The 72089-nt window shown below is 46.0% G+C and overlaps 1 protein-coding gene across 5 annotated transcripts; it reads left to right on the forward strand.

Annotated features, from left to right (window-relative positions):
• Positions 1-511: 511 nt before the first annotated feature.
• On the forward strand, positions 512-19404 carry atg10 (ATG10 autophagy related 10 homolog (S. cerevisiae)). 5 transcript variants are annotated; one of them, XM_075484223.1, is made up of 7 exons: positions 512-587; positions 6852-6979; positions 7636-7749; positions 7844-8003; positions 16856-16953; positions 17054-17151; positions 18911-19404. In XM_075484223.1, exons 2-7 carry the CDS (start codon positions 6875-6877, stop codon positions 19032-19034), a joined length of 699 nt encoding a protein of 232 aa, XP_075340338.1. In that variant the 5' UTR covers positions 512-587; positions 6852-6874; the 3' UTR covers positions 19035-19404. The 5 variants fall into 5 exon arrangements, with proteins under 5 accessions (XP_075340338.1, XP_075340334.1, XP_075340335.1 ...); XM_075484219.1 differs by lacking the exon at positions 18911-19404 and adding an exon at positions 17820-18904; XM_075484220.1 differs by lacking the exon at positions 18911-19404 and adding an exon at positions 17820-18904 and having other exon boundaries at positions 526-587; positions 6873-6979.
• The last annotated feature ends 52685 nt before the right edge of the window (positions 19405-72089 follow it).

The following is a 72089-nucleotide window of genomic DNA, read 5'->3' on the forward strand; positions in this document are numbered from 1 at the left end:
AGGAAAACATCAGTCAGGGAAATGTGAGTGTGGGGAAGATGAGACAATTGAACATGTTATTTTATATTTAAGGAATTATCAGGCTCAGAGAAATAATTTAGTTAGAAATCTTAGTAGAATGAAAATGAAATTGGATTATTGCAAAAATAATCAGGAAGCAGAGGATATCAGATTATTTTTTATTATTTAAAACAGTGTAAGTTGTATAATAGAATTTAGTTTATGTAAATATGTAAGAGTATAAATATGTAAGAGTATATAAATGAGTGTATCTGTGGATGTGGATGTGTGTGTGTGTGTGTGTATATGTATATATATATATATATATATATATATATGTATATATATATATATATATATATATATATATATATATATATATATAAATAAATATAGACTTAGGTAGTTGTCATGTGATCCACACTCCTTACCAGTTGGTGGCGGTAATGCTTCCATAAGTTGTTTGCCAACTGCCATAAAAAAAAACGAAAAAGAGAGAGAGCGAGTCACATGTCCTGGTCACATGACTTGGTTGTCCCGGAAAAGACGTGTTGGTGGTGTCCCAGCTTCGGCAACATCGTCTATCAGTAAGTAGGAGAAGTATCGTAAGGGTTTTGACTCGTGGAATGTGAAGAATTTGCAGTCTCCCCGTGTATCACCGCTATTATATTATTATTATTATATGGCGAAACGTCCAAATACGAGTTGTGTTTGATTCAGTCACGTGTTCTATTAGCTCTGTTAGCTCTGTTAGCTGAGCTGTGCAGCCACACAGCAGCTAACAAGCGGGGTTCAGTCTGTCCTCCTCCTCCTCTGTCCTCCTCCTCCTCTGTTCTCCTCCTCCTCTGTCCTCCTCCTCTTCTGTTCTCCTCCTCCTCTGTCCTCCTCCTCTGTTCTCCTCCTCCTCTGTCCTCCTCCTCTGTTCTCCTCCTCCTCTGTCCTCCTCCTCTTCTGTTCTCCTCCTCCTCTGTTCTCCTCCTCCTCTGTTCTCCTCCCCTGTCCTCCTCTGTCCTCCTCCTCTGTTCTCCTCCTCTGTTCTCCTCCTCTGTTCTCCTCCTCTGTTCTCCTCCTCTGTTCTCCTCCTCCTTTCTCCTCCTCTGTCCTCCTCCTCTGTTCTCCTCCTCTGTCCTCCTCCTCTGTTCTCCTCCTCTGTCCTCCTCCTCTGTTCTCCTCCCCTGTTCTCCTCCTCTGTCCTCCTCCTCTGTTCTCCTCCTCTGTCCTCCTCCTCCTTTCTCCTCCTCTGTCCTCCTCCTCTGTCCTCCTCCTCTGTCCTCCTCCCCTGTCCTCCTCCTCTGTTCTCCTCCTCTGTCCTCCTCCTCTGTTCTCCTCCCCTGTCCTCCTCCTCTGTCCTCCTCCTTTCTCCTCCTCTGTCCTCCTCCTCTGTCCTCCTCCTCTGTTCTCCTCCTCTGTCCTCCTCCCCTGTCCTCCTCTTCTCCTCCTCTGTCCTCCTCCTCCTCTGTTCTCGTCCCCTGTCCTCCTCCTCTGTTCTCCTCCTCTGTTCTCCTCCTCTGTTCTCCTCCCCTGTCCTCCTCTTCTCCTCCTCTGTCCTCCTCCTCCTCTGTTCTCGTCCCCTGTCCTCCTCCTCTGTTCTCCTCCTCTGTTCTCCTCCTCTGTCCTCCTCCTCTGTCCTCCTTTGTCCTCCTCCTCTGTCCTCCTCCTCTGTTCTCCTCCTCCTCTGTTCTTCTCCTCCGTTCTGTAAGAGGAATCCAGCCGTTAGCTGAACTGTCTCCATCATCCTGGTGTAGCTCGTCTCCATCGCCCTTGCGTCCTCGTCTCCATCATCCTGGTGTAGCTCGTCTCCATCGTCCTCGTCTCCATCATCCTGGTGTCTGTTCTCCTCCTCTGTCCTCCTCTTCTGCTCTCCTCCTCTGTTCTCCTCCTCTGTTCTCCTCCTCCTCTGTCCTCCTCCTCTGTTCTCCTCCTCCTGTCCTCCTCCTCTGTCCTCCTCCTCTGTCCTCCTCCTCTGTCCTCCTCCTCTGTTCTCCTCCTCTTCTGTTCTTCTCCTCCGTTCTGTCAGAGGAATCCAGCCGTTAGCTGAACTGTCTCCATCATCCTGGTGTAGCTCGTCTCCAACGCCCTCGCGTCCTCGTCTCCATCGCCCTCGCGTCCTCGTCTCCATCATCCTGGTGTAGCTCGTCTCCATCATCCCGGTGTAGCTAGTCTCCAACGCCCTCGCGTCCTCGTCTCCATCGCCCTCGCATCCTCGTCTCCATCATCCTGGTGTAGCTAGTCTCCGTCATCCTGGTGTAGCTCGTCTCCATCGCCCTCGTCTCCATCGTCCTGGTGTAGCTAGTCTCCATTGCCCTCGCGTCCTCGTCTCCATCATCCTGGTGTAGCTCGTCTCCATCATCCTGGTGTAGCTCGACTCCATCATCCTGGTGTAGCTCGTCTCCATCGTCCTCGTCTCCATCATCCTGGTGTAGCTCGTCTCCATCATCCTGGTGTAGATCGTCTCCATCATCCTGGTGTAGCTCGTCTCCATCGTCCTCGTCTCCATCATCCTGGTGTAGCTCGTCTCCATCATCCTGGTGTAGATCGTCTCCATCATCCTGGTGTAGATCGTCTCCATCATCCTGGTGTAGCTTTTCTCCATTGTCCTGGTGTAGCTAATCTCCATCGCCCTCGCGTCCTCGTCTCCATCATCCTGGTGTAGCTCGTCTCCATCATCCTGGTGTAGCTCGACTCCATCATCCTGGTGTAGCTCGTCTCCATCATCCCGGTGTAGCTAGTCTCCAACGCCCTCGCGTCCTCGTCTCCATCGCCCTCGCATCCTCGTCTCCATCATCCTGGTGTAGCTCGACTCCATCATCCTGGTGTAGCTCGTCTCCATCGTCCTCGTCTCCATCATCCTGGTGTAGCTCGTCTCCATCATCCTGGTGTAGCTCGTCTCCATCGCCCTCGTGTCCTCGTCTCCATCGTCCTCGTGTAGCTCGTCTCCATCGCCCTCGCGTCCTCGTCTCCATCGTCCTCGCGTCCTCGTCTCCATCGTCCTCGCATCCTCGTCTCCATCGTCCTCGTGTAGCTTGTCTCCATCGTCCTGGTGTAGCTCGTCTCCAACGCCCTCGCGTCCTCGTCTCAATCATCCTGGTGTAGCTTGTCTCCAACGCCCTCGCGTCCTCGTCTCCATCGCCCTCGCGTCCTTTTCTCCATCATCCTGGTGTAGCTCGTCTCCATCATCCTGGTTTAGCTAGTCTCCATCATCCTGGTGTAGCTATTCTCCATCGCCCTCGCGTCCTCGTCTCCATCATCCTGGTGTAGCTCGTCTCCATCGCCCTCGCGTCCTCGTCTCCATCATCCTGGTGTATCTCGTCTCCATCGCCCTCGCGTCCTCGTCTCCATCAACCTGGTGTAACTCGTCTCCATCGCCCTCGCGTCCTCGTCTCCATCATCCTGGTGTAGCTCGTCTCCATCATCCTGGTGTAGCTATTCTCCGTCATCCTGGTGTAGCTCGTCTCCATCACCCTCGTCTCCATCATCCTGGTGTAGCTCGTCTCCATCGTCCTCGTCTCCATCGCCCTCGTGTCCTCGTCTCCATCGCCCACGCGTCCTCGTCTCCATCGCCCTCGCGTCCTCGTCTCCATTGTCCTCGCGTCCTCGTCTCCATCGTCCTCGTCTCCATCGCCCTCGCGTCCTCGTCTCCATCGCCCTCGCGTCCTCGTCTCCATCGCCCTCGCGTCCTCGTCTCCATCGCCCTCGCGTTCTCGTCTCCATCGTCCTCGCGTCTTCGTCTCCGTCGTCCTCGCGTCTTCGTCTCTATCGTCCTCGCGTCCTCGTCTCCATCGTCCTCGTCTCCATCGTCCTCGTCTCCATCGTCCTCGCGTCCTCGTCTCCATCGCCCTTGCGTCCTCGTCTCCATCATCCTGGTGTAGCTTGTTTCCAACGCCCTCGCGTCCTCGTCTCCATCGCCCTCGCGTCCTTTTCTCCATCATCCTGGTGTAGCTCGTCTCCATCATCCTGGTTTAGCTAGTCTCCATCATCCTGGTGTAGCTCGTCTCCATCGCCCTCGCGTCCTCGTCTCCATCATCCTGGTGTATCTCGTCTCCATCGCCCTCACGTCCTCGTCTCCATCATCCTGGTGTAGCTCGTCTCCATCATCCTGGTGTAGCTCGTTTCCATCATCCCGGTGTAGCTAGTCTCCGTCATCCTGGTCTAGCTCGTCTCCATCGTCCTCGTCTCCATCATCCTGGTGTAGCTCGTCTCCATCATCCTGGTGTAGCTCGTCTCCGTCATCCTGGTCTAGCTAGTCTCCGTCATCCTGGTGTAGCTTTTCTCCATTGTCCTGGTGTAGCTCGTCTCCATCATCCTGGTGCAGCTCGTCTCCATCATCTTGGTGTAGCTTGTCTCCATCATCCTGGTGTAGCTAGTCTCCAACGCCCTCGCGTCCTCGTCTCCATCGCCCTCGCGTCCTTTTCTCCATCATCCTGGTGTAGCTCGTCTCCATCATCCTGGTGTAGCTCGTCTCCATCGCCCTCGCGTCCTCGTCTCCATCATCCTGGTGTAGCTCGTCTCAATCATCCTGGTGTAGCTATTCTCCGTCATCCTGGTGTAGCTCGTCTCCATCGCACTCGCGTCCTCGTCTCCATCATCCTGGTGTAGCTCGTCTCCATCATCCTGGTGTAGCTCGTCTCCGTCATCCTGGTGTAGCTCGTCTCCATCATCCTGGTGTAGCTCGTCTCCATCATCCTGGTGTAGCTCGTCTCCATCGTCCTGGTGTAGCTAATCTCCATCGCCCTCGCGTCCTCGTCTCCATCATCCTGGTGTAGCTCATACAGGGTCACCAGGATGATGGAGTCGAGCTACACCAGGATGATGGAGACGAGCTACACCAGGACGATGGAGACGAGCTACACCAGGATGATGGAGACGAGTATGAGGAGTATGAGGAGTCGGGCTGCTTGTGTTCGCCTGCAACTCACTATTCCTTTGAGTCATAGAATTTAGATTTTCTTGACTTGCCCGAAAACAAAAAATGGATGAAAAACAGTTTAACTACTTCAAGAAGTTGAGATGCTGTATAAAATGTAAAAACACAATGATTTGCAAATCTCATAAACCAATATTTTATTCCCGATAGAACATAGAAAACATCAGATGTTGAAAGTGATTAGTTCATCTTGAATTTGATGATGACATCTCACAAAAGTTGGGACAAGTCCATGTTTCCCACTGTTTTGCATCCCCTCTTCTTTGAACAAAGTCTGTACATCTGGATTCTAGCTGCTTGACAGGCTTCAGTCTTCTTTGTTGTGTTTGGTGTTTCAGCTGAAAGGCGTCCACTGCAGGCATGCTTCATAATTCTACATTGAGCAACAGTTTTCTAATATTGCTTCAATCTTTTATTACAGGGCCAGTTTATTACAGGGCCACACCGAGACAAAGGAGACAAACAGCTGTTCACAAAGCAGGAACCCTAACGGTGCGTTCACACCAGACGCGGTCGGGCGACGTGATTACATACAAAGTCAATGCAAAGACGCGATTAGACGTGGATTCGAGCCGGCGGCGCGGTGAGGCGCGGTGGGGTGGCGCAGTGAGGAGCGGTGAGGCGGTGCGGTGATGCGATGCGGTGGCCGCCGCGCGAGTGAAAATATGCAATTCGCGCGAGTTCAAAAAATCCAACTTTGGCGAAATATTCGCGTCAGACAGCCTATCAGCGTTGAGATTCTGGACGACAGTGACGTGGAGACAGATGGACAGGCGCTCCGCAGCTGAAATGGAGTCGTGTCTGTGACATGCAGATGGGACTGCAGATGGAAATTAGCTTCTAAGCTACAATCTGGTGCAGGTCATCTCTTTACTTTGTAATTAATGTACTTTGCACATGGTCCCTGACTAAATAAAATAAAAAAATTAAATCACCGCCTTCTCCAGGAGTTCCGTCTGGATGACGGCCGCCTCCAGCGGCACCCCAGGCCCACCAGGACCCAGCCCGACGACCCGCTCGGGAGGACCGGCGCCGCGATCTCTCGGCAGGACACCAACCACAGGCGCCCCGCAGCTGAAACGGAGCCGCGGCCCAGCTGCGGCGCGCCTGCAGCCGGCGTCCCGCCGAGAGATCACGGCACCGATCCTCCCGAGCAGGCCACCAAACTGGGTCCCGGCGAGCCCGAAACACCGCTGGAAGCGGCCGCCACGGGAGGATCGGTGCCGTGATCTCTCGGCGGGACGCCGGCTGCAGGCACTCCGCAGCTGGGCCGCGGCTCCGTTTCAGCTGCGGGGCGCCTGTGGGTGGTGTCCTGCCGAGAGATCGCGGCGCCGGTCCTCCTGTGGCGGCCGCTTCCAGCGGTGTTTCGGGCTCGCCGGGACCCAGTTTGGTGGCCTGCTCGGGAGGATCGGTGCCGTGATCTCTCGGCGGGACGCCGGCTGCAGGCGCCGGTCCTCCCGAGCGGGTCGTCGGGCTGGGTCCTGGTGGGCCTGGGGTGCCGCTGGAGGCGGCCGTCATCCACACGCAACTCCTGGAGAAGGCGGTGAAATTATCCGAGCTGAATGCACCACCGGATGATGTCACTGATCCAGACACGACGGCGTGTGCGTTTCAGACGAATCTTGGACTGCCACAGCAGGTACAAGGACGCGATCAGCCATGGATAGCCCCTTGAGCTATTCACTCGTTTTTTACTCGCGCGAAAGAGGCGTTTGAGGCGATGGAATTTAATTTACACCTGCGGCAACGATCGCGCGATGAAGGCGGTGCGAATATTCGCATCGCGTTTGGTGTGAACGCACCGTAATGCTGTGAGGAGACCGTGATAACCACCACACCACTGTGTAGACCCTTAATGAAAATAGCATGTACCTATTAATGATGGTATAAAGGGATGTATGTGTAATCAGTTGCTTTCCTTTGAAAGTTTAAAGTTCCCCCCTTGCAGAGATGAGCTGGTGTGTGCTGGATGAGGAGCAGTTCCATCAGTGCTGTTGGCTCTTTCTTCAACAGTCGGAGCAGCTCAGAGATGGCTGGAGCTGGGAAGCAGTCCAGGTGAGGAGGTGTGTACCATCACACTTAAGGGCGGTTTATGGTCGGAAACCAGGTCGTCTGCGTGTGTGTCGCAGTTAACGCAGACATGCCCCCCCCCCCCCCCCCTTACGCAGACACTCTGGTGCACCTCCCCAAAATTGTAACTCACCGCAGACAGTGCCGCAGACATCGCCGCAGGGAGGAGAGAAAGGAGGCCTCTGATTGGTCAACTCTACATCCGCTCTACACTATGCGTATTTCCGGTTTGCTAACCAGCTAATGGTGACGCTAACCGTGACCATTCTTTCGCCTCTCTGCCAGCTCCAGTAGTACCAATATTTCTTCTATTTCTAGATCGATCAGCTGCATCTCAATCAAAGTGCGCATTCGTCCAGTCGCCATTGTTGTTGAATGACCTCCGTAACCGGAAGAGAAACACGCCACCCACCACACCCACAATCCTAGCTTGTTTGTGATTGTCCCTCTTGCGTTGTGGCGTGGAATTAACATAGCGCAGACCGCGCTTCAAAATTGGGCATAAATCAAAAATAACTGCGTCATGTCTGCGACAAGCTCACTGCGACACTGCTGCGAGAGTATACACGGCCCTTTTAGACTGCAGACTGTGCCTGGAAGCCTGCTGAGAGTTTCACCATAGTTTCCTATCCTGGCTTCAGGGTTCAACGGAGGGCTACCTGAGGAAGACCGCTCTCAGGTCAGTCCCTGCTGACTGGATCACCACACAGAAACACCAATCTCACTCCAGCCTTAAATCACAGGGAGAGGAAAAGGTAACTTTTAACTTTTAAGCGGCCACAAATGGTAACTGAATAGCCGACAGAGCTGCTGTACATAATGAATTCCACTGTCTCTATACTCCCACAGTTGGTTGCCTCGGTTGATCCTGACTTCCTCATAGAAGATGAAGATGATGGCATCTGTACAGTGTGTGAAGGCAGCAGCCTGGTGCTTCAGTATGAGTATCACATCCTGTACTCTTGCAGCTACAGCACTCCTGTGCTGTATTTTCGAGCCTCCACGCTGGGTTAGTTCCATATCGGAGGGTCATTGCACATTCATTGCCTACGTTTGTGTTATGTTGCCTTGTAAAATGCACAGGTAGAGTTTATTGATGAGTGATGGTTAACATTGGGTAATCATTTAAGTTGTATAGTTTCAAAGGTATTATGTGATGGTTTGAAACAAGTCAGCTTAACACTGGTATGCACTGCATCCATGTAAGTCGAATTAGCTTTCAAAAGCCCAAGTAACTCCTGAAATGAGACCTCAGATCCAGATGAGTTGAAGTGGACATCTCAAGAATGCACAGCAGGTACAAAACTGAGAAAAAGGAGATGGAGGTTTAAACTATTTTTTTCCCTTGATCATCATGCCAAGTGTGAGATCAGTGGCCGATAAATGGATGAGCTTGATGAGGATAAATGAAAGTACCATTGACTTGATTTGAGATGTTCTGGCCTCATCAGGTGACTTGTAACTCAACTGATTAGTTGGCGTTTTGTGTACAGAGGCTGTAGGTCCTTGGCAAGTCCTGCCCTGTGGCCCTTTGCTTGATGTCATCTCACCTCTGTCTGACCACCTTAAAGGATATTGAAGCATACTGTTTTACCAGCATCAGATATTTGACCTGTACTGCTGCCTAAAATGTGTCAAACCCCCACTATTGAAAGTACTCTGCTTTCAAAGTCTTAAACATCCCTTCACTTGTCTGGATGAGGTGAAAGTGCACATGATGATAAGAACAACAAGATCAAAGACCGTAACAATGATAACATAGTCTTATTCAAACAGATTCTATGAACATTGTATATTTAGTTGGCTTCTTGGGCTGAAAGAGTAAAATAACCACAGATGAATAATCCCAAACAGACAAGAGAGATAAAGTCTTTTGAATTTCCTTACTGTCTTGATTTTATTCTGATGAGCCAAAACATTATGACCATCTAGCAAATATACCGTTACTCTTTTAAATGCCTCCACCTTTTTCGAGTTGAGAACCATCGCCTCAGATATAGAAGAGCTGACTTTCAACTCAGCCGCTTCACACTCAGCTGCAAACTGCTCCAGTGCGCGCTGAAGGTCCTGGCTGGAAGAAGCCGACAGAACCACATCATCCGCAAAAAGCAGAGATGTGATCCTGAGGTTCCACACCTTGAGATCCTGTTCATGAAAATCCTTAACAGGATCGGTGACCTCCCCATGAGCTGTCACCTTACCGTGGTGGGGGGGGGGGGGGTTTGCGTGCCCCAGTGAGTCTGGGAGCTATGTTGTCTGGGGCTTTAAGCCCCTGGTAGGGTCACCCATGGCAAACAGATCCTAGATGAGGGACCAGACAAAGAACAGCTCATAAAACCCCTATGATGATGGACAATGTTGGACACCGTGTGCCCTTGCCCGGACGCGGGTCACCGGGGCCTCCCCCTGGAGCCAGGCCCAGGGGTGGGGCCCGCCAGCGAGCGCCTGGTGGCCGGGTCTGTGCCCGTGGGGCTCGGTCGGGCACAGCCCGAAGAAATTACACGGGTCCCCCTTCTGACGGGCTTACCACCCGTGGGGTCGGGTGCAGTGTGAGCTGGGCGGCAGCCGAAGGCGGAGACCTTGGCGGTCTGATCCTCGGCTACTGAAGCTGGCTCTTGGGACGTGGAACGTCACCTCTCTGCTGGGGAAGGAACCTGAGCTGGTGCGCGAGGCTGAGCGGTTCCGGCTAGATATAGTCGGACTCACCTCGACGCATGGCTTGGGCTCCAGAACCAGCCTCCTCGAGAGGGGTTGGACTCTCTTCCACTCTGGAGTTGCCCGCGGTGAGAGGCGTAGAGCAGGTGTGGGCATACTTATTGCCCCCCGGCTGTGCGCCTGTACATTGGGGTTTACCCCCGTAGACGAGAGGGTAGCCTCCCTGCGCCTTAGGGTGGGGGGACGGGTCCTGACTGTTGTTTGTGCTTATGCATAGAGATGCGCGGTTGGCGGTTGAATCCGCGGAGCCTGCGGATTAACCGCGGATCGGGCGGATGACACGCCGAAAAATCGTATTTTAATTAAATTCGGGCGGGTTGCGGTTGAAGCACTGAAAAAAACAAACAAAAAAAACACATAATTTTCCAAAGGTAACGAACGAAAACATACATTATGACAAAGATCAAAGATGGCAGCGGCAGCAAAGTTAGTGCGAGAGAGGCTTAAGACGGGTGATCTTAAAACGAAACCTAAAGAAGAAAAGTGCCGTTTGGGAAAAATTCCACGAGGTGATCAATTCGGATGACACCAGTATGTGATTTGCAAAACTTGTGAATGCGTATATGTTATCCACTACATAGTAGTAGGCGGACTTATTGGCAAGATATAATGAACTACGCTGTTTGAAAAAGCCGATACAAATAGCCAAGGCACCTTCAATAGATACCTATCGGCGGATGGCGGGCGGGTTCGGTTTTGAAAATCGGTGAAAAAATGTTTGTGCAAATGGATAGCGGGCGGATATATATTTTTTGCAGCGGTTGCGGATGGGAAAATACGTCATCCGCGCATCTCTACTTATGCACCGAACAGCAGTTCAGAGTACCCACCCTTTTTGGAGTCCCTGGAGGAGGCACTGGAGAGTGCTCCTCCGGGAGACTCCTTCGTCCTGCTGGGGGACTTCAATGCTCACGTGGGCAATGACAGTGAGACCTGGAGGGGCGTGATTGGGAGGAACGGCCCCCCCGATCTGAATCAGAGTGGTGTTTTGTTGTTGGACTTCTGTGCTCGTCACGGACTGTCCATAACAAACACCATGTTCAGGCATAAGGGTGTCCATATGTGCACTTAGCACCAGGACACCCTAGGCCGCAGCTCGATGATCGACTTTGTGGTCGTATCGTCGGACTTGCGGCCGTATGTCCTGGACACTCGGGTGAAGAGAGAGGCGGAGCTGAGGTTGCCGAGGTGGTTAAAAAACTCCTCGGTGGCAAGGCCCCGGGGGTGGATGAGGTCCGTCCTGAGTTCCTCAAAGCTCTGGATGTTGTAGGGCTGTCTTGGTTGACACGCCTCTGCAGCATCGCGTGGACATCGGGGGCGGTGCCTCTGGACTGGCAGATCGGGGTGGTGGTCCCCCTCTTTAAAAAGGGGGACCGGAGGGTGTGTTCCAACTAAAGGGGGTCTATTCGGGGGTACTGGAGAGGAGGATCCGCCGGATTGTCGAATCTCGGATTCAGGAGGTGCAGTGTGGTTTTCGTCCTGGCTGTGGAACAGTGGACCAGCTCTATACCCTCGGCAGGATCCTGGAGGGTGCATGGGAGTTCGCCCAACCGGTCTACATGTGTTTTGTGGACTTGGAGAAGGCGTTCAACCGTGTCCCTCGGGGACTCTTGTGGGGGGTGCTCCGGGAGTATGGAGTGCCGGACTCCTTGATATGACCGGTGTCAGAGTTTGGTCCGCATTGCCGGCAGTAAGTCGGACATGTTTCCTGTGAGGGTTGGACTCCGTCAGGGCTGCTCTTTTTCACCGATTCTGTTCATAATTTTTATGGACAGAATTTCTAGGCGCAGCCAGGGCGTTGAGGGGGTCCGTTTTGGCGACCTCAGAATCGGGTCTTTGCTTTTTGTGGTTCTGTTGGCGTCGTCGGGCTGTGACCTTCAGCTCTCACTGGAGCGGTTCGCAGCCGAGTGTGAAGCGGCTGGGATGAGAATCAGCACCTCCAAATCTGAGACCATGGTCCTCAGCCGGAAAAGGGTGGAATGCCCTCTCCGGGTCGGGAATGAGATCCTTCCCCAAGTGGAGGAGTTCAAGTATCTCGGGGTCTTGTTCACGAGTGAGGGACGAATGGAACAGGAGATTGACAGGCGGATCAGTGCGGCGTCAGCAGTGATGCGGGCTCTGCACCGGCCCGTCGTGGTGAAGAAGGAGCTGAGCCAGAAGGCGAAGCTCTCGATTTACCGGTCAATCTATGTTCCTACCCTCACCTATGGTCACGAGCTGTGGGTAGTGACCGAAAGAACGAGATCGCGAATACAAGCGGCCAAAATGAGTTTCCTCCGCAGGGTGTCTGGGCTCTCCCTTAGAGATAGGGTGAGAAGCTCGGTCATCCGGGAGGGGCTCAGAGTAGAACCGCTCAAGGGCGTCAGTTTGGTTTTAGAAGTGGTGGGGACAAAAAACGTAATGCATTCTATGCCCCCCACGGACCACCCACCATCCAGCACATTAAAAAGTAACGCATTCTAGATCGATTCCAGCGTCATGTTTAATAAGCGGCCCTTTTTTTGATGAACGCATACAGAGTTTATAAAATATATCCTTTAATTTCATGTTTCCATATCATTATGATATGATTCGAAAGCATGTATTTATTCATGAATTAATTACTGTTAATTAATTACGCTACTGTACTGTTTGTAAGAAAGAACAGTGAAAATGATCTGAACAACAGAAAAAGGGGAAAAGTGCAACTGCAACTGCAGTTGTTAGTCCGGACAGACTATCAAAACAAACACAGACTTCGGCCAACGGGCCCTATAACTGAGCAGAAACCTGTCGTCTGTGGGGCTCCTCATTCCTCCTCATCGAGCCTCTCACTACCACGTTTCCATCAACTACATTTGACACTGAGCATATACAGAATGTTATTTTCAGGAGTTGCTAAAAAAAAAACAAGCAAATAACTAGCTTAACGTTTCCTTGGCTAACCTAATACTAAAATGCTAACGCTGCACGCGGAGACTTCATAGCCACCATGGCAAATTATATTCATAATATTATAGTCTACACATGACAAATATTTAACACACATTTCACACACAGACAATATTTCAGATGATTTCTATGGATCGTATATTTGCTTATCATTACAAAACATGAATGTGGAAGGCTATTGAGTAGCCTACTGATAAAAATAAAACGTTAGACAATTTACCTTGATAACTGTGTATATACTCCACAAAGAACTTGTACCCTTTCCTCAGCCTGGACTGTGGTGTTGGTGAGTGTGACTCCACGATCCTGTGTATATCCTCTAAAGTTATCCTTGGAAGAACCACCAGCGAAGTTGCGAAGAAACGCTGCATTTTTGTTTGTGTAGAAGTAGCTCTAAATGAGTTTCGCCGGGAAAGAGGTTTACCCGGGGTCCGTTTCACAAAGCAGGTTCCACCAACTCTGAGTCTATTCCTGATCTCTGAGTTGCTCTACTCTGAGATAGAAAATTCTGAGTTTTCGGTTCCAGAAACGCTGATTTGAGTGAGTTTAATCAACTCTGAGTAGGACCTTGAGTTTAGCGTGTGCGCCACAACTTTAAAAAGCCAGCATCAATGGAGCCCCGATTCGACGAGTCACCATGGCAACGGGGAAGAGGAGGGGCTACGTTTTTCACCAACCTCGAATTGGAAATCTTAATGCGCTCATACGGCGAGTTTCAATACGTTTTTAGAAATAAGTGCAACACCGCTGCAGCAGCAAAAGCGTAAGTTTAAATGTAGTCCTTTGCAATCCCAATAATATTACAGGGAAACTGCTTGAATGGTAGCCCATTCATTTATTTCATTTAGGTGCAATCCCGCAGGGGAGAAGCGCACAATGGCAGCAGTTTAAGATGAAATATAAAAACATTGTTCAAACAGGTGAGACCTCGGCATGGAGGTACCTCATTCTGATCATGTTTTACACTGTAAAATAAATATTAAGTGGCTATTTGACTGTGCAGTTATTTTATCCCCAACATAATGCTGTTTTCACACACATAAACTATGTCTTCTCATCTATATCATGTTCTGTTAAATAATTAAGCCAATTTAAACTAACACAGACTTTTACTGAGCCAACAGAAAGAAGGCAGATGCCCGTAAAACGGGTGCTGCCCAGCACCACCACCTCTAACGGGAGGGCAGTGGCTGAGGGAATCCACCCCCAAGACACGAGTGCCTTTATAAAATATAATAGGCCTATATAATTTTTTTTAAGCCTATTCATACAAATATTTATTTGTATTTTATGTCTTTTTTTTCTTTTGTCCCAACAAAATTCCGATGTTGCCACTCAAAAAGATAATTGTCTGGAAATGCAAAAATCTATGCGCAGTCTGATAACCATCTCCTGAGGAATATTTATTTCTCTGCGCAGTAATGCTGCACCTTCATCCACGGGATCGTTGTCAAAGGACATGTTGGTGGAAACAGTCGTCTCCTGCTGTGCCTGATGGACTTCTAGAAGTAGAAGAACTCGCTCTGCTGACTGACTGAATGAATGAGGAAATCAAATGGCTGAAAGAGGGCGGAGACAGAGAGAAACTCAAGGTTTATTGAGTAAAAGTTTCTCTCATTTCAGGGTTAATCAACTCAGAGTTTTCACTAAACCTGCTTCGTGAAACGGACCTCTGGTGTGACGTCATTGGAATGCACCGACTCCGCTGTCATTTTACAACTTCATGTTTCTACAGTGGCTCACAGTCGGCAAATCAGACGACTAAATACCAAATTGGGGTTTTCACATGTTCGTGCGCGCCTATCGCATGATTTAGACTCGACGATTTCGGTTGAGAATGTGGGGATTTTTTTTCGGTCGCATCAGAGCACATCGTGGGGACAAAATTCAAATCATAAATAGTGGGGGGGGACATGTCCCCACCGTCCCCCCCGTAATCGACGCCTGGAACCGCTGCTCCTCCGCATCCAGAGGAGTCAGATGAGGTGGCTCGGGCATCTGGTTAGGATGCCTCCTGGACGCCTCCCTGGTGAGGTGTTCCGGGCCCGTCCCACTGGGAGGAGGCCCCGGGGAAGACCCAGGACACGTTGGAGAGACTATGTTTCTTGGCTGGCCTGGGAACGCCTCGGGGTCCCCCCAGAACAGCTGAAGGAAGTGGCCGGGGACAGGGACGTCTGGCCTTCTCTGCTCAAGCTGCTGCCCCCGCGACCCGACCCCCGGACAAGCGGCAGATAATGGATGGATGGATGGAGGATCGGTGACATGGGGCATCCCTGGTGGGGTCCAACATGCACTGTAAACAAGTTTGACTTGGAGCTAAGAATGCAAAAACAGCTCTTGCTTTGGTTATACAGGCAAGGCAAGGCAAGGCAAGGCAATTTTATTTATAGAGCACAATTCATACACAGGGCAATTCAAAGTGCTTCACAGGGACTGGATAACTCGTAAAAGAGGCTCCAGTACCCCAAAATCAATCAGCACCCCACACACAATGCTTCGGGGAACACAGTCGTAAGCCTTTTCTATATCTACTAAAAACATGTAGACTGGATGGGCAAACTCCCATGATCCCCTCATTAACTCTGCAAGAGTAAAGATCTGGTCCACTGTTCGACGATCTTCTCCTGAATCTGAGGTTCCACAATCGGTCGGCGACTCCTCTCCAACTTTCTTGGGGAGGCTGAATAGTGCGATTCTCCCTGTAGTTGGAACACACTCTCATTTCATACATGCAGAGCCAATTCAGAAACAGTTTCCTAGCTAAGGAAAGCAACAGATTGCACTGAAAACTTTTTGTTTTTCGGTCCAATCTCCCGGCCTGAGCGTGCCTGAGGCGACTGTGGAGAGAAACGACTCCCTTTGAACAGGAAGAAACCTCTGGCAGAACCAGAACCAGGAAGGGTGGCCATCCGCCTCGACCAGCTGGGGTTTGAGAAGACAGAAAGGGGGGGGGGGGGGGGGGAGGGGGGAGGGGGGGTGGCACTGTAACACCATTCAAAGGATATCTGTTGGAACAGGGAAACACAAGTTAATGACCACAATAATGTCACATGTACATAATATCATTTGAGCTTTCCTCACTTTACTCTCTTTTTCCCCCATTTAATTTCTCAAATTATATTATGTACATGTGACATTATTGTGGTCATTAACTCGTGCTTCCCTGTTCCAACAGATATCCTTTGAAGGGTTGAGTGTCCCATTTTACTTTTATTCTTCTTCCCCCTTTTTTTTTTTTTTTTTTTTTTTTTTCATATAGTGCCTGCTGTCCCTGTCTTTAGTCTTCTTGTGCGATGTTTGTTTTTTCACAAATACTTAAAAATCAATAAAAAGATGTGAATAAATCACATCATTAAATTATACTCTGATGCTATGATTAGTTTCATCAACACGCACGTTGACAACATCGTTCCCATGGCAACGGTTGGACTCTTTCACAACCAGAAACCATTGATTGACTTGACAGTTCACGCTGCTCTCAAAGCACGGACCACCGCATACAACACTGCTTCTGACCGCCTCAGGATAAAGGCGCTACAGGGATAAAGTGGAGTCACATTTCCAGTATGGCACCTCCTGGTGTATATGGGATGGAGTGAGATTGTTGTTCATAGAGTACAGTTCAGCATTTAATATCACAATCCCCCACCACCTCTGGGAAAAGCTTAGAGATTTGGGCTTCAGCATATTCTTGTGCAGCTGGATGAACAGTTTCCTGACTGGAAGACCACAGGTGGTGAGAGTGGATGATGTATTGATGATGTAACTCTCGCACTCAACAAAGGGGCCCCCCAGGGATGCGTGTTGAGATCCCTTCTGTACTCCATCTACTCTTCAGGAAAAAAAAAAGTTTCTTCTTACTTTTAAATTATATTTCTAATTTGAATACTGTCTTGTCTATTCTGTGTTGCACAGCCGGGAAGTATTTCACTGTATGTTGTACTAAGTAGAACTGCAAGTGACAAATACAACTCTTGATTATTGACTCTTAAATAGAAATTGGTCCTACTCATACAAAGCCAAAACAAAAAAGTTGTCAATGTAAGAAGACAGATAGCATGGAAACAATGGTGTCTGTTGACCACGTGTAAAGGATGCCGGTCTCTGAATGTGCTTTACGCTGAATGCAAAGATGGGTCAAGTTTTCAGCCTTTCAGTATTTTAGAAGGATGCTCTTGCAGATGTTTTTAATTCTTGTTCTTTCTCATGTCTCAGGGGGAAAGAGCCTGACGTTAGAAGAGGTGTGGGGCTCCGTCCACCCACAGTTTAGGCTTCACCTTCACAACTGTCCTCTGAATGCAATTACTCAGCAGGTAGAGAAAGGTGCATCTCCTTTATTATCATGAGCTTCCTTTGAGGAACTCCACTGACACTGTGTGTGTGTCTCTCTCTCTCTCTATCTCTCTCTCTCAGGAACATCCCCTGCTGGGCCAGCCTTTCTTCTTCCTCCACCCCTGCAGAACAGAGGAGTTTATGAGGCCCCTGCTGCAGATGGCTCAGGAACAGTGCAGGTACCATCACAGCTTGGTTCACTGACACAAAGACACAGGTCATTGCTGATGTTACACATGAAACTGCTGGAAACTCTTCAGTTGTGTCTTCCAGCATTTCTTTAGTGTGCCATGTGTTAGGGCCGTGGTGGGGAAAAAGCCTTGTGAAAGCAACCACCCATTATTGAGTCCAGAAGGGCCGAGACGATTGAAAGTTGTGCTATTAGGCTTTCTCTAGTTCCTGTAGTTTGATTCATTTGTGGTTTATTGAAAATGATCAATGTGTTGATGGGAAGAAGTAAAGTAACCACAACAGATTCTCTGTTTAGAACAAATGGAAACTGACTTCCACACGCAACAATGACTCCTGGGCATTTTTTATGAGTCTCAGCTTTTACAGAACAAATAATAATGTATTATTTCCCGCCTGATGACCCCAATGACATGTTGGTCAGCACTGCTCACTAGTCTATGTCGGGATTATTGGGATCAGGAGGTGCTTCATCAGGCACTGAGCCAGTATTAGAAGGTTATTTTGTGGAATTTAGGGAATTATTCACGGAGTCTGGTCCATTTCATTTGTAGCACAAGTTTCTTGTGTTTCCTTTGAATTCATGTGACTTAATGAATCATTTTAGTCCCCGACTGCTGCTTTGTTTCTGGTTATGCTGGGTGAATGAATGAAACAGAGTTGCAGTTTCAGAGTTCAGATTCAGTGAGGGAGCCAACACACATTTTGGCTCATGGCTGTCCCCTGCTGGAGGATCTGGATTTGTATATGTGCCACAGAATAGAATAACCTTTATCATCCCACAAGTGAGAAAATGTCCCATTACACAGCTCTGTGATGAAGGAATATACACAAAATAAATAAACAAATGCAAGAAAGTAAGTACAAGATGTAACATAAAATAACATCAAATATATGAACATAGTAAGGGCAGGTGAAATAATAAGTAGCAGTGATGATGAGGGATGAGTGAGTTTGCTCAGCTGGTGTTCTGGAGTCTGACAGCTGCCGGTAAGAATGACCTGCGGTAGCATTCCGGCCTGCGGTAGCATCAGGACCTGCGGTAGCATTCCGACCTGCGGTAGCATTCCGGCCTGCGGTAGCATTCCGACCTGCGGTAGCATTCCGAGCTGCCCCCGCGCCACACCGTCACATGCAGAGGGTGGAAGGTGATGTTCCTGATGGATGTTAGCTTAGATAGCATCTTCTCACCCACCTGCTCCATGGGGTCCAGGGGGCATTCCAGGATAGAGCTGGCCCTCTTAATCAGCTTGTTGAATTTCCTCCGGTCCTATTCTGCCATCCCAATGCTCCTGCAGACTCTAGCACAGTGTCATAAAAAGTCCTTGAGAGAGTCCTGTTCAGGTCCTGTAAGGACCCTCTTAGCAGGTGAAGACGGCTGAGGCCCTTCTTGTAAAGTGCATCAGTCCAGTAGCCGACAGTAGCTAACAGTAGCCGACAGTAGCCGACAGTAGCCGACAGTAGCCGACAGTAGCTGACAGTAGCCGACAGTAGCCGACAGTAGCCGACAGTAGCTGACAGTAGCTTATAGTAGCCGACAGTAGCCGACAGTAGCTAACAGTAGCCGACAGTAGCTAACAGTAGCCGACAGTAGCTAACAGTAGCGGTGTCATTGGACAGTTCCTGGATATGGCAGCACGCTGTTGGAGCTAAAGATGCATTTAGTTGTTGGTTTTGCTGCAGCAGTTGGTGTGTGTGTGTGTGTGTGTGTGTGTGTGTGTGTGTGTGTGTGTGTGTGTGTGTGCGCAGGCCAGTGAACTACGTGCTGTCATGGCTCAGCGTGGTGGGCCCTGCGCTGGGTCTTGATGTTCCTCTGAAGTACTCCACCCAGCTCCACCCTGAGGCCTCACCCAGCACAATGGTGCCAGACTGAAGCTCCGCCTGCTGTGTTGGCCTCTCATCCTGGAGCCATATGGAGCACGTTATGTTTAAGAGAATTCTCATTTTTACATGATCTTGGGAACATTTTTTGTAGCCCATGTCAACAGGGACTTTTAATAGCTTACATGTCTGTGTTGATATTGTACATACTCCATGTTCTGAAACCAGGTAACTGCAGCTGGAAAGTTTTGTAGTGCACGTGCAGGCTGTAATTAATCCCTTTTTAAATGTCTCTGTGGAGTCTGAAACAAGGTGAAAATCAATGACAGCCAGAGGTTGGGGTGCTAATTGTGTACCTCCTGATTATGTTATATTTCCATGATGTACTCTGAAGATATGTGAGAATAAATCATTTTTCAACACCTGCAGTGTCTGTGTGGAAGACCGTGATGATGGATGATCATGCTGTGGTAAAGAAAACACAGAACTCTCCAGGAGAAACAGTCTTCATTATCCAAATCTGCCATAAAGACTTTAAAGATCAAATGCAGTGCCACAAGGTTCTCTCCATCCACAAGTCTAACAGCCCGCTCAGACATCCTCAGCTCAGCAGCTGTAACCGTGCAGAAAGGCAGCTTTTAATAGCTGATTTAAAAAAAAAAAAAATCATTTCCTTTTGGGATAAATAAAGCATATTTTCAGTTCGGTTCTGGAATAACTTTCTTTGGAGAGATGAAACTTGGATCAACCTGCAGCAAAAAAAAAATAAAGAAGAAAGTGTGGACACATTAGGAAGAGCTCATCAAATGAATCGTACAGCAAGTGAAAAGGAAACGGGGCAGTGATGGAGCAGACGTGCATGAGTTCCAGTGGTCACCACTTTATTAATGATGTGACCAAAGCAGGTGGATCCATTCACAAGTGTAGGAATTTTTCAAGATAAAGAAGTAAAGATAATTCCAGAATATCCAAGTCCAACATGCATTTTATTTGCTGAAGACTAAACTAACAAACAACTGGAGACAGCTGTGGTAAAAGCCTCTTTGATATGCATGGGTTCCAGACTTCAGTCAGTTCCTTCAAATGATGATCAACAAAAGTGTGAAAATGTTGTGTTATTATCATTATTATCTCCCATGGATTGGACCTCTGTGTGATGGAAACTTGTCTCGGTGTTGGTGAGCCACACATTTGAAAATGTGTCCTTCAGAGTATCAGAAGACATGATTGGACAGCTAAAACCGCCAGGTTCCCCCTCGTCCTGTCTGTGATTGGCCATTATGTCCTCAGTGTTATCAATGGCAGTCTGCTCTCTGAAGTGCCTAAAAATTCTAAACATGTAATTATAAAAACCACTCAACAAAAGACCTAGGATGGACCAGGTTTGTCTAATTTCAGACCAATGTTGAGGCTTCCTTTCCTTTCCAAAATTTTAGAAAAAATAGTTTTTACCCAGCTGAAGGTCTTTTTAGATAGAAGCAATATCATTGAGATGTGGTTTTAAAGCCCGCCACAGCACGGAATCAGCCCTCTCTCAAAAAAAAAAAGAATGACATCTGACTTGCCACAAATTCTGGGGATACTGTTTTTCTTATGCTGTTAGATTTGACTCCAGCCTTTGACACAGTGGACCATAAAATCCTTTTATGTTGCCTGGAACACTGTTGGCATACAATGTTCTGCCTGAGCTGTTACAAGTCTTACTTGGCTGAGAGAAGCTTTATGGGGATTTCATTTCTTCATCTGCCCGCCCTTACCTGTGCCACAAGGCTCAATTCTCTTCTTTTTGCTCTGTATTTACTTCCCTTAGGCTCCATATTGTGTAAATAATAGCATCTCTTTTCGAATTTATGCAGATGATTGCATAATCAGAGTTTTTATCCCAGTTAGTGCTGAGTACAGATAAAGTCATTGTAGTGGGTGAGTTTAAAGGGATAGTTCGCCTCTTTTGACATGAAGCTGTATGACATCCCATATCAGCAACATCATTTATGAACATTTTCTTACCCCCTGCTGCGTCCTGTGAGCAGAGTTCCAGCTGAGTTTTGGGGTCCACGAAGGTAGTCCGGCTAGTTGGCTGGGGTTTAAAAAATAAAGCGTTTTGCTTCTCAAAACAATATGCGTTCAACAGAGTAATACATTTGCATCACGAAATGGTTCTCGATGGAAAAAGTCAGACCTTACAATCGCTTGGCGCTGTTTTTGTCTCCTTGATATCAATGCGTCCAATGTAAACTGTGCAGACCGAAGAGCAGACCGAGCACTCCCCTGCTTCCGAGCAGCAAACACCGTAACAGGTGCAGCTATCGCTAGGTGGCTAGGGAGTGCTCGGTCTGCTCTTCGGTCTGCACAGTTTACATTGGACGCATTGATATCAAGGGAGGCAAAAATAGCGCCAAGCGAAGTGAGGTCTGACTTTTTCATCGAGAACGATTTTGTGATGCAAATGTATTACTCTTTTGAACGCATATTGTTTTGAGAAGCAAAACGCTTTATTTTTTAAGCTCCAGCCAACTAGCCGGACTACCTTCGTGGACGCCAAAACTCAGCTGGAACTCTGCTCACAGGACGCAGCAGGGGGTAAGAAAATGTTCATAAATGATATTGCTAATATGGGATGTCATACAGCTTCATGTCAAAAGAGGCGAACTATCCCTTTAATATTCATGTAGATGTTGAAAATGACAGCCTGAATATGAACTTTAATTCTATATTGGACTCTATTGGATTTTCTCAGAGTGTTCAGGGACCGACTCACTGCCTTAATCACACCCTTGATCTTGTGCTGACTTATGGCATTGAGAGTGAACAGTTAACAGTGTTCCCTCATAACTCTGTCTTATCTGACCATTTTCTGATAACCTTTGAGTTTACATTACTTGACTATACAGTTTCTGAGAAGAAATGTACATATAGAAGGTGTCTATCAGAGGATGCTGTAACCAGATTTAAAGAGTTAATTCCATCATCCTTTTCTTCACTGCCATGTGCAGATATGACAGAGGACGACTACCTAAACTTTACTCCAGCAGCACTTGACTCTCTTGTTGACAGCACTATAGTTTCAATGCGTACAGCACTGGACAATGTTGCCCCTCTGAAAAGGAAGGTAATCAGTCAGAAGAGGTTGGCTCCTTGGTATAATTCACAGCTGCGTGCTTTAAAGCAGACAGCAAGAAAGCTGGAGAGACAGTGGCGTTCCTCTAATTTAGAAGAGTCTCAGTTAGTCTGGAAAGATAGTTTAATAACGTATAAGAAAAGAACAGGAAGAGAAGCTTCTCTTCATTGGCTCCATTAGCCACTCTGTACCTGTCAGCTGCTTCAGGTGAACCCTGGGACAACTAAGCCCTAAGGGCCTTTTTCAGGCCACAACGTTTGGAAGCTGCATATGCAATGGAGGTCTTCAACATGGTCCATTCAGATTCCCCAACCTCCCCCGGCATGTGAAAAAACTTCTCCTGGAGGTGTGAGTTAAAGACCTGATAGACAGGGGCCTCCACCAGACGTTCCCACTTCAGCCTCACTACTCATTTGGGCTAACCAGGTCTGTCTGGCAGTAACCCCCCCCCCCCCCCCCCCCCTCCAAACAAAACCTAACTTAAACTGAACAAAAACATCAAACTATTTAATGTGGTTTGCTGAATATCAGATCTCTCCTTTCCAAGTCTCTGTTCGTGAATGAGTTGATGTGTGATTGTCATATTGATATATTATGTCTGGAAAGATAATAACGTATAAGAAAGCACTTCGTAAAGCTAGAACTGCTTATTAGTCATCATTGATAGAAGAGAATAAGAACAATCCCAGGTTTCTCTTCAGCGCTGTAGCCATTAAAGTGATGATTTCATGAGATTCTGTATCAATAAAATTGTTTCTATCAGAGAGAAGATTAATGGAGTCCTTCCCACTATTTGTGATGTATCATCAGGTACAGCAGCTTTAGAAGTATCTTTAGAACCTGATTTGTATTTAGTCAAAGTCAAGTTTATTTATATAGCACATTTCATGTACAGAACAATTCAAAGTGCTTTACATAAAATAAAAGCATTGCAGCAGGGAGTGGAAGAAGCATTAAAAATACATAAAAGAATATAAAGAGAAACAAATAAAATAATTTAAATGAATTTAAAAACAAGCAACAGTCCAGATAAGTTCAAAGATATCGTGCAGATTTCATGCATAGACACATGAGAACAGAAATGTCTTTAACCTGGATTTAAAAATGTCTCCATTTGGTGAAAGTTTAATCTCCACTGGCAGTTTGTTCCACTTGTTGCAGCGTAACAGCTAAATGCTGCTTCTCCATGTTTAGTCTGGACTCTGGACTGGACCAGCTGACCTGAGTCCTTGGATCTAAGAGCTCTGCTGGCTTTATATTCTCTGAACGGGAGATTGGACCGAAAAAACAAAAAGTTTCAGTGCAATCTGTTGGTTTTCTAAGCTAGGAAATTATTTTTGAATTGGCTCTATATGAACGAATTGGATTATTTTATGAATAATTATGATTACAATTAATTGAATTCCAATTGGCTTGAATTGGACTTTATTATCTAAGTGCCTTGTGATGACATTTGTTTTATTTGGCGCTATATAAATAAAAATGAATTGAATTGAACATATCACAGATGTATTTTGGCCCTAAACCGTTCTGGGATTTGTAAACCATCAGCAGGCTTTTAAAATCTATTCTGTGACTGACTGGAAGCCAGAGTAAAGATTTTGTGGTCTTGGAGTAGAATGAGAGTCTTTTTCATAGAGCTGACTGTTCCTTGGGAGGAATTAGTAGCAGAATCATATGAAAGGAAAAAGCTTAGGTATATGGAGTTGGGGGCAGAAGCAGAGCAGCGAGGATGGAAAGTTAGGATCTGTCCAGTGTAAGTAGGATGTAGAGGATTTGTTGCAAAGTATGTTGTCTCATTGTTGAGGGAGCTGGGTGTAAGTGGACAGAGTGTGAGGAAAATTGTCAGGTTCAAATACCTACAAATTTATAAAGAAGAGAGAGAGAGACGTTTAGGATTTTTAACTCATGAGGAGAGCTGATGAGGAGACAGCTTTTCACAGCTTCTTCCTGATCACTCTGACCATCTCCTCACGCCTCCTCTATTTTATTCAGCAAGTGGGTGTGTACAACAGCTCTCAACAGAGAGGAAAGGGGGATCCAGTTTCAGGCCGCATTCCTAACAGTGGAATTTACGACCTTAACACAAATGAGCAAAGCACAACTTTGCTTACAACTCTTAATCAATACAAAAGACAGAGTATATATGGGATAACTAACATAACATGCATTTACAACTCAACATTTCCCTCCTTTCTATCACATAATACACTCAAATTGTCATTTCAACAACGCAACCTCTTCTTGCGAGATTTTCAGCTACAGGAGCATGTATATGAGCGCATACCTGCTTACACACAGAGAGAAAAGTGATTACTCATAGTCATGTGGATCAGAATACAAATCAAGGAGAAGGAATGCCTTCACTTCTCGTTCTTCATCATCATCAGTCTGGTAATCAAGGAGAAGGCACATTTGAGTCAGCTGCTGCTCAGAGGGTGAGATAACAGTGGTTATTAAGACAGGGAATACAACAACATCCACACAAGGTCAGAATTGCTGCAAAAACAGCAATAGATACCAACACAGATGAAATTGATGTTCTATACTTCCCAAATGCATCTATCCATGAGTCCCACATTGTAGTGTCGACTCCAGAGTGCTTTTTCAGTTCAAAATCCGTACGCCCCAATGTGATGCTGCCATCCTTTGTCGTATTATTGGGAATAAATGTGCAACATTTCTCGTCAAATATCACACACAAACATCCCTGTTCAGCCAGCAACATGTCCAGAGCCATATGATCTTCTGAAAGCCATAAGGGAAGATGCAGCCAATTGTTCAGCAATTGCTTGAAACCCATGTTGTGTCATATTACCTAACCTCTGCACGTTGTGATGGATGTAATTTATTCTGTCTTCATTTTTGTTAATCGTACACCACCAACAGAGATGACTCAAATCCTGCTGCCACCTGATCAACCAGTTTGTACTCATCTGGGATTCCTCTAGGAACCCCTATAGCGTCTATATAAGTCAGATCTTAAACAAGCATTTCTTGTTTAGCTCTCCAAAATTCAAGTAAGACAGTTTTCAACCTTAGAACTAGGTCTGCAGCTGAAATAGGATAAATCGAAACAGGTAACAGTAAGGTACCATTTACACACACCATTCACATTATTTGGAAGTCTGTCAAAAAACTTGTTATCACCACACCATCACCAGATGTCGCCACAGGACATTTAGAGGTTTAAATGTAACATTAATAGTTATTATAGTTTGACACCAATTTGTGGACATTTTACCTAATTGATTCTTTCCTGCTGTCATATTTATACAGGTAAAATTTCCTTGAGTTATCTTTTAGAAAACAAAGTTTTCTTTTTATCTAGAGAAGCTAATGGAAAAACGGTGTCAATTAGTGCAACTGGCCTTGCTAGGCCTAGTTTTATTCATTACTTCTAGTAAACATTCAGGTGAAATCAGAGCAGAGACAACTTGGAGAATGGGTCTAAGACCCAAACATACCATACAATCTGTTTGTGTTATATTAGCTGCAATCTCAGTCATCATTGCGTTGATGGCGGCGCGCACGAGTGCAGCGGCTTACGGCTCTCTAGTTTGGTGCTCAGCATGGTTGTTTTTAGTATGTGTGTGTGTTGTGTTGGAGAAATGCAAGGCAAATCATGAAGGAACTTACTTCTATAGTCGTCAGGAACTCATAAACTGCGGATTACAGCTCAATGGAGTTATTACTCGGGACTTCCATCGAGCTAACGGCATCCCCACGGCTATAGCCAGACCACCGGGCTCTCCCTGGATTGTTGTCGGCTCTGTCAAGCAGTGGAGGCGGCGGAGGGAGAGGAAGCAGAAGCGGGGCTGTAGAGCCGGATTAACTTGCCCAGCTACGAAAACGACCGCACAAGCCACCGCTACCGAGCATATTTCTGTCCAACGCCAGGTCCTTCGTCAACAAAATGGACGAGATGGAACTGCTGCTGGCGAAAAACAACTTTATGCGAGACTGCTGTGTGCTGGTGATTACGGAGACCTGGCTTCACCCGGCTATCCCCGACGCTGCGGTACAGCTAGCGGGCCGCACAACCCACCGACAGGACCGTAGCGAAGAATCCGGTAAGACAAGAGGAGGAGGACTGTGTGTATATGTGCATGACACCTGGGGTTCGAACAGCAGGATTATACACAGCCATTGCTCTCCCGACATCGAGGCTATGTCAGTTATGTGCAGACCGTTTTACCTACCGAGGGAACTGACTGTTGTTATTGTCACGGCTGTATACATACCCCCAGATGCTAACGTTAGCTCGGCGCTAGCTCACTTGCACTCCACCATAAACAGACAGCTGCAGGCTCATCCTGATGGCGTCCACATCATAGCTGGAGACTTCAACCAGGCACGCTTAGGGACTATACTACCAGAATTCACCCAGTATGTGAAATGTTAAGTTAAGTTAGTTAAGTTAAGTTAAGTTACTTTATTTGTACCCGAAGGTAGATTGGTCCTCCGCTTTTAACCCATCCAGGTTGGCACCTGTTGACACACACGCACAGGGTCACACACTTAGAGACAGATGCCAACCTGGAGCGGTGGGCAGCCATGAAAGCGCCCGGGGAGCATGGGGGGTACGGTGCCTTGCTCAAGGGCACCTCAGCCGTGACAAGGAGGTGGACTGACACCCCTCCAGCTATCAGTTCCACCAAGCGAGAGTGGGAATCAAACCGCCAACCTTCCGGTTATTGGACGACCGACTCTAACCACTGAGCCACAGCCGCCCTAAGGTATGTGCCACCAGAGGTCAGAACACATTAGATCACATTTATTCAAACATTAAGAAGGCATATAAAGCAGTTCCCTCCCCACACTTAGGACTCTCAGACCACATTTCACTGCTTATCATCCCAGCATATACACCCTGCAGGAAGAGAGCTAGGCCTGTTGTAAAGACTGTTAAAACCTGGCCGGAGGGGGCTCTAGCACAGCTACAAGACTGCTTTGAGCACACTGTGTGGGACATATTTGCACAACCAGACCTGGATGAGTACACCCAAACTGTGCTGTTCTACATTACAGCTTGTGTGGACACAGTCACTGTGAACAAGGTAGTCAGGGTTTTTCCAAACCAGAAACCATGGATGAACAAGACAGTACAGACTCTTCTCAAAGCCCGCAATGCTGCATTTAGATCTGGGGACACAGTCAGGTACAGTTCAGCCAGAGCTGACCTGAAAAGGGCCATCAGGGAGGCGAAACAGGACTATAAGGAAAAGATAGAGGACCACTTTACAGACAACGACCCAAGGCGAGCATGGCAGGGAATAAAGACCATCACTAACTACAAAGGCAGCAATTCCACGCTCTCCAACACCGATGCCTCGCTTGCAGAGGAACTGAACTGTTTCTTTGCTCGCTTCGAGGTCAAGAGTCCAACATCGGGTGCGCTGCCCTCACCTGCTCCCAGTACCTACTCACTCATAGTACAGGAGGATGATGTAAGGAGGGTGCTTAGGTCAGTGAACCCAAGGAAGGCTGCCGGCCCAGATGGAGTACCTGGGAAGGTGCTCAAGGGATGCGCCGATCAGCTTACGGCTGTCTTCACCAACATCTTCAATCGGTCCCTTGCCCAAGCCGCCATTCCATCCTGCCTGAAGACATCCACCATCATCCCGGTTCCGAAAAAGCCCTCGTCCAGCAGTCTGAATGACTATAGACCAGTTGCACTCACACCTGTTATTATGAAGTGCTTTGAGAGGCTGGTATTAAAGCACATCAAAACCAGTCTCCCATTGACCCTGGATCCGCATCAGTTTGCCTACCGAGCGAACAGGTCGACGGACGATGCCATCTCCATAGCTCTTCATACAGCCCTAAACCATCTAGAGCACAGTGGTACATATGTGAGGATGTTCTTTGTAGATTATAGCTCAGCATTTAACACAATTATCCCTGACATCCTCATCAGGAAGCTGTCTGACCTAGGCCTCTCCTCTCATATCTGCCGCTGGATTATGGACTTTTTAACCAACAGGCCCCAACATGTGAAGCTCGGCCCCCACAACTCCTCCACCCTCACTCTTAGCACCGGCTCCCCTCAGGGCTGTGTGTTGAGTCCCCTGCTGTACTCATTGTACACCCATGACTGCAAGCCATCCTACCCCAGCAATACCATCATAAAGTTCACAGACGACACCACACTGGTTGGACTTATTACAGGAGGAGATGAAGCGGCCTACAGATCTGAGGTCCAAAGACTAGTTACATGGTGCACAGAAAACAACTTGTCTCTCAATGCTGGGAAAACCAAAGAACTGATCATAGACTACAGAAAGTGCAGAGCCGATCCCCTCCCTCTTTTTATCAAGGGGGACCCTGTGGAGAGGGTACACAGTTTTAAATTCTTGGGAACCCTGATCTCGGACCAACTCACTTGGACGGACAACACCACAGCAGTGGTAAAGAAGGCACAACAGCGCCTGCACTTTCTCAGACTTCTTAAAAAAAACAACTTGTCTAAGAAGCTGATGGTGCTCTTCTACCGCTCCACTATAGAGAGCGTCCTGATGTACTGTGTGTCTGTATGGTACGCTGGATGCTCTGCAGCAGACAGAAAACGTATACAGCGAGTAATCAACACAGCACAGAAGATCATTGGTTGTCCTCTACCCTCACTAGAGGAAACTGCCAACTCAAGACTGATCTCAAAAGCCCAAAAAATCACAAAGGACTGTTCTCACCCAGGTCACACACTGTTTGAACTCATGCCCTCAGGGAGACGTTATAGATGTCTAAAAGCAAGAACTAGCAGGTTTAGGAATAGCTTCTTTCCTAAGGCAACAACACTTTTAAATGAAGCTAAACTTTTTTAACTTTTTAACTTTTTAATGATGAAGATTCCACAGATGTTACTTAGCACCTTGCACTTTATGCTCATCAGATCTATCTAGTCATCTATTTATTATCATTTATCACATGCTTTTATTCTTATCAAACATGCTGCTGTTGATATGACAAAAATGGGGGATATTTGCAATGTTTGCATGTGGATGTGGATGTGTGTGTGTCTGTGTGTATGTATGGATTGTAAAGATGGACTTTTTAAGTGTATATGTGTTGACGCACTTTACTAGAGTGGCTCTGTGAAATCTCATTGTACTAAATTCAATGACAATAAAGGCATTCAATTCAATTCAATTCAATTAAAACCCAGTCACTACTTTATCCCAAAAACTTCTGAACCACTCTCATCAGAGACCTCCCCCAGCACCATGCAAACACACCAGCCCCCACCGGTGCAGTCAAGCTGACACAGGACAATCTGCCCTCTGTGTATAGCTTGGGGGAAAAGGGTGATTTTAGTCAAGTTAACAATTAAGATAATCTCATCGGTTTTCTGTTGCATTTTTATGATTAATCTGTAATGTTTAGCATAGTCAATAGTCTTGTAAGCACTCCAATCCTTGCCCGGTGTATCGGCCACCAGGGTGCCCCAAACACGGTTATTCATCTCGTTTGTCATAATATCAATCTTCACCTCTCTCCACCTTCCCAACTGGAACTTGTAAGTGGCTGTTGAAAAGTTATCACCGAGATCCTATTTAGAGGTAAATAAACCAAAGGATTTGTAAAGTACATCTGAGTCTTGTTTACTGTACATTCTAGATTTTCTGTTGCCTGGGCTCCTAGCAGGCCCACAATTAATACACTCCACTTTAACCACATGCTTACTGAATACAGTTTTGGAATTTGGTTGTGAGTGAAATCTAGATAGCACTCATCTCAGTCTTCTGTGAGGAATGAGGGTAAGTTGTCAACTTCGATTTATTGGTCCAGATAAGATAGGGGATGGATTTGTCTCCCCTTCTCTCCAAAAAGGGAGTCTTTGTGTATACAGGCCTTAGCTATCTCAATCTTATGGCAGTTGTCTCCTCAAGAACCATTCCCAAATGCTTTCACAGGTCTAAGGTTGTAGTAAATTAGAAAATCTCTGTTTAAACTCCTAAGGACTGTCACAGGGCTGTGGACAATCTTCACCAGCATTGAGACGACAATATCATAATTCATACCGTCCCCTTTGAAGTCTGGACTTTGCCTGTGGGTCATGAGTTCAACAGAGACCTCCACCCACTTAACCTTACTCTCAATGACATTTTTACAATGAGACAAGTGTATCCATGTGTTTCTTTCAGCTATTTTAACTGCTGTGGGAGTGGTGAGCAAAACCTGGTAATCAGCACCCAGTCTCCCAGACAGAGACAGAGAACTGTTCTCAGTTTTTTTTTATTGTCTTAATTCTAGCGTTGCTCTCATATTATCAGCTAGATTACTCTCATCATTTAATTCCCATGTATTCTAAAAATTAGGAATTCTATATGGCCTGCCAAACAGAGTTTCACAAGGTGTCCATGTGCTTCTTGTTTCCTCCATACATTTCTTTAGTCTGTTTTTAATTGTTCCATTCATCCTTTCTACTAATCCTGCACTTTGTGGATGATACGCAGTGGTGTTTTAGGTCAATGTGGAACATTTGTCCAATCCTATTCACAATTTGGTTCACAAAATAAGTTCCATTATCTCTATATATTCTTTCAGGAATTCCTGTTAGTTAGTGCATCTGGATTCTTCGTTGAAAAGAATTCTATCCATTTTGAAAATGCATCTATGATGACTAAACAAACCTTTTTCTCTCACTTCTATTTAATTCAATAAAATCCATATGAATTACTTGGAAGGGGCATTTAGGTTCTGGAAAGCACCTTTAGCGTGGTCTTAGATTACCCTGAGGCTTATGCTTAGCGCATGTCAAACACACTCTACAAATTTTTTTTATAAGTATTAAATCCATAAGTAGTATAATGTTGGTGTACCTATACCACTATCCCTCCTTTTGAGACATGCGTTACGCCATGGCTCAATATTGCAGCCCATCTGTATAGATCTTTCTCTAGGATAGGTTGTTTTTGTTTGTTTATTTATTTATTTATTTTTCTCGTCATACATAGACGTCATTTTTCAGTGTAGCTTCCTTTTTTATCCAGCCATCTATTTCTGACTGTGGGCTTTGCTGTTGCATATCTCTCAAAACTTCTACTTGGAGTGATACTCCTGGAGTTACATTTATTATTCCAATGTGCCCTGCTGCTGCTGCTTTAGCCGTTTCATCAACAAATGCATTTTCTTTTGAGACAAAATCTGTGCTAGATGTATATGCAGCGCATTTGCATACTGTTAATTTTTTGTTTTTTAGCATTGTTAATAGTTCTACATATGTCACAGGGTTTCCTATAGATGTTACCATTCCTTATTTTTTTTAAAAAGTATGTACTGTAGCATATGCATGTTGGCTATCAGTATACACAGTTACTTTTTTATCTATCATTAGTTTACATGCTTCAGCAAGGGCCACTAATTCTGCTGCTTGCTCTGAATAATTAGATAGTAGCTGCTGTGCTTATTATTAATTTTTTTTTTTTTAATTGTGGTGGAACTCACCACAGCATATCCTGTTATCATTTTACTAAACTCATTTTTCCTGGAAGACCCATCTACAAACGATACTTCTCCATCAGCTTATGGCTGATCTTGTAGATCTGCTCTTGATTTTGCATTTTCCTCTGCTAGCTCCTGACAGTCATGTTTTGTTTGCAGTTATAAGGTTGATACTGCATGTGGCTCTCTTAAAATAAGTGAATGGAACTGCACTACCGTTGTACTTGTTTCTACAGTCATTAATGTAACTTATTACGGCTCGAACACATAATGCACATGCCACAGTATCTAGTTTAGATGAAAAATAAGTTATTGGTTTCAACTTTGCTCCATGCTGCTGTGTTAACACTGAGGTCATAAAATGACACTTGCAGTCTACCATTTGAATAAAAGGTTTGCTGTAGTTAATTTTACTCGCCTTGTGACCAACTTCAGCTAAGTGTTTCAACAGAGCTAAGGTGTCTATTTTGCATGTTTCCTCATCTGGTGAAACCAGTAAAATGTCATCTACTTATATCTATCAGGAGTTGGCTGCCTTTTGGAGGAACAGACTTTGCCATTACTTGCACTCATAACTTCTCCTCTGAGTGCATTCAGCAAAGCGTGAGGATCTGGAAACACAGGGAGCTCTTTGTATTCTCAGCATGATTTACAGCTTGTAAATCCTGCACCATCCTCCATCCGATGGATGGGGCCTGTTTTCTTACTGGGAATATTGGTGTATTACACGGTGAATCATTACACGAAACTATAACACCTGCTTTTATTAAATCTTCAATTACTGGTTTTATGCCATCTTGAGCATCTTGTTTTAATGGATTCTGTCTAATATCTGTTTTAGCACTCATCTGAACAGGCAGAGTTTTCTGTTATCTGTCCAACATCAGTAGATAATTTATGAGGGACTCTGCTCAGGAATGCTTTGTCTGAGTCTCTAAAGTCTGTGTTCTTAACATCCCATGTGGATTGTGAGTCCAAATGGACTCCTGCATGGACCTGAACAGTCCAGAACAAAGCTTTAGTTAACTGATGTTTTTTATTTATTTATTTATTTATTTTATTTTTTAGTCTGTAGCTATTTCTCCCTGTACCCAGATCCTCCCATTTCTGATTTTTCTTTTTCTCTTTGCTTAATGAGACATGCAATGGTCTCCACTCTCTTTTAATTTATTTATTTTGTCTGGAGTTACTCTTTTTAATTGTTTTTCCTAATCTTCATCATTTTTATACCAAAAAGTAACATGCAAGGCCTCACTAACATATAATCTTGTAATCTGGAAACTACATTCTTCTCTTCAGTTAATAGGGCTGTGGCTGTTATTTTATTAGCTGGATCTTTGTCTAGCAGATCTAATGTTTAAAGACTAGAAAGCTGCAAGCAGCTGTGAGCGGGACCGAGGTGTGCGTACGTTGGATGTGCGTACGTTGGGGCTGGAGCTGGACGCTGGAGCTGCAGCTCGGCCCACACGCACGATACCCTCTGCGTACGTACGAGCACATAATAACCCCAATGCGGAGGGGTTTTTGAAAATTTCTAGGGGGCGCCACTGAGCCATTTTGCTCTGCCCACACAAGATACCCTTTACATACGTACGAGATCGACAGGGTGGACGTGTGTGCCAAGTTTCATGACTTTGCGATGATGATAAGGCTTTCAAATCAGAAACGCCATTACAAGATTTTCACCGCCTGGCCACTTCCACACTGTTCAAAGTTTTGAAAAGTTTTTCAATGAATTTTTCCTCCCGTGTCTTAAGAGTAACCTGGCCAAGTTTGAAGATTTTAGCATTAAATCTGTAGGAGGAGTTCGATAAAATGCGAGGTGTGGAAACAAAAAGACGTTTCCAACCACCAGCAGGTGGCGCTGTAGGTGGATGCCACTATGATAATATGTGAGCATTCAAGCTGGGTCCAGCAATCACTGTATGAAGTTTGGGACAGATTGGATAATGTATGTGGAAGTTATAAAAGATTTAATTTTTTATGGCGAGTCATAAATTTGAGGCGTCGCCACGCCCACGCCCTTTGAGGTTTGAGAAAGTTTCTCCATGGTTTTTTCCCCCCATGTCTTAAGAGTAAACTGGCCAAGTTTGAAGGTTTTTCCATGAAATCTGTAGGAGGAGTTCGATCAAATGCGAGGTGTGGAAAAAAAAAGACGTTTCCAACCACCAGCAGGTGGCGCTATAGGTGGGTGTCACTATTATAATATGTACGCGTTCAGGCTGGGTCCAGCATTCACCGTATGAAGTTTGGGACAGATTGGATAATGTATGTGGGAGTTATAAGCGACTTAATTTTTTGAGGCGAGTGATGGCGAGTCATCAAACTTTGAGGCGTCGCCACGGCCACGCCCTTTAAGTTTTGAAAAAGTTTCCCCATGAATTTTTCCCCCCATGTCTTAAGAGTAACCTGGCCAAGTTTGAAGTCTGTAGCATGAAATCTGCAAGACAAGTTCGATCTTATGCATGGCGTGGAATCGGCAAAAAATGGCACGAAAACGCACTTTCCATCCAAAATGGCCGCCTTCCTGTGGACGTGTCACATTGGCGGCATGAGACTTTTTTGTGCGTCTGGGCATGATGAATGAGTGTACCGAATTTCGTTGTCCTACGCGAAACTAATCCTATTAAAGGGACCATTTTTAAGCATTCTAGGGGGCGCTACAGAGTCAATGAGCGACTCCCAAAAATATAAAGTTTAGATTCTTTCATGTCGTCGACTGGCAGGTGGCGCTCGCAAAATTTCCTGAGTTTTCGCATACCTTTTGCAAAGAATAAGAATAATGGAGAAAAATAATAACTAGAAAGCTGCAAGCAGCTGTGAGCGGGACCGAGGTGTGCGTACGTTGGGGCATGCGCTGGACGCTGGAGCTGCAGCTCTGCTCACACGCACGATACCCTCTGCGTACGTACGAGCTCATAATAACCCCAATAAGGAGGGTTTTTTGAACATTTCTAGGGGGCGCAACTGAGCCATTTTGCTCCGCCCACACACGATACCCTTTACATACGCACAAGGTCATCAGGGTGGACGTGTGTGGCAAGTTTCATTAAGTTGCGATGATGATAAGGCTTTCAAACCACAAACGCCATCACACGAATTTCATCGCCTGGCCACGCCCACACCGTTCAGAGTTTGGAAAAGTTTCTCCATGATTTTTCCCCCCATGTCTTAAGAGTAACCTGGCCAAGTTTGAAGATTTTAGCATGAAATATGTAGGAGGAGTTTGATCAAATGCGAGGTGTGAAAAAAAAAAGACGTTTCCGACCACCATTAGGTGGCGCTGTAGGTGGATGTCACTATTTTATATGTGCGCGTTCAGACTGGTTCCAGCATTCACCGTATGACGTTTGGGACAGATTGGATAATGTGTGTGGAAGTTCTAAGCGACTTAATTCTTGATGGCGAGTCATAACTTTGAGGCGTCGGCACGGCCACGCCCTTTGAGGTTTGAAAAAGTTTCTCCATGATTCTTTCCCCCCATGTCTTAAGAGTAACCTGACCAAGTTTGAAGTCTGTAGCATTAAATCTGTAGGACGAGTTTGATCAAATGCGAGGTGTGGGAAAAAAAGCTGTTTCCAACCACCAGCAGGTGGCGCTGTAGGTGTATATCACTATTTTATATGTGCACGTTCAAGCTAGGTCCAGCAATCACCGTGTGAAGTGTGGGACAGATTGGATAATGTTTTTGGGAGTTATAAGCGACTTAATTTTTTATGGCAAGTCATAAATTTGAGGCGTTGCCACGGCAAAGCCCTTTGAGTTTGAAAAAGTTTCTCCATGATTTTTCCCCCCATGTCTTAAGAGCTATCTGGTGAAGTTTGAAGGTTTTTGCATGAAATCTGTAGGAGGAGTTCGCTCAAATGCGAGGTGTGGGGAAAAAAAAGACGTTTCCGACCACCAGCAGGTGGCGCTATAGGTGGATGTCACTATTTTATATGTGAGCGTTCAGTCTGGGTCCAGCATTCACCGTATGAAGTTTGGGACAGATTGGATAATGTATGTGGAAGTTATAAGCGACTTAATTTTTTATGGCGAGTCATAAATTTGAGGCGTCGCCACGGCCACGCCCTTTAAGTTTTGAAAAAGTTGGCCAATAATTTTTTCCGCCCATGTCTTAAGAGTAACCTGGCCAAGTTTGAAGTTTGTAGCATTAAATCTGTAGGAGGAGTTCGATCAAATGCGAGGTGTGGAAAAAAAAAGACGTTTCCAACCACCAGCAGGTAGCGCTGTAGGTGTATATCACTCTTTTATATGTGTGCGTTCAGACTGGTTCCAGCATTCACCGTATGAAGTTTGGGACAGATTGGATAATGAATGTGGGAGTTATAAGCGACTTAATTTTTTGTGGCGAGTGATGGCGAGTCATCAAACTTTGAGGCGTCGCCACGGCCACACCCTTTAAGTTTTGAAAAAGTTTCCCCATGAATTTTTCCCCCCATGTCTTAAGAGTAACCTGGCCAAGTTTGCAGATTTTAGCATTAAATATGTAGGAGGAGTTCGATAAAATGCGAGGTGTGGAAAAGAAAAAGACGTTGCCAACCAACAGTAGGTGGCGCTAAAGGTGGATATCACTATTTTATATGTGCGCGTTCAGGCTGGGTCCAGCAATCAACGTATGAAGTTTGGGACAGATTGGATAATGTGTGGGGAAGTTATAAGCGACTTAATTCTTCATGGCGAGTCATAACTTTGAGGCGTCGCCACGGCCACGCCCTTTGAGGTTTGAAAAAGTTTCTCCATGATTCTGTCCCCCCATGTCTCAAGAGTAACCTGGCCAAGTTTGAAGTCTGTAGCCTTAAATCTGTAGGACGAGTTCGATCAAATGCAAGATGTGGAAAAAAAGAGATGTTTCCAACCACCAGCAGGTGGCGCTATAGGTGGATGTCGTTATGATAATATGTACGCGTTCAGGCTGGTTCCAGCATTCACCGTATGAAGTTTGGGACAGTTTGGATAATGTATGTGGAAGTTATAAGCGACTTAATTTTTTGTGGCGAGTGATGGCGAGTCATCAAACTTTGAGGCGTCGCCACGGCCACGCCCTTTAAGTTTTGAAAAAGTTTCCCCATGAATTTTTCCCCCCATGTCTTAAGAGTAACCTGGCCAAGTTTGAAGTAGCAGGAAATCTGTAGGACAAGTTTGATCTTATGCAAGGCGTGGAATCGGCAAAAAATGGCACGAAAACGCACTTTCCATCCAAAATGGCCGCCTTCCTGTGGACTTGTCACATTGGCGGCCACAGACTTTTTTGTGCGTCTGGGCATGATGAATGAGTGTACCGAATTTCGTTGTCCTACGCGAAACTAATCCTATTAAAGGGACCATTTTTAAGCATTATAGGGGGCGCTACAGAGTCAATGAGCGACTCCCAAAAATATAAAGTTTAGATTCTTTCATGTCGTCGACTGGCAGGTGGCGCTCGCAAAATTTCCTGAGTTTTCGCATACCTTTTGCAAAGAATAAGAATATAGAAAAATAATAAACCTTACAGATACAATAGGGTCCTTGCAGTTTCACTGCTCGGTCCCTAATAATAAACCTTACAGATACAATAGGGTCCTTGCAGTTTCACTGCTCGGTCCCTAATAATAACTAGAAAGCTGCAAGCAGCTGTATGCGGGAACGAGGTGTGCGTACGTTGGGATGTGCGTACGTTGGGGCATGCACTGGACGCTGGAGCCGCAGCTCTGCCCACACGCACGATACCCTCTGCGTACGTACGAGCACATAATAACCCCAATGCGGAGGGGTTTTTGAAAATTTCTAGGGGGCGCCACTGAGCCATTTTGCTCCACCCACACATGATACCCTTTTACATACGTACAAAGTCAACAGGGTGGACGTGTGTGCCAAGTTTCATGACCTTGCGATCATGATAAGGCTTTCAAATCACAAACGCCATCACATGATTTTCACCGCCTGGCCACGCCCACACCGTTCAGAGTTTGGAAAAGTGTCTCCATGAATTTTTCCCCACATGACTTAAGAGTAACCTGGCCAAGTTTGAAGCTTGTGGCATTAAATCTGTAGGAGGAGTTTGAAAAAATGTGACGTGCGGAAAAAAAAGAGGTTTCCAACCACCAGCAGGTGGCGCTATAGGAGGATGTCACTATGATAATATGTACGCGTTCAGGCTGGGTCCAGCATTCACCGTATGAAGTTTGGGACAGATTGGATAATGTATGTGGGAGTTATAAGCGACTTAATTTTTTGAGGCGAGTGATGGCGAGTCATCAAACTTTGAGGCGTCGCCACGGCCACGCCCTTTAAGTTTTGAAAAAGTTTCCCCATGAATTTTTCCCCCCATGTCTTAAGAGTAACCTGGCCAAGTTTGAAGTCTGTAGCATGAAATCTGTAAGACAAGTTCGATCTTATGCATGGCGTGGAATCGGCAAAAAATGGCACGAAAACGCACTTTCCATCCAAAATGGCCGCCTTCCTGTGGACGTGTCACATTGGCGGCATGAGACTTTTTTGTGCGTCTGGGCATGATGAATGAGTGTACCGAATTTCGTTGTCCTACGCGAAACTAATCCTATTAAAGGGACCATTTTTAAGCATTCTAGGGGGCGCTACAGAGTCAATGAGCGACTCCCAAAAATATAAAGTTTAGATTCTTTCATGTCGTCGACTGGCAGGTGGCGCTCGCAAAATTTCCTGAGTTTTCGCATACCTTTTGCAAAGAATAAGAATAATGGAGAAAAATAATAACTAGAAAGCTGCAAGCAGCTGTGAGCGGGACCGAGGTGTGCGTACGTTGGGGCATGCGCTGGACGCTGGAGCTGCAGCTCTGCTCACACGCACGATACCCTCTGCGTACGTACGAGCTCATAATAACCCCAATAAGGAGGGTTTTTTGAACATTTCTAGGGGGCGCAACTGAGCCATTTTGCTCCGCCCACACACGATACCCTTTACATACGCACAAGGTCATCAGGGTGGACGTGTGTGGCAAGTTTCATTAAGTTGCGATGATGATAAGGCTTTCAAACCACAAACGCCATCACACGAATTTCATCGCCTGGCCACGCCCACACCGTTCAGAGTTTGGAAAAGTTTCTCCATGATTTTTCCCCCCATGTCTTAAGAGTAACCTGGCCAAGTTTGAAGATTTTAGCATGAAATATGTAGGAGGAGTTTGATCAAATGCGAGGTGTGAAAAAAAAAAGACGTTTCCGACCACCATTAGGTGGCGCTGTAGGTGGATGTCACTATTTTATATGTGCGCGTTCAGACTGGTTCCAGCATTCACCGTATGACGTTTGGGACAGATTGGATAATGTGTGTGGAAGTTCTAAGCGACTTAATTCTTGATGGCGAGTCATAACTTTGAGGCGTCGGCACGGCCACGCCCTTTGAGGTTTGAAAAAGTTTCTCCATGATTCTTTCCCCCCATGTCTTAAGAGTAACCTGACCAAGTTTGAAGTCTGTAGCATTAAATCTGTAGGACGAGTTTGATCAAATGCGAGGTGTGGGAAAAAAAGCTGTTTCCAACCACCAGCAGGTGGCGCTGTAGGTGTATATCACTATTTTATATGTGCACGTTCAAGCTAGGTCCAGCAATCACCGTGTGAAGTGTGGGACAGATTGGATAATGTTTTTGGGAGTTATAAGCGACTTAATTTTTTATGGCAAGTCATAAATTTGAGGCGTTGCCACGGCAAAGCCCTTTGAGTTTGAAAAAGTTTCTCCATGATTTTTCCCCCCATGTCTTAAGAGCTATCTGGTGAAGTTTGAAGGTTTTTGCATGAAATCTGTAGGAGGAGTTCGCTCAAATGCGAGGTGTGGGGAAAAAAAAGACGTTTCCGACCACCAGCAGGTGGCGCTATAGGTGGATGTCACTATTTTATATGTGAGCGTTCAGTCTGGGTCCTGCATTCACCGTATGAAGTTTGGGACAGATTGGATAATGTATGTGGAAGTTATAAGCGACTTAATTTTTTATGGCGAGTCATAAATTTGAGGCGTCGCCACGGCCACGCCCTTTAAGTTTTGAAAAAGTTGGCCAATAATTTTTTCCGCCCATGTCTTAAGAGTAACCTGGCCAAGTTTGAAGTTTGTAGCATTAAATCTGTAGGAGGAGTTCGATCAAATGCGAGGTGTGGAAAAAAAAAGACGTTTCCAACCACCAGCAGGTAGCGCTGTAGGTGTATATCACTCTTTTATATGTGTGCGTTCAGACTGGTTCCAGCATTCACCGTATGAAGTTTGGGACAGATTGGATAATGAATGTGGGAGTTATAAGCGACTTAATTTTTTGTGGCGAGTGATGGCGAGTCATCAAACTTTGAGGCGTCGCCACGGCCACACCCTTTAAGTTTTGAAAAAGTTTCCCCATGAATTTTTCCCCCCATGTCTTAAGAGTAACCTGGCCAAGTTTGCAGATTTTAGCATTAAATATGTAGGAGGAGTTCGATAAAATGCGAGGTGTGGAAAAGAAAAAGACGTTGCCAACCAACAGTAGGTGGCGCTAAAGGTGGATATCACTATTTTATATGTGCGCGTTCAGGCTGGGTCCAGCAATCAACGTATGAAGTTTGGGACAGATTGGATAATGTGTGGGGAAGTTATAAGCGACTTAATTCTTCATGGCGAGTCATAACTTTGAGGCGTCGCCACGGCCACGCCCTTTGAGGTTTGAAAAAGTTTCTCCATGATTCTGTCCCCCCATGTCTCAAGAGTAACCTGGCCAAGTTTGAAGTCTGTAGCCTTAAATCTGTAGGACGAGTTCGATCAAATGCAAGATGTGGAAAAAAAGAGATGTTTCCAACCACCAGCAGGTGGCGCTATAGGTGGATGTCGTTATGATAATATGTACGCGTTCAGGCTGGTTCCAGCATTCACCGTATGAAGTTTGGGACAGTTTGGATAATGTATGTGGAAGTTATAAGCGACTTAATTTTTTGTGGCGAGTGATGGCGAGTCATCAAACTTTGAGGCGTCGCCACGGCCACGCCCTTTAAGTTTTGAAAAAGTTTCCCCATGAATTTTTCCCCCCATGTCTTAAGAGTAACCTGGCCAAGTTTGAAGTAGCAGGAAATCTGTAGGACAAGTTTGATCTTATGCAAGGCGTGGAATCGGCAAAAAATGGCACGAAAACGCACTTTCCATCCAAAATGGCCGCCTTCCTGTGGACTTGTCACATTGGCGGCCACAGACTTTTTTGTGCGTCTGGGCATGATGAATGAGTGTACCGAATTTCGTTGTCCTACGCGAAACTAATCCTATTAAAGGGACCATTTTTAAGCATTATAGGGGGCGCTACAGAGTCAATGAGCGACTCCCAAAAATATAAAGTTTAGATTCTTTCATGTCGTCGACTGGCAGGTGGCGCTCGCAAAATTTCCTGAGTTTTCGCATACCTTTTGCAAAGAATAAGAATATAGAAAAATAATAAACCTTACAGATACAATAGGGTCCTTGCAGTTTCACTGCTCGGTCCCTAATAATAAACCTTACAGATACAATAGGGTCCTTGCAGTTTCACTGCTCGGTCCCTAATAATAACTAGAAAGCTGCAAGCAGCTGTATGCGGGAACGAGGTGTGCGTACGTTGGGATGTGCGTACGTTGGGGCATGCACTGGACGCTGGAGCCGCAGCTCTGCCCACACGCACGATACCCTCTGCGTACGTACGAGCACATAATAACCCCAATGCGGAGGGGTTTTTGAAAATTTCTAGGGGGCGCCACTGAGCCATTTTGCTCCACCCACACATGATACCCTTTTACATACGTACAAAGTCAACAGGGTGGACGTGTGTGCCAAGTTTCATGACCTTGCGATCATGATAAGGCTTTCAAATCACAAACGCCATCACATGATTTTCACCGCCTGGCCACGCCCACACCGTTCAGAGTTTGGAAAAGTGTCTCCATGAATTTTTCCCCACATGACTTAAGAGTAACCTGGCCAAGTTTGAAGCTTGTGGCATTAAATCTGTAGGAGGAGTTTGAAAAAATGTGACGTGCGGAAAAAAAAGAGGTTTCCAACCACCAGCAGGTGGCGCTATAGGAGGATGTCACTATGATAATATGTACGCGTTCAGGCTGGGTCCAGCATTCACCGTATGAAGTTTGGGACAGATTGGATAATGTATGTGGGAGTTATAAGCGACTTAATTTTTTGAGGCGAGTGATGGCGAGTCATCAAACTTTGAGGCGTCGCCACGGCCACGCCCTTTAAGTTTTGAAAAAGTTTCCCCATGAATTTTTCCCCCCATGTCTTAAGAGTAACCTGGCCAAGTTTGAAGTCTGTAGCATGAAATCTGTAAGACAAGTTCGATCTTATGCATGGCGTGGAATCGGCAAAAAATGGCACGAAAACGCACTTTCCATCCAAAATGGCCGCCTTCCTGTGGACGTGTCACATTGGCGGCATGAGACTTTTTTGTGCGTCTGGGCATGATGAATGAGTGTACCGAATTTCGTTGTCCTACGCGAAACTAATCCTATTAAAGGGACCATTTTTAAGCATTCTAGGGGGCGCTACAGAGTCAATGAGCGACTCCCAAAAATATAAAGTTTAGATTCTTTCATGTCGTCGACTGGCAGGTGGCGCTCGCAAAATTTCCTGAGTTTTCGCATACCTTTTGCAAAGAATAAGAATAATGGAGAAAAATAATAACTAGAAAGCTGCAAGCAGCTGTGAGCGGGACCGAGGTGTGCGTACGTTGGGGCATGCGCTGGACGCTGGAGCTGCAGCTCTGCTCACACGCACGATACCCTCTGCGTACGTACGAGCTCATAATAACCCCAATAAGGAGGGTTTTTTGAACATTTCTAGGGGGCGCAACTGAGCCATTTTGCTCCGCCCACACACGATACCCTTTACATACGCACAAGGTCATCAGGGTGGACGTGTGTGGCAAGTTTCATTAAGTTGCGATGATGATAAGGCTTTCAAACCACAAACGCCATCACACGAATTTCATCGCCTGGCCACGCCCACACCGTTCAGAGTTTGGAAAAGTTTCTCCATGATTTTTCCCCCCATGTCTTAAGAGTAACCTGGCCAAGTTTGAAGATTTTAGCATGAAATATGTAGGAGGAGTTTGATCAAATGCGAGGTGTGAAAAAAAAAAGACGTTTCCGACCACCATTAGGTGGCGCTGTAGGTGGATGTCACTATTTTATATGTGCGCGTTCAGACTGGTTCCAGCATTCACCGTATGACGTTTGGGACAGATTGGATAATGTGTGTGGAAGTTCTAAGCGACTTAATTCTTGATGGCGAGTCATAACTTTGAGGCGTCGGCACGGCCACGCCCTTTGAGGTTTGAAAAAGTTTCTCCATGATTCTTTCCCCCCATGTCTTAAGAGTAACCTGACCAAGTTTGAAGTCTGTAGCATTAAATCTGTAGGACGAGTTTGATCAAATGCGAGGTGTGGGAAAAAAAGCTGTTTCCAACCACCAGCAGGTGGCGCTGTAGGTGTATATCACTATTTTATATGTGCACGTTCAAGCTAGGTCCAGCAATCACCGTGTGAAGTGTGGGACAGATTGGATAATGTTTTTGGGAGTTATAAGCGACTTAATTTTTTATGGCAAGTCATAAATTTGAGGCGTTGCCACGGCAAAGCCCTTTGAGTTTGAAAAAGTTTCTCCATGATTTTTCCCCCCATGTCTTAAGAGCTATCTGGTGAAGTTTGAAGGTTTTTGCATGAAATCTGTAGGAGGAGTTCGCTCAAATGCGAGGTGTGGGGAAAAAAAAGACGTTTCCGACCACCAGCAGGTGGCGCTATAGGTGGATGTCACTATTTTATATGTGAGCGTTCAGTCTGGGTCCTGCATTCACCGTATGAAGTTTGGGACAGATTGGATAATGTATGTGGAAGTTATAAGCGACTTAATTTTTTATGGCGAGTCATAAATTTGAGGCGTCGCCACGGCCACGCCCTTTAAGTTTTGAAAAAGTTGGCCAATAATTTTTTCCGCCCATGTCTTAAGAGTAACCTGGCCAAGTTTGAAGTTTGTAGCATTAAATCTGTAGGAGGAGTTCGATCAAATGCGAGGTGTGGAAAAAAAAAGACGTTTCCAACCACCAGCAGGTAGCGCTGTAGGTGTATATCACTCTTTTATATGTGTGCGTTCAGACTGGTTCCAGCATTCACCGTATGAAGTTTGGGACAGATTGGATAATGAATGTGGGAGTTATAAGCGACTTAATTTTTTGTGGCGAGTGATGGCGAGTCATCAAACTTTGAGGCGTCGCCACGGCCACACCCTTTAAGTTTTGAAAAAGTTTCCCCATGAATTTTTCCCCCCATGTCTTAAGAGTAACCTGGCCAAGTTTGCAGATTTTAGCATTAAATATGTAGGAGGAGTTCGATAAAATGCGAGGTGTGGAAAAGAAAAAGACGTTGCCAACCAACAGTAGGTGGCGCTAAAGGTGGATATCACTATTTTATATGTGCGCGTTCAGGCTGGGTCCAGCAATCAACGTATGAAGTTTGGGACAGATTGGATAATGTGTGGGGAAGTTATAAGCGACTTAATTCTTCATGGCGAGTCATAACTTTGAGGCGTCGCCACGGCCACGCCCTTTGAGGTTTGAAAAAGTTTCTCCATGATTCTGTCCCCCCATGTCTCAAGAGTAACCTGGCCAAGTTTGAAGTCTGTAGCCTTAAATCTGTAGGACGAGTTCGATCAAATGCAAGATGTGGAAAAAAAGAGATGTTTCCAACCACCAGCAGGTGGCGCTATAGGTGGATGTCGTTATGATAATATGTACGCGTTCAGGCTGGTTCCAGCATTCACCGTATGAAGTTTGGGACAGTTTGGATAATGTATGTGGAAGTTATAAGCGACTTAATTTTTTGTGGCGAGTGATGGCGAGTCATCAAACTTTGAGGCGTCGCCACGGCCACGCCCTTTAAGTTTTGAAAAAGTTTCCCCATGAATTTTTCCCCCCATGTCTTAAGAGTAACCTGGCCAAGTTTGAAGTAGCAGGAAATCTGTAGGACAAGTTTGATCTTATGCAAGGCGTGGAATCGGCAAAAAATGGCACGAAAACGCACTTTCCATCCAAAATGGCCGCCTTCCTGTGGACTTGTCACATTGGCGGCCACAGACTTTTTTGTGCGTCTGGGCATGATGAATGAGTGTACCGAATTTCGTTGTCCTACGCGAAACTAATCCTATTAAAGGGACCATTTTTAAGCATTATAGGGGGCGCTACAGAGTCAATGAGCGACTCCCAAAAATATAAAGTTTAGATTCTTTCATGTCGTCGACTGGCAGGTGGCGCTCGCAAAATTTCCTGAGTTTTCGCATACCTTTTGCAAAGAATAAGAATATAGAAAAATAATAAACCTTACAGATACAATAGGGTCCTTGCAGTTTCACTGCTCGGTCCCTAATAATAAACCTTACAGATACAATAGGGTCCTTGCAGTTTCACTGCTCGGTCCCTAATAATAACTAGAAAGCTGCAAGCAGCTGTATGCGGGAACGAGGTGTGCGTACGTTGGGATGTGCGTACGTTGGGGCATGCACTGGACGCTGGAGCCGCAGCTCTGCCCACACGCACGATACCCTCTGCGTACGTACGAGCACATAATAACCCCAATGCGGAGGGGTTTTTGAAAATTTCTAGGGGGCGCCACTGAGCCATTTTGCTCCACCCACACATGATACCCTTTTACATACGTACAAAGTCAACAGGGTGGACGTGTGTGCCAAGTTTCATGACCTTGCGATCATGATAAGGCTTTCAAATCACAAACGCCATCACATGATTTTCACCGCCTGGCCACGCCCACACCGTTCAGAGTTTGGAAAAGTGTCTCCATGAATTTTTCCCCACATGACTTAAGAGTAACCTGGCCAAGTTTGAAGCTTGTGGCATTAAATCTGTAGGAGGAGTTTGAAAAAATGTGACGTGCGGAAAAAAAAGAGGTTTCCAACCACCAGCAGGTGGCGCTATAGGAGGATGTCACTATGATAATATGTACGCGTTCAGGCCGGGTCCAGCATTCAACGTATGAAGTTTGGGACAGATTGGATAATGAGTGTGGAAGTTATAAGCGACTTAATTCTTCATGGCGAGTCATAACTTTGAGGCGTCGCCACGGCCACGCCCTTTGAGGTTTGAAAAAGTTTCTCCATGACTCTTTCCCCCCATGTCTTAAGAGTAATCTGGCCAAGTTTGAAGCTTGTAGCATTAAATCTGTAGGACGAGTTCGATCAAATGCGAGATGTGGAAAAAAAGAGATGTTTCCAACCCCCAGCAGGTGGCGCTATAGGTGGATGTCGTTATGATAATATGTACGCGTTCAGGCTGGGTCCAGCATTTACCGTATGAAGTTTGGGACAGATTGGATAATGTATGTGGGAGTTATGAGCGACTTAATTTTTTGTGGCGAGTGATGGTGAGTCATCAAACTTTGAGGCGTCGCCACGGCCACTCCCTTTAAGTTTTGAAAAAGTTTCTCCATGAATTTTTCCCCCCATGTCTTAAGAGTAACCTGGCCAAGTTTGAAGCTTGTAGCATGAAATCTGTAGGAGGAGTTTGATCAAATGCGAGGTGTGAAAAAAAAAGAAATTTTCAACCACCAGCAGGTGGCGCTGTAGGTGGATGTCTCTATTTTATATGTACGAGTTCAGGCTGGGTCCAGCATTCACCGTATGAAGTTTGGGACAGATTGGATAATGTATGTGGGAGTTATAAGCGACTTAATTTTTTATGGCGCGTCATAAATTTGAGGCGTCGCCACGGCCACGCCCTTTAAGTTTTGAAAAAGTTGGCCAATGATTTTTTCGGCCCATGTCTTAAGAGTAACCTGGCCAAGTTTGAAGCTTGTAGCATGAAATCTGTAGGAGGAGTTTGATCAAATAAGAGGTGTGGAAAAAAAAAGAAATTTCCAACCACCAGCAGGTGGCGCTGTAGATGGATATCACTTTTTTATATGTGCACGTTCAGGCTGGGTCCAGCATTCACCGTATGAAGTTTGGGACAGATTGGATAATGTATGTGGGAGTTATAAGCGACTTAATTTTTTATGGCGCGTCATAAATTTGAGGCGTCGCCACGGCCACGCCCTTTAAGTTTTGAAAAAGTTGGCCAATGATTTTTTCAGCCCATGTCCTAAGAGTAGCCTGGCCAAGTTTGAAGCGTTTAGCATTAAATATGTAGGAGGAGTTCGATCAAATGCGAGGTGTGGAAAAAAAAAGACATTTCCAACCACCAGCAGGTGGCGCTATAGGTGGATGTCACTATTTTATAGGTGCGCGTTCAGGCTGGGTCCAGCAATCACCGGTTGAACTTTGGGAAAGATTGGATTATGTATGTGGAAGTTATAAGCGACTTAATTTTTCGTGGCGAGTGATGGCGAGTCATCAAACTTTGAGGCGTCGCCACGGCCACGCCCTTTAAGTTTTGAAAAAGTTGGCCAATGAATTTTTCCCTCCATGTCTTAAGAGTAACCTGGCCAAGTTTGAAGTCTGTAGCATTAAATCTGTAGGACAAGTTCGATCTTATGCAAGGCGTGGAATCGGTCAAAAATGGCACGAAAACGCACTTTCCATCCAAAATGGCCGCCTTCCTGTGTACGTGGGACCATGGCGTTATGAGACTTTTTTGTGCGTCTGGGCATGGTGAATGAGTGTACCGAATTTCATTGTCCTACGCGAAACAACCCCATTGCGGGCACCTTTTTTAAGCATCGTAGGGGGCGCTACAGAGCCAATGAGCAACTCCCAAAGATATAATGTTTAGATTCTTTCATGTCGTCGACTAGCACGTGGCGCTCGCAAAATTTCCTGAGTTTTCGCATACCTTTTGCAAAGAATAATAATAATAACTAGAAAGCTGCAAGCAGCTGTGAGCGGGACCGAGTGTGCGTACGTTGGGATGTGCGTACGTTGGGGCATGCGCTGAACGCTGGGGCTGTAGCTCTGCTCACACGCACGATACCCTCTGCGTACGTACGAGCACATAAAAACCCCAATGCGGAGTGGTTTTATGAAAATTTCTAGGGGGCGCCACTGAGCCATTTTGCTCCGCCCACACACAATACCCTTTACATACGTACGAGGTCGTCAGGTGGACGTGTGTGCCAAGTTTCATGACTTTACGATGATGATAAGGCTTTCATATTACAAACGCCATCACACGATTTTCACCTCTGGCCACGCCCACACCGTTCAGAGTTTGGAAAAGTTTCTCCATGAAGTTTTGCCCTCATGTCTTAAGAGTAACCTGGCCAAGTTTGAAGATTTTAGCATGAAATATGTAGGAGGAGTTTGATGAAATAAGAGGCCTGGAAAAAAATGAAGTTTCCAACCACCATTAGGTGGCGCTGTAGGTGGATATCACTTTTTTGTATGTGCACATTCAGGCTGGGTCCAGCATTCACCGTATGAAGTTTGGGACAGATTGGATAATGTATGTGGGAGTTATAAGCGACTTAATTTTTTATGGCGCGTCATAAATTTGAGGTGTCGCCACGGCCACGCCCTTTAAGTTTTGAAAAAGTTGGCCAATGATTTTTTCGGCCCATGTCTTAAGAGCAACCTGGCCAAGTTTGAAGGTTTTTGTATTAAATATGTAGGAGGAGTTCGATCAAATGCGAGGTGTGGAAAAAAAAAGACATTTCCAACCACAAGCAGGTGGCGCTATAGGTGGATGTCACTATATTATATGTGAGCTTTCAGTCTGGGTCCAGCATTCACCGTATGAAGTTTGGGACAGATTGGATAATATATGTGGGAGTTATAAGCGACTTCATTTTTCGTGGCGAGTGATGGCGAGTCATCAAACTTTGAGGCGTCGCCACGGCCACGCCCTTTAAGTTTTGAAAAAGTTGGCCAATGAATTTTTCCCTCCATGTCTTAAGAGTAACCTGGCCAAGTTTGAAGTCTGTAGCATTAAATCTGTAGGACAAGTTCGATCTTATACAAGGTGTGGAATCGGTCAAAAATGGCACGAAAACGCACTTTCCATCCAAAATGGCCGACTTCCTGTGGACGTGGGACCATGGCGGCCTGAGACTTTTTTGTGCGTCTTGGCATGATGAATAAGTGTACCGAATTTCGTCGTCCCATGCGAAACTAATCCTATTGCGGGGACAATTTTTAAGCATCGTAGGGGGCGCTACAGAGCCAATGAGCGACTCCCAAAAATATAAAGTTTAGATTCTTTCATGTCGTCGACCGGCACGTGGCGCTCGCAAAATTTCCTGAGTTTTCGCATACCTTTTGCAAAGAATAAGAAAGAAAGAAAGAATAATAATAATAATAATAATAAACCTTACAGATACAATAGGGTCCTTGCAGTTTCACTGCTCGGTCCCTAACTAGAAAGCTGCAAGCAGCTGTGAGCGGGACCGAGTGTGCGTACGTTGGGATGTGCGCACGTTGGGCATGCGCTGGACGCCCTAGTCGCGCAGCTCTGCCCACACGCACGATTCCCATTGCATACGTACGAGCACACAATAACCCCAATGCATAGGGGTTTTTGAAAATTTCTAGGGGGCGCCACTGAGCCATTTTGCTCCGCCCACACACAATACCCTTTACATACGTACGAGGTCGTCAGGGTGGACGTGAGTACCAAGTTTCATGACTTTGCGATGATGATAAGGCTTTCATATTGCAAACGCCATCACACGATTTTCACCTCTGGCCACTCCCACACCGTTCAGAGTTTGGAAAAGTTTCTCCATGAAGTTTTGCCCTCATGTCTTAAGAGTAACCCGGCCAAGTTTGAAGATTTTAGCATGAAATATGTAGTAGGAGTTTGATCAAATAAGAGGTGTGGAAAAAAATGAAGCTTCCAACCACCATTAGGTGGCGCTGTAGGTGGATATCACTTTTTTATATGTGCACGTTCAGGCTGGGTCCAGCATTCACCGTATGAAGTTTGGGACAGATTGGATAATGTATGTGGGAGTTATAAGCGACTTAATTTTTTTATGGCGCGTCATAAATTTGAGGAGTCGCCACGGCCACGCCCTTTGAGGTTTGAAAAAGTTGGCCAATGATTTTTTCCCCCCATGTCTTAAGAGTAACCTGGCCAAGTTTGAAGCTTGTAGCATGAAATCTGTAGGAGGAGTTTGATCAAATAAGAGGTGTGGAAAAAAAAAGAAATTTCCAACCACCAGCAGGTGGCGCTGTAGGTGGATATCACTTTTTTGTATGTACACATTCAGGCTGGGTCCAGCAGTCACCGTATGAAGTTTGGGACAGATTGGATAATGTATGTGGGAGTTATAAGCGACTTAATTTTTTATGGCGCGTCATAAATTTGAGGCGTCGCCACGCCCTTTAAGTTTTGAAAAAGTTGGCCAATGAATTTTTCCCTCCATGTCTTAAGAGTAACCTGGCCAAGTTTGAAGTCTGTAGCATTAAATCTGTAGGACAAGTTTGATCTTATGCAAGGCGTGGAATCGGCCAAAAATGGCACGAAAACGCACTTTCCATCCAAAATGGCCGACTTCCTGTGGACGTGGGACAATGGCGGCATGAGACTTTTTTGTGCGTCTTGGCATGATGAATGAGTGTACCGAATTTCGTCGTCCCACGCGAAACTAATCCTATTGCGGAGACCATTTTTAAGCATTATAGGGGGCGCTACAGAGTCAATGAGCGACTCCCAAAAATATAAAGTTTAGATTCTTTCATGTCGTCGACTGGCAGGTGGCGCTCGCAAAATTTCCTGAGTTTTCGCATACCTTTTGCAAAGAATAAGAAAGAAAGAATAATAATAATAACTAGAAAGCTGCAAGCAGCTGTGAGCGGGACCGAGGTGTGCGTACGTTGGGATATGCGCACGTTGGGGCATGCGCTGGACGCTGGAGCCGCAGCTCTGCCCACACACACGATACCCTCTGCGTACGTACGAGGACATAATAACTCCAATGCGGAGGGGTTTTTGAAAATTTCTAGGGGGCGCCACTGAGCCATTTTAATCAGCCCACACACGATACCCTTCACATACGAACGAGGTCATCAGGGTGGACGTGTGTGCCAAGTTTCATTAAGTTGCGATGATGATAAGGCTTTCAAATCACAATCGCCATCACACGATTGTCACCGCCTGGCCACGCCCACACCGTTCAGAGTTTGGAAAAGCTTCTCAAGAGTTTTCTTCCCCCCTAGCTTAAGAGTAACCTGGCCAAGTTTGAAGATTTTAGCATTAAATATGTAGGAGGAGTTTGATCAAATGCGAGGTGTGAAAAAAAAAGATGTTTCCAACCACCAGCAGGTGGCGCTATGGGTGGATGTCACTATGATAATATGTACGCGTTCAGGCTGGGTCCAGCATTCACCGTATGAAGTTTGGGACAGATTGGATAATGTATGTGGGAGTTATAAGCAACTTAATTTGTTGTGGCGAGTGATGGCGAGTCATAGAACTTTGAGGCGTCGCCACGCCCACGCCCTTTGAGGTTTGAAAAAGTTTCTCCATGAATTTTTCCCCCCATGTCTTAAGAGTAGCCTGGCCAAGTTTGAAGTCTGTAGCATTAAATCTGTAGGACAAGTTCGATCTTATACAAGGTGTAGAATCGGTCAAAAATGGCACGAAAACGCACTTTCCATCCAAAATGGCCGACTTCCTGTGGACGTGGGACCATGGCGGCATGAGACTTTTTTGTGCGTCTGGGCATGATGAATGAGTGTACCGAATTTCGTCGTCCCACGCAAAACTAACCCCAATGTGTGGACCATTTTTAAGTACCCTAGGGGGCGCCACTGAGCCACTTTGCTCCGCCCACACACGATACCCTTCACATACGTACGAGGTGTTCAGGATGGACGTGTGTGCCAAGTTTCATGACGTTGTGATGATGATAAGGCTTTCAAATCACAAACACCATCACACGTTTTTCACCGCCTGACCACGCCCGAATTGTTCAGAGTTTGGAAAAGTTTCTCCATGAATATTTGCCCCCATGTCTTAAGAGTAACCTGGCTAAGTTTGAAGCTTGTAGCATTAAATCTGTAGGAGGAGTTTTATAAAATGTGAGGTGTGGCAAAAAATGACATTTCCGACCACCAGCAGGTGGCGCTATAGGAGGATGTCACTATGATAATATGTACGCGTTCAGGCTGAGTCCAGCATTCACCGTGTGAAGTTTGGGACAGATTGGATAATGAGTGTGGAAGTTATAAGCGAATTAATTCTTCATGGCGAGTCATAACTTTGAGGCGTCGCCACGGCCACGCCCTTTGAGGTTTGAAAAAGTTTCTCCATGACTCTTTCCCCCCATGTCTTAAGAGTAATCTGGCCAAGTTTGAAGGTTGTAGCATTAAATCTGTAGGACGAGTTCGATCAAATGCGAGATGTGGAAAAAAAGAGATGTTTCCGACCACCAGCAGGTGGCGCTATAGGTGGATGTCGTTATGATAATATGTATGCGTTCAGGCTAGGTCCAGCATTCACCGTATGAAGTTTGGGACAGATTGGATAATGTATGTGGGAGTTATAAGCAACTTAATTTGTTGTGGCGAGTGATGGCGAGTCATAGAACTTTGAGGCGTCGCCACGCCCACGCCCTTTGAGGTTTGAAAAAGTTTCTCCATGAATTTCCCCCCCCATGTCTTAAGAGTAACCTGGCCAAGTTTGAAGTCTGTAGCATTAAATCTGTAGGACAAGTTCGATCTTATACAAGGTGTAGAATCGGTCAAAAATGGCACGAAAACGCACTTTCCATCCAAAATGGCCGACTTCCTGTGGACGTGGGACCATGGCGGCATGAGACTTTTTTGTGCGTCTGGGCATGATGAATGAGTGTACCGAATTTCGTCGTCCCACGCAAAACTAACCCCAATGTGTGGACCATTTTTAAGTACCCTAGGGGGCGCCACTGAGCCACTTTGCTCCGCCCACACACGATACCCTTCACATACGTACGAGGTGTTCAGGATGGACGTGTGTGCCAAGTTTCATGACGTTGTGATGATGATAAGGCTTTCAAATCACAAACACCATCACACGTTTTTCACCGCCTGACCACGCCCGAATTGTTCAGAGTTTGGAAAAGTTTCTCCATGAATATTTGCCCCCATGTCTTAAGAGTAACCTGGCTAAGTTTGAAGCTTGTAGCATTAAATCTGTAGGAGGAGTTTTATAAAATGTGAGGTGTGGCAAAAAATGACATTTCCGACCACCAGCAGGTGGCGCTATAGGAGGATGTCACTATGATAATATGTACGCGTTCAGGCTGAGTCCAGCATTCACCGTGTGAAGTTTGGGACAGATTGGATAATGAGTGTGGAAGTTATAAGCGAATTAATTCTTCATGGCGAGTCATAACTTTGAGGCGTCGCCACGGCCACGCCCTTTGAGGTTTGAAAAAGTTTCTCCATGACTCTTTCCCCCCATGTCTTAAGAGTAATCTGGCCAAGTTTGAAGGTTGTAGCATTAAATCTGTAGGACGAGTTCGATCAAATGCGAGATGTGGAAAAAAAGAGATGTTTCCGACCACCAGCAGGTGGCGCTATAGGTGGATGTCGTTATGATAATATGTATGCGTTCAGGCTAGGTCCAGCATTCACCGTATGAAGTTTGGGACAGATTGGATAATGTATGTGGGAGTTATAAGCGACTTAATTTGTTGTGGCGAGTGATGGCGAGTCATCGAACTTTGAGGAGTTGCCACGCCCACGCCCTTTAAGTTTTGAAAAAGTTTCTCCATGAATTTCCCCCCCCATGTCTTAAGAGTAACCTGGCCAAGTTTGAAGTCTGTAGCATGAAATCTGTAGGACAAGTTCGATCTTAAGCAAGGCGTGGAATCGGCCAAAAATGGCACGAAAACGCACTTTCCATCCAAAATGGCCGCCTTCCTGTGTACGTGGGACCATGGCGGCCTGAGACTTTTTTGTGGGTCTTGGCATGATGAACGAGTTTACCGAATTTCGTCATCCCACGCGAAACTAATCCTATTGCGGGGACAATTTTTAACCATCGTAGGGGGCGCTACAGAGCCAATGAGCGACTACCAAAAATATAAAGTTTAGATTCTTTCATGTCGTCGACCGGCACGTGGCGCTCGCAAAATTTCGTGAGTTTTCGCATACCTTTTGCAAAGAATAAGAAGAATAATAATAAACCTTACAGATACAATAGGGTCCTTGCAGTTTCACTGCTCGGTCCCTAATAATAATAACTAGAAAGCTGCAAGCAGCTGTGAGCGGGACCGAGGTGTGCGTACGTTGGATGTGCGCACGTTGTGGCATGCGCTGGACTCCGTAGTCGCGCAGCTCCGCCCACCCGCACGATACCCTCTGCGTACGTACGAGCACATAATAACCCCAATGCGGAGGGGTTTTTGGAAATTTTTAGGGGGCGCCACTGAACCATTTTGCTCCGCCCACAAACGAAACCCTTTACATACACACGAGGTGGTCAGGGTGGACGTGTGTGCCAAGTTTCATGATCTTGCAATGGTGATAAGGCTTTCAAATCACAAACGCCATCACACGATTTTCACCGCCTGGCCACGCCCACACCGTTCAGAGTTTTAAAAAGTTTCTCCATGATTAATTTCCTCCATGTCTTAAGAATAACCTGGCCAAGTTTGAAGCTTGTAGCATTCAATATGTAGGAGGAGTTCGATAAAATATGAGTTGTGGAAAAAAAGAGACGTTTCCAACGACCAGCAGGTGGCGCTATATGTGGTTGTCACTATTTTATGTGTGCACGTTCAGGCTGGGTCCAGAAATCAACGTATGAAGTTTGGGACAGATTGGATAATGTTTGTGGGAGTTATAAGCGACTTAATTCTTCATGGCAAGTCATAACTTTGAGGCGTCGCCACGGCCACGCCCTTTAAGGTTTGAAAAAGTTTCTCCATGAATTCCCCCCCCCCCATGTCTTAAGAGTAATCTGGCCAAGTTTGAAGCTTTTAGCATTAAATCTGTAGGAGTAGTTCGATCAAATGCGAGGTGTGGAAAAAAAAAGACATTTCCGACCACCAGCAGGTGGCGCTATAGGTGGATGTCAATATGATAATATGTACGCGTTCAGGCTGGGTCCAGCATTCACCGTAAGAAGTTTCGGACAGACTGGATAATGTATGTGGGAGTTATAAGCGACTTCATTTTTTGTGGCGAGTGATGGCGAGTCATCGAACTTTGAGGCGTTGCCACGCCCATGCCCTTTAAGTTTTGAAAAAGTTTCTCCATGAATTTTTCCCCCCATCTCTTAAGAGTAACCTGGCCAAGTTTCAAGTCTGTAGCATTAAATCTGTAGGACAAGTTCGATCTTAAGCAAGGCGTGGAATCGGTCAAAAATGGCACGAAAACGCACTTTCCATCCAAAATGGCCGCCTTCCTGTGTACGTGGGACCATGGCGGCATGAGACTTTTTTTTGCGTCTGGGCATGATGAATGAGTGTACCGAATTTTGTCGTCCCACGCGAAACTAATCCTATTGCGGGGACCATTTTTAAGCATTGTAGGGGGCGCTACAGAGTCAATGAGCGACTACCAAAAATATAAAGTTTAGATTCTTTCATGTCGTCGACCGGCATGTGGCGCTCGCAAAATTTCCTGAGTTTTCGCATACCTTTTGCAAAGAATAAGAAAGAAAGAAAGAAAGAATAATAATAATAAACCTTACAGATACAATAGGGTCCTTGCAGTTTCACTGCTCGGTCCCTAATAAACCTTACAGATACAATAGGGTCCTTGCAGTTTCACTGCTCGGTCCCTAATAACTAGAAAGCTGCAAGCAGCTGTGAGCGGGACCGAGTGTGCGTACGTTGGGATGTGCGTACGTTGGGGCATGCGCTGGACGCTGGGGCTTCAGCTCTGCCCACACGCACGATATCCTCTGCGTACGTACGAGCATATAAAAACCCCAATGCGGAGTGGTTTTATGAAAATTTCTAGGGGGCGCCACTGAGCCATTTAGCACCGCCCACACACAATACTCTTTACATACGTACGAGGTCGACAAGGCGGACGTGTGTACCAAGTTTCATGACTTTGCGATGATGATAAGGCTTTCAAATCACAAACGCCATCACACGATTTTCACCGCCTGAACACGCCCACACCGTTCAGAGTTTGGAAAAGTTTCTCAAGATTTTTCTTCCCCCTTGCTAAAGAGTAATCTGGCCAAGTTTGGAGCTGTTACCATAAAATCTGTAGGAGGAGTTCGATCAAATGCGAGTTGTTGAAAAAAAAGAAGTTTCCGATCACCAGTAGGTGGCGCTGTAGGTGTATACCACTATCTTATATGTGCGCATTCAGGCTGGGTCTAGCAATCACCGTATGAAGTTTGGGACAGATTGGATAATGTGTGTGGAAGTTATAAGCGACTTAATTCTTCATGACGAGTCATAACTTTGAGGCGTCGCCACGGCCACGCCCTTTGAGGTTTGAAAAAGTTTCTCCATGATTCTTTCCCCCCATGTCTTAAGAGTAAGCTGGCCAAGTTTGAAGTCTATAGCAATAAATCTGTAGGACGAGTTCGATCAAATGCGAGGTGTGGATAAAAAAAGACATTTCCAACCACCAGCAGGTGGCGCTATAGGTGGATGTCACTATGATAATATTTGTGCTTTCAGGCTGGGTCCAGCAATCACCGGTTGAACTTTGGGAAAGATTGGATTATGTATGTGGAAGTTATAAGCGACTTAATTTTTCGTGGCGAGTGATGGCGAGTTATCAAACTTTGAGGCGTCGCCACGGCCACGCCCTTTAAGTTTTGAAAAAGTTGGCCAATGAATTTTTCCCTCCATGTCTTAAGAGTAACCTGGCCAAGTTTCAAGTCTGTAGCATGAAATCTGTGGGACAAGTTCGATCTTGTGCAAGGCGTGGAATCGGTCAAAAATGGCACGAAAACGCACTTTCCATCCAAAATGGCCGCCTTCCTGTGGACGTGGCACATTGGCGGCATGAGACTTTTTTGTGCGTCTGGGCATGATGAATGAGTGTACCAAATTTCGTCGTCCTCCGCGAAACTAACCCCAATGCGGGCACCATTTTTAACCATCGTAGGGGGCGCTAAAGAGCCAATGAGTGACTCCCAAAAATATGAAGTTTAGATTCTTTCATGTCGTCGACTGGCAGGTGGCGCTTGCAAAATTTCCTAAGTTTTCGCATACCTTTTGCAAAGAATAAGAAAGAAAGAAAGAATAATAATAAACCTTACAGATACAATAGGGTCCTTGCAGTTTCACTGCTCGGTCCCTAATAATAAACCTTACAGATACAATAGGGTCCTTGCAGTTTCACTGCTCGGTCCCTAATAAACCTTACAGATACAATAGGGTCCTTGCAGTTTCACTGCTCGGTCCCTAATAACTAGAAAGCTGCAAGCAGCTGTGAGCGGGACCGAGGTGTGCGTACGTTGGGATGTGCGTACGTTGGGGCATGCGCTGGACGCTGGGGCTGCAGCTCTGCCCACACGCACGATATCCTCTGCGTACGTACGAGCACATAAAAACCCCAATGCGGAGGGGTTTTATGAAAATTTGTAGGGGGCGCCACTGAGCCATTTAGCACCGCCCACACACAATACTCTTTACATACGTACGAGGTCGACAAGGCGGACGTGTGTACCAAGTTTCATGACTTTGCGATGATGATAAGGCTTTCAAATCAATAACGCCATGACACGATTTTCACCGCCTGAACACGCCCACACCGTTCAGAGTTTGGAAAAGTTTCTCAAGATTTTTATTCCCCCCTTGCTTAAGAGTAACCTGGCTAAGTTTGAAGATTTTAGCATGAAATATGTAGGAGGAGTTTGATCAAGAGCGAGGTGTGAAAAAAAAGAAGATGTTTCCGACCACCATTAGGTGGCGCTGTAGGTGGATGTCACTATTTTATATGTGCGCGTTCAGGCTGGGTCCAGCATTCACCGTATGACGTTTGGGACAGATTGGATAATGTGTGTGGAAGTTATAAGCGACTTAATTCTTCATGACGAGTCATAACATTGAGGCGTCGCCACGGCCACGCCCTTTGAGGTTTGAAAAAGTTTCTCCATGATTGTTTCCCCCCATGTCTTAAGAGTAAGCTGGCCAAGTTTGAAGTCTATAGCATTAAATCTGTAGGACGAGTTCGATCAAATGCGAGGTGTGGATAGAAAAAGACATTTCCAACCACCAGCAGGTGGCGCTATAGGTGGATGTCACTATGATAATATGTACGCGTTCAGGCTGGGTCCAGCATTCACCGTATGAAGTTTGGAACAGATTGGATAATGTATGTGGGAGTTATAAGCGACTTCATTTTTTGTGGCGAGTGATGGCGAGTCATCGAACTTTGAGGCGTTGCCACGGCCACGCCCTTTAAGTTTTGAAAAAGTTTCTCCATGAATTCCCCCCCCCATGTCTTAAGAGTAACCTGGCCATGTTTGAAGTCTGTAGCATTAAATCTGTAGGACGAGTTCGATTTTAAGCAAGGCGTGAAATCGGTCAAAAATGGCACGAAAACGCACTTTCCATCCAAAATGGCCACCTTCCTGTGTACGTGGGACCATGGCGGCATGAGACTTTTTTGTGCGTCTGGGCATGATGAATGAGTGTTCCGACTTTCGTCGTCCCACGCGAAACTTATCCTATTAAGGGGATCATTTTTATGCATCTTAGGGGGCGCTACAGAGCCAATGAGCGACTCCCAAAGATATAATGTTTAGATTCTTTCATGTCGTCGACTAGCACGTGGCGCTCGCAAAATTTCCTGAGTTTTCGCATACCTTTTGCAAAGAATAAGAAAGAAAGAAAGAAAGAAAGAACTAGAAAGCTGCAAGCAGCTGTGAGCGGGACCGAGGTGTGCGTACGTTGGATGTGCGCACGTTGTGGCATGCGCTGGACTCCGTAGTCGCGCAGCTCTGCCCACACGCACGATACCCTCTGCGTACGTATGAGCACATAATAACCCCAATGCGGAGGGGTTTTTGGAAATTTTTAGGGGGCGCCACTGAGCCATTTTGCTCCGCCCACACACGATACCCTTTACATACATACGAGGTCGTCAGGTTGGACGTGTGTGCCAAGTTTCATGATCTTGCAATGATGATAAGGCTTTCAAATAAGAAACGCCATCACACGATTTTCACCGCCTGGCCACGCCCACACCGTTCAGAGTTTTAAAACGTTTCTCCATGATTCATTTCCTCCATGTCTTAAGAGTAACCTGGCCAAGTTTGAAGCTTGTAGCATTCAATATGTAGGAGGAGTTTGATAAAATACGAGTTTTGGAAAAAAAGAGACGTTTCCAACGACCAGCAGGTGGCGCTATAGGTGGTTGTCACTATTTTATACGTGCGCGTTCAGGCTGGGTCCAGCAATCAACATATGAAGTTTGGGACAGATTTGATAATGTGTGTGGAAGTTATAAGCGACTTAATTCTTCATGGCGTGTCATAACTTTGAGGCGTCGCCACGGCCACTCACTTTGAGGTTTGAAAAAGTTTCTCCATGATTCTTTCCCCCCATGTCTCAAGAGTAACCTGGCCAAGTTTGAAGTTTGTAGCATTAAATCTGTAGGACAAGTTCGATCAAATGCGAGATGTGGAAAAAAAGAGATGTTTCCAACCCCCAGCAGGTGGCGCTATAGGTGGATGTCATTATGTTAATATGTGCGCATTCAGGCTGGGTCCAGCAATCACCGTATGGAGTTTGGGACAGATTGGATAATGTATGTGGGAGTTATAAGCGACTTAATTTTTTGAGGCGAGTGATGGCGAGTCATCAAACTTTGAAGCGTCGCCACGACCACACCCTTTGAGGTTTGAAAAAGTTTCCCCATGAATTTTCCCCCCCATGTCTTAAGAGTAACCTGGCCAAGTTTGAAGTCTGTAGCATGAAATCTGTAGGACAAGTTCGATCTTAAGCAAGGCGTGGAATCGGTCAAAAATGGCACAAAAACGCACTTTCCATCCAAAATGGCCGCCTTCCTGTGTACGTGGGACCATGGCGGCAAGAGACCTTTTTGTGCGTCTGGGCATGATGAATGAGTGTACCAAATTTCGTCGTCCCACGCGAAACTAATCCTATTGCGGGGACCATTTTTAAGCATTGTAGGGGGCGCTACAGAGTCAATGAGCGACTCCCAAAAATATAAAGTTTAGATTCTTTCATGTCGTCGACTGGCAGGTGGCGCTCGCAAAATTTCCTGAGTTTTCTTATACCTTTTGCAAAGAATAAGAATAATAAAAATAAAAATAATAACGAGATGTGCGTACGTTGGGATGTGTGTACGTTGGGGCATGCGCTGGACGCTGGGGCTGCAGCTCTGCCCACACGCACGATATCCTCTGCGTACGTACGAGCACAAAAAAACCCCAATGCGGAGGGGTTTTATGAAAATTTGTAGGGGGCGCCACTGAGCCATTTAGCACCGCCCACACACAATACTCTTTGCATACGTACGAGGTCGACAAGGCGGATGTGTGTACCAAGTTTCATGACTTTGCGATGATGATAAGGCTTTCAAATCAATAACGCCATCACACGATTTTCACCGCCTGAACACGCCCACACCGTTCAGAGTTTGGAAAAGTTTCTCAAGATTTTTATTCCCCCCTTGCTTAAGAGTAACCTGTCTAAGTTTCAAGATTTTAGCATGAAATATGTAGGAGGAGTTTGATCAAGAGCGAGGTGTGAAAAAAAAGAAGATGTTTCCGACCACCATTAGGTGGCGCTGTAGGTGGATGTCACTATTTTATATGTGCGCGTTCAGGCTGGGTCCAGCATTCACCGTATGACGTTTGGGACAGATTGGATAATGTGTGTGGAAGTTATGAGCGACTTAATTCTTCATGACGAGTCATAACATTGAGGCGTCGCCACGGCCACGCCCTTTGAGGTTTGAAAAAGTTTCTCCATGATTGTTTCCCCCCATGTCTTAAGAGTAAGCTGGCCAAGTTTGAAGTCTATAGCATTAAATCTGTAGGACGAGTTCGATCAAATGCGAGGTGTGGATAGAAAAAGACATTTCCAACCACCAGCAGGTGGCGCTATAGGTGGATGTCACTATGATAATATGTACGCGTTCAGGCTGGGTCCAGCATTCACCGTATGAAGTTTGGAACAGATTGGATAATGTATGTGGGAGTTATAAGCGACTTCATTTTTTGTGGCGAGTGATGGCGAGTCATCGAACTTTGAGGCGTTGCCACGGCCACGCCCTTTAAGTTTTGAAAAAGTTTCTCCATGAATTCCCCCCCCCCATGTCTTAAGAGTAACCTGGCCATGTTTGAAGTCTGTAGCATTAAATCTGTAGGACGAGTTCGATCTTAAGCAAGGCGTGAAATCGGTCAAAAATGGCACGAAAACTCACTTTCCATCCAAAATGGCCACCTTCCTGTGTACGTGGGACCATGGCGGCATGAGACTTTTTTGTGCGTCTGGGCATGATGAATGAGTGTTCCGACTTTCGTCGTCCCACGCGAAACTTATCCTATTAAGGGGATCATTTTTATGCATCTTAGGGGGCGCTACAGAGCCAATGAGCGACTCCCAAAGATATAATGTTTAGATTCTTTCATGTCGTCGACTAGCACGTGGCGCTCGCAAAATTTCCTGAGTTTTCGCATACCTTTTGCAAAGAATAAGAAAGAAAGAAAGAAAGAACTAGAAAGCTGCAAGCAGCTGTGAGCGGGACCGAGGTGTGCGTACGTTGGATGTGCGCACGTTGTGGCATGCGCTGGACTCCGTAGTCGCGCAGCTCTGCCCACACGCACGATACCCTCTGCGTACGTACGAGCACATAATAACCCCAATGCGGAGGGGTTTTTGGAAATTTTTAGGGGGCGCCACTGAGCCATTTTGCTCCGCCCACACACGATACCCTTTACATACATACGAGGTCGTCAGGTTGGACGTGTGTGCCAAGTTTCATGATCTTGCAATGATGATAAGGCTTTCAAATAAGAAACGCCATCACACGATTTTCACCGCCTGGCCACGCCCACACCGTTCAGAGTTTTAAAAAGTTTCTCCATGATTCATTTCCTCCATGTCTTAAGAGTAACCTGGCCAAGTTTGAAGCTTGTAGCATTCAATATGTAGGAGGAGTTTGATAAAATACGAGTTTTGGAAAAAAAGAGACGTTTCCAACGACCAGCAGGTGGCGCTATAGGTGGTTGTCACTATTTTATACGTGCGCGTTCAGGCTGGGTCCAGCAATCAACATATGAAGTTTGGGACAGATTTGATAATGTGTGTGGAAGTTATAAGCGACTTAATTCTTCATGGCGTGTCATAACTTTGAGGCGTCGCCACGGCCACTCACTTTGAGGTTTGAAAAAGTTTCTCCATGATTCTTTCCCCCCATGTCTCAAGAGTAACCTGGCCAAGTTTGAAGTTTGTAGCATTAAATCTGTAGGACAAGTTTGATCAAATGCGAGATGTGGAAAAAAAGAGATGTTTCCAACCCCCAGCAGGTGGCGCTATAGGTGGATGTCATTATGTTAATATGTGCGCATTCAGGCTGGGTCCAGCAATCACCGTATGGAGTTTGGGACAGATTGGATAATGTATGTGGGAGTTATAAGCGACTTAATTTTTTGAGGCGAGTGATGGCGAGTCATCAAACTTTGAAGCGTCGCCACGACCACACCCTTTGAGGTTTGAAAAAGTTTCCCCATGAATTTTCCCCCCCATGTCTTAAGAGTAACCTGGCCAAGTTTGAAGTCTGTAGCATGAAATCTGTAGGACAAGTTCGATCTTAAGCAAGGCGTGGAATCGGTCAAAAATGGCACGAAAACGCACTTTCCATCCAAAATGGCCACCTTCCTGTGTACGTGGGACCATGGCGGCATGAGACTTTTTTGTGCGTCTGGGCATGATGAATGAGTGTTCCGACTTTCGTCGTCCCACGCGAAACTTATCCTATTAAGGGGATCATTTTTATGCATCTTAGGGGGCGCTACAGAGCCAATGAGCGACTCCCAAAGATATAATGTTTAGATTCTTTCATGTCGTCGACTGGCACGTGGCGCTCGCAAAATTTCCTGAGTTTTCGCATACCTTTTGCAAAGAATAAGAAAGAAAGAAAGAAAGAAAGAACTAGAAAGCTGCAAGCAGCTGTGAGCGGGACCGAGGTGTGCGTACGTTGGATGTGCGCACGTTGTGGCATGCGCTGGACTCCGTAGTCGCGCAGCTCTGCCCACACGCACGATACCCTCTGCGTACGTATGAGCACATAATAACCCCAATGCGGAGGGGTTTTTGGAAATTTTTAGGGGGCGCCACTGAGCCATTTTGCTCCGCCCACACACGATACCCTTTACATACATACGAGGTCGTCAGGTTGGACGTGTGTGCCAAGTTTCATGATCTTGCAATGATGATAAGGCTTTCAAATAAGAAACGCCATCACACGATTTTCACCGCCTGGCCACGCCCACACCGTTCAGAGTTTTAAAACGTTTCTCCATGATTCATTTCCTCCATGTCTTAAGAGTAACCTGGCCAAGTTTGAAGCTTGTAGCATTCAATATGTAGGAGGAGTTTGATAAAATACGAGTTTTGGAAAAAAAGAGACGTTTCCAACGACCAGCAGGTGGCGCTATAGGTGGTTGTCACTATTTTATACGTGCGCGTTCAGGCTGGGTCCAGCAATCAACATATGAAGTTTGGGACAGATTTGATAATGTGTGTGGAAGTTATAAGCGACTTAATTCTTCATGGCGTGTCATAACTTTGAGGCGTCGCCACGGCCACTCACTTTGAGGTTTGAAAAAGTTTCTCCATGAATTTTCCCCCCCATGTCTTAAGAGTAACCTGGCCAAGTTTGAAGTTTGTAGCATTAAATCTGTAGGACAAGTTCGATCAAATGCGAGATGTGGAAAAAAAGAGATGTTTCCAACCCCCAGCAGGTGGCGCTATAGGTGGATGTCATTATGTTAATATGTGCGCATTCAGGCTGGGTCCAGCAATCACCGTATGGAGTTTGGGACAGATTGGATAATGTATGTGGGAGTTATAAGCGACTTAATTTTTTGAGGCGAGTGATGGCGAGTCATCAAACTTTGAAGCGTCGCCACGACCACACCCTTTGAGGTTTGAAAAAGTTTCCCCATGAATTTTCCCCCCCATGTCTTAAGAGTAACCTGGCCAAGTATGAAGTCTGTAGCATGAAACTGTAGGACAAGTTCGATCTTAAGCAAGGCGTGGAATCGGTCAAAAATGGCACAAAAACGCACTTTCCATCCAAAATGGCCGCCTTCCTGTGTACGTGGGACCATGGCGGCAAGAGACCTTTTTGTGCGTCTGGGCATGATGAATGAGTGTACCAAATTTCGTCGTCCCACGCGAAACTAATCCTATTGCGGGGACCATTTTTAAGCATTGTAGGGGGCGCTACAGAGTCAATGAGCGACTCCCAAAAATATAAAGTTTAGATTCTTTCATGTCGTCGACTGGCAGGTGGCGCTCGCAAAATTTCCTGAGTTTTCTTATACCTTTTGCAAAGAATAAGAATAATAAAAATAAAAATAATAACGAGATGTGCGTACGTTGGGATGTGCGTACGTTGGGGCATGCGCTGGACGCTGGGGCTGCAGCTCTGCCCACACGCACGATATCCTCTGCGTACGTACGAGCACAAAAAAACCCCAATGCGGAGGGGTTTTATGAAAATTTGTAGGGGGCGCCACTGAGCCATTTAGCACCGCCCACACACAATACTCTTTGCATACGTACGAGGTCGACAAGGCGGATGTGTGTACCAAGTTTCATGACTTTGCGATGATGATAAGGCTTTCAAATCAATAACGCCATCACACGATTTTCACCGCCTGAACACGCCCACACCGTTCAGAGTTTGGAAAAGTTTCTCAAGATTTTTATTCCCCCCTTGCTTAAGAGTAACCTGGCTAAGTTTCAAGATTTTAGCATGAAATATGTAGGAGGAGTTTGATCAAGAGCGAGGTGTGAAAAAAAAGAAGATGTTTCCGACCACCATTAGGTGGCGCTGTAGGTGGATGTCACTATTTTATATGTGCGCGTTCAGGCTGGGTCCAGCATTCACCGTATGACGTTTGGGACAGATTGGATAATGTGTGTGGAAGTTATGAGCGACTTAATTCTTCATGACGAGTCATAACATTGAGGCGTCGCCACGGCCACGCCCTTTGAGGTTTGAAAAAGTTTCTCCATGATTGTTTCCCCCCATGTCTTAAGAGTAAGCTGGCCAAGTTTGAAGTCTATAGCATTAAATCTGTAGGACGAGTTCGATCAAATGCGAGGTGTGGATAGAAAAAGACATTTCCAACCACCAGCAGGTGGCGCTATAGGTGGATGTCACTATGATAATATGTACGCGTTCAGGCTGGGTCCAGCATTCACCGTATGAAGTTTGGAACAGATTGGATAATGTATGTGGGAGTTATAAGCGACTTCATTTTTTGTGGCGAGTGATGGCGAGTCATCGAACTTTGAGGCGTTGCCACGGCCACGCCCTTTAAGTTTTGAAAAAGTTTCTCCATGAATTCCCCCCCCCCATGTCTTAAGAGTAACCTGGCCATGTTTGAAGTCTGTAGCATTAAATCTGTAGGACGAGTTCGATCTTAAGCAAGGCGTGAAATCGGTCAAAAATGGCACGAAAACTCACTTTCCATCCAAAATGGCCACCTTCCTGTGTACGTGGGACCATGGCGGCATGAGACTTTTTTGTGCGTCTGGGCATGATGAATGAGTGTTCCGACTTTCGTCGTCCCACGCGAAACTTATCCTATTAAGGGGATCATTTTTATGCATCTTAGGGGGCGCTACAGAGCCAATGAGCGACTCCCAAAGATATAATGTTTAGATTCTTTCATGTCGTCGACTAGCACGTGGTGCTCGCAAAATTTCCTGAGTTTTCGCATACCTTTTGCAAAGAATAAGAAAGAAAGAAAGAAAGAACTAGAAAGCTGCAAGCAGCTGTGAGCGGGACCGAGGTGTGCGTACGTTGGATGTGCGCACGTTGTGGCATGCGCTGGACTCCGTAGTCGCGCAGCTCTGCCCACACGCACGATACCCTCTGCGTACGTACGAGCACATAATAACCCCAATGCGGAGGGGTTTTTGGAAATTTTTAGGGGGCGCCACTGAGCCATTTTGCTCCGCCCACACACGATACCCTTTACATACATACGAGGTCGTCAGGTTGGACGTGTGTGCCAAGTTTCATGATCTTGCAATGATGATAAGGCTTTCAAATAAGAAACGCCATCACACGATTTTCACCGCCTGGCCACGCCCACACCGTTCAGAGTTTTAAAAAGTTTCTCCATGATTCATTTCCTCCATGTCTTAAGAGTAACCTGGCCAAGTTTGAAGCTTGTAGCATTCAATATGTAGGAGGAGTTTGATAAAATACGAGTTTTGGAAAAAAAGAGACGTTTCCAACGACCAGCAGGTGGCGCTATAGGTGGTTGTCACTATTTTATACGTGCGCGTTCAGGCTGGGTCCAGCAATCAACATATGAAGTTTGGGACAGATTTGATAATGTGTGTGGAAGTTATAAGCGACTTAATTCTTCATGGCGTGTCATAACTTTGAGGCGTCGCCACGGCCACTCACTTTGAGGTTTGAAAAAGTTTCTCCATGATTCTTTCCCCCCATGTCTCAAGAGTAACCTGGCCAAGTTTGAAGTTTGTAGCATTAAATCTGTAGGACAAGTTTGATCAAATGCGAGATGTGGAAAAAAAGAGATGTTTCCAACCCCCAGCAGGTGGCGCTATAGGTGGATGTCATTATGTTAATATGTGCGCATTCAGGCTGGGTCCAGCAATCACCGTATGGAGTTTGGGACAGATTGGATAATGTATGTGGGAGTTATAAGCGACTTAATTTTTTGAGGCGAGTGATGGCGAGTCATCAAACTTTGAAGCGTCGCCACGACCACACCCTTTGAGGTTTGAAAAAGTTTCCCCATGAATTTTCCCCCCCATGTCTTAAGAGTAACCTGGCCAAGTTTGAAGTCTGTAGCATGAAATCTGTAGGACAAGTTCGATCTTAAGCAAGGCGTGGAATCGGTCAAAAATGGCACAAAAACGCACTTTCCATCCAAAATGGCCGCCTTCCTGTGTACGTGGGACCATGGCGGCAAGAGACCTTTTTGTGCGTCTGGGCATGATGAATGAGTGTACCAAATTTCGTCGTCCCACGCGAAACTAATCCTATTGCGGGGACCATTTTTAAGCATTGTAGGGGGTGCTACAGAGTCAATGAGCGACTCCCAAAAATATAAAGTTTAGATTCTTTCATGTCGTCGACTGGCAGGTGGCGCTCGCAAAATTTCCTGAGTTTTCTTATACCTTTTGCAAAGAATAAGAATAATAAAAATAAAAATAATAACGAGATGTGCGTACGTTGGGATGTGCGTACGTTGGGGCATGCGCTGGACGCTGGGGCTGCAGCTCTGCCCACACGCACGATATCCTCTGCGTACGTACGAGCACAAAAAAACCCCAATGCGGAGGGGTTTTATGAAAATTTGTAGGGGGCGCCACTGAGCCATTTAGCACCGCCCACACACAATACTCTTTGCATACGTACGAGGTTGACAAGGCGAATGTGTGTACCAAGTTTCATGACTTTGCGATGATGATAAGGCTTTCAAATCAATAACGCCATCACACGATTTTCACCGCCTGAACACGCCCACACCGTTCAGAGTTTGGAAAAGTTTCTCAAGATTTTTATTCCCCCCTTGCTTAAGAGTAACCTGGCTAAGTTTCAAGATTTTAGCATGAAATATGTAGGAGGAGTTTGATCAAGAGCGAGGTGTGAAAAAAAAGAAGATGTTTCCGACCACCATTAGGTGGCGCTGTAGGTGGATGTCACTATTTTATATGTGCGCGTTCAGGCTGGGTCCAGCATTCACCGTATGACGTTTGGGACAGATTGGATAATGTGTGTGGAAGTTATGAGCGACTTAATTCTTCATGACGAGTCATAACATTGAGGCGTCGCCACGGCCACGCCCTTTGAGGTTTGAAAAAGTTTCTCCATGATTGTTTCCCCCCATGTCTTAAGAGTAAGCTGGCCAAGTTTGAAGTCTATAGCATTAAATCTGTAGGACGAGTTCGATCAAATGCGAGGTGTGGATAGAAAAAGACATTTCCAACCACCAGCAGGTGGCGCTATAGGTGGATGTCACTATGATAATATGTACGCGTTCAGGCTGGGTCCAGCATTCACCGTATGAAGTTTGGAACAGATTGGATAATGTATGTGGGAGTTATAAGCGACTTCATTTTTTGTGGCGAGTGATGGCGAGTCATCGAACTTTGAGGCGTTGCCACGGCCACGCCCTTTAAGTTTTGAAAAAGTTTCTCCATGAATTCCCCCCCCCCATGTCTTAAGAGTAACCTGGCCATGTTTGAAGTCTGTAGCATTAAATCTGTAGGACGAGTTCGATCTTAAGCAAGGCGTGAAATCGGTCAAAAATGGCACGAAAACTCACTTTCCATCCAAAATGGCCACCTTCCTGTGTACGTGGGACCATGGCGGCATGAGACTTTTTTGTGCGTCTGGGCATGATGAATGAGTGTTCCGACTTTCGTCGTCCCACGCGAAACTTATCCTATTAAGGGGATCATTTTTATGCATCTTAGGGGGCGCTACAGAGCCAATGAGCGACTCCCAAAGATATAATGTTTAGATTCTTTCATGTCGTCGACTAGCACGTGGCGCTCGCAAAATTTCCTGAGTTTTCGCATACCTTTTGCAAAGAATAAGAAAGAAAGAAAGAAAGAACTAGAAAGCTGCAAGCAGCTGTGAGCGGGACCGAGGTGTGCGTACGTTGGATGTGCGCACGTTGTGGCATGCGCTGGACTCCGTAGTCGCGCAGCTCTGCCCACACGCACGATACCCTCTGCGTACGTACGAGCACATAATAACCCCAATGCGGAGGGGTTTTTGGAAATTTTTAGGGGGCGCCACTGAGCCATTTTGCTCCGCCCACACACGATACCCTTTACATACATACGAGGTCGTCAGGTTGGACGTGTGTGCCAAGTTTCATGATCTTGCAATGATGATAAGGCTTTCAAATAAGAAACGCCATCACACGATTTTCACCGCCTGGCCACGCCCACACCGTTCAGAGTTTTAAAAAGTTTCTCCATGATTCATTTCCTCCATGTCTTAAGAGTAACCTGGCCAAGTTTGAAGCTTGTAGCATTCAATATGTAGGAGGAGTTTGATAAAATACGAGTTTTGGAAAAAAAGAGACGTTTCCAACGACCAGCAGGTGGCGCTATAGGTGGTTGTCACTATTTTATACGTGCGCGTTCAGGCTGGGTCCAGCAATCAACATATGAAGTTTGGGACAGATTTGATAATGTGTGTGGAAGTTATAAGCGACTTAATTCTTCATGGCGTGTCATAACTTTGAGGCGTCGCCACGGCCACTCACTTTGAGGTTTGAAAAAGTTTCTCCATGATTCTTTCCCCCCATGTCTCAAGAGTAACCTGGCCAAGTTTGAAGTTTGTAGCATTAAATCTGTAGGACAAGTTTGATCAAATGCGAGATGTGGAAAAAAAGAGATGTTTCCAACCCCCAGCAGGTGGCGCTATAGGTGGATGTCATTATGTTAATATGTGCGCATTCAGGCTGGGTCCAGCAATCACCGTATGGAGTTTGGGACAGATTGGATAATGTATGTGGGAGTTATAAGCGACTTAATTTTTTGAGGCGAGTGATGGCGAGTCATCAAACTTTGAAGCGTCGCCACGACCACACCCTTTGAGGTTTGAAAAAGTTTCCCCATGAATTTTCCCCCCCATGTCTTAAGAGTAACCTGGCCAAGTTTGAAGTCTGTAGCATGAAATCTGTAGGACAAGTTCGATCTTAAGCAAGGCGTGGAATCGGTCAAAAATGGCACAAAAACGCACTTTCCATCCAAAATGGCCGCCTTCCTGTGTACGTGGGACCATGGCGGCAAGAGACCTTTTTGTGCGTCTGGGCATGATGAATGAGTGTACCAAATTTCGTCGTCCCACGCGAAACTAATCCTATTGCGGGGACCATTTTTAAGCATTGTAGGGGGTGCTACAGAGTCAATGAGCGACTCCCAAAAATATAAAGTTTAGATTCTTTCATGTCGTCGACTGGCAGGTGGCGCTCGCAAAATTTCCTGAGTTTTCTTATACCTTTTGCAAAGAATAAGAATAATAAAAATAAAAATAATAACGAGATGTGCGTACGTTGGGATGTGCGTACGTTGGGGCATGCGCTGGACGCTGGGGCTGCAGCTCTGCCCACACGCACGATATCCTCTGCGTACGTACGAGCACAAAAAAACCCCAATGCGGAGGGGTTTTATGAAAATTTGTAGGGGGCGCCACTGAGCCATTTAGCACCGCCCACACACAATACTCTTTGCATACGTACGAGGTTGACAAGGCGAATGTGTGTACCAAGTTTCATGACTTTGCGATGATGATAAGGCTTTCAAATCAATAACGCCATCACACGATTTTCACCGCCTGAACACGCCCACACCGTTCAGAGTTTGGAAAAGTTTCTCAAGATTTTTATTCCCCCCTTGCTTAAGAGTAACCTGGCTAAGTTTCAAGATTTTAGCATGAAATATGTAGGAGGAGTTTGATCAAGAGCGAGGTGTGAAAAAAAAGAAGATGTTTCCGACCACCATTAGGTGGCGCTGTAGGTGGATGTCACTATTTTATATGTGCGCGTTCAGGCTGGGTCCAGCATTCACCGTATGACGTTTGGGACAGATTGGATAATGTGTGTGGAAGTTATGAGCGACTTAATTCTTCATGACGAGTCATAACATTGAGGCGTCGCCACGGCCACGCCCTTTGAGGTTTGAAAAAGTTTCTCCATGATTGTTTCCCCCCATGTCTTAAGAGTAAGCTGGCCAAGTTTGAAGTCTATAGCATTAAATCTGTAGGACGAGTTCGATCAAATGCGAGGTGTGGATAGAAAAAGACATTTCCAACCACCAGCAGGTGGCGCTATAGGTGGATGTCACTATGATAATATGTACGCGTTCAGGCTGGGTCCAGCATTCACCGTATGAAGTTTGGAACAGATTGGATAATGTATGTGGGAGTTATAAGCGACTTCATTTTTTGTGGCGAGTGATGGCGAGTCATCGAACTTTGAGGCGTTGCCACGGCCACGCCCTTTAAGTTTTGAAAAAGTTTCTCCATGAATTCCCCCCCCCCATGTCTTAAGAGTAACCTGGCCATGTTTGAAGTCTGTAGCATTAAATCTGTAGGACGAGTTCGATCTTAAGCAAGGCGTGAAATCGGTCAAAAATGGCACGAAAACTCACTTTCCATCCAAAATGGCCACCTTCCTGTGTACGTGGGACCATGGCGGCATGAGACTTTTTTGTGCGTCTGGGCATGATGAATGAGTGTTCCGACTTTCGTCGTCCCACGCGAAACTTATCCTATTAAGGGGATCATTTTTATGCATCTTAGGGGGCGCTACAGAGCCAATGAGCGACTCCCAAAGATATAATGTTTAGATTCTTTCATGTCGTCGACTAGCACGTGGCGCTCGCAAAATTTCCTGAGTTTTCGCATACCTTTTGCAAAGAATAAGAAAGAAAGAAAGAAAGAACTAGAAAGCTGCAAGCAGCTGTGAGCGGGACCGAGGTGTGCGTACGTTGGATGTGCGCACGTTGTGGCATGCGCTGGACTCCGTAGTCGCGCAGCTCTGCCCACACGCACGATACCCTCTGCGTACGTACGAGCACATAATAACCCCAATGCGGAGGGGTTTTTGGAAATTTTTAGGGGGCGCCACTGAGCCATTTTGCTCCGCCCACACACGATACCCTTTACATACATACGAGGTCGTCAGGTTGGACGTGTGTGCCAAGTTTCATGATCTTGCAATGATGATAAGGCTTTCAAATAAGAAACGCCATCACACGATTTTCACCGCCTGGCCACGCCCACACCGTTCAGAGTTTTAAAAAGTTTCTCCATGATTCATTTCCTCCATGTCTTAAGAGTAACCTGGCCAAGTTTGAAGCTTGTAGCATTCAATATGTAGGAGGAGTTTGATAAAATACGAGTTTTGGAAAAAAAGAGACGTTTCCAACGACCAGCAGGTGGCGCTATAGGTGGTTGTCACTATTTTATACGTGCGCGTTCAGGCTGGGTCCAGCAATCAACATATGAAGTTTGGGACAGATTTGATAATGTGTGTGGAAGTTATAAGCGACTTAATTCTTCATGGCGTGTCATAACTTTGAGGCGTCGCCACGGCCACTCACTTTGAGGTTTGAAAAAGTTTCTCCATGATTCTTTCCCCCCATGTCTCAAGAGTAACCTGGCCAAGTTTGAAGTTTGTAGCATTAAATCTGTAGGACAAGTTTGATCAAATGCGAGATGTGGAAAAAAAGAGATGTTTCCAACCCCCAGCAGGTGGCGCTATAGGTGGATGTCATTATGTTAATATGTGCGCATTCAGGCTGGGTCCAGCAATCACCGTATGGAGTTTGGGACAGATTGGATAATGTATGTGGGAGTTATAAGCGACTTAATTTTTTGAGGCGAGTGATGGCGAGTCATCAAACTTTGAAGCGTCGCCACGACCACACCCTTTGAGGTTTGAAAAAGTTTCCCCATGAATTTTCCCCCCCATGTCTTAAGAGT

Source organism: Odontesthes bonariensis, chromosome 14, assembly GCF_027942865.1.
Source record: "Odontesthes bonariensis isolate fOdoBon6 chromosome 14, fOdoBon6.hap1, whole genome shotgun sequence".
NCBI lineage: Eukaryota > Metazoa > Chordata > Actinopteri > Atheriniformes > Atherinopsidae > Odontesthes > Odontesthes bonariensis.

Excerpts from the sequence above, each read along its gene's own strand:
- atg10 (XM_075484219.1), top strand. The coding sequence starts at position 6,875 with ATGAGCTGGTGTGTGCTGGATGAGGAGCAGTTCCATCAGTGCTGTTGG. Across the intron at positions 7,750-7,843 it reads AATCACAGGGAGAGGAAAAG|TTGGTTGCCTCGGTTGATCC; the intron begins GTAACTTTTAAC and ends ATACTCCCACAG. Across the intron at positions 8,004-16,855 it reads TTTTCGAGCCTCCACGCTGG|GGGGAAAGAGCCTGACGTTA; the intron begins GTTAGTTCCATA and ends CTCATGTCTCAG.